The sequence below is a fragment of the Drosophila willistoni genome (assembly GCF_018902025.1).
Source record: "Drosophila willistoni isolate 14030-0811.24 chromosome 2L unlocalized genomic scaffold, UCI_dwil_1.1 Seg168, whole genome shotgun sequence".
Taxonomy (NCBI): Eukaryota; Metazoa; Arthropoda; class Insecta; order Diptera; family Drosophilidae; genus Drosophila; species Drosophila willistoni.
In genome coordinates, this window is record NW_025814047.1 from 8,640,850 (window position 1) to 8,712,000 (window position 71,151).

A 71,151-nucleotide genomic window follows, 5' to 3' on the forward strand; every position below is an offset into this window, starting at 1 on the left:
GGATCAGGCAATGTTGAAGATCAGACAACCAATTAAAAATTACTTAGAACTTATAGAATCGTCGCCTTAACAAAGAGCTTGAGTGATATTCGTCCAATAAAAGTTTTCTTTTCCATGTCCTATGACCATTTAATTTTTAACACGGATTTCCTTAACACGATGTTTCCTCGGAACGTAATCTTCAGGTGTACGCTTGAAGCAGGAGCCATTTCAAAATCCTTAATACTTAATTAAACACAATCAAATTTGGCATATTGATTTTATTATACCCTTCCAAAAAGGGTATATTAGTTTTGGTCAGGAAGCATCTCCGAACATATAAAGTATATATATTCTTGATCAGCACGACGAGACGAGTTCAATTAGCCATGACCGTCCGTCTGACCATCTGTTCGTCTGGATCCTCCAAAACAGCTGAAATTTTGCATGAAGGCTTGTATATAGTGCACAGGTTGTATATCTCGGATTCAGCCGGATCGGACCACTATATCATATAGCTTCCATACAAACGGCAAAGTCACGAACAGTGACTTTTCTCAATAACTTCGTTATTTTCTGAGCTTTTGTCGTGAAAATTAATATAGGTGAGTTTATTACACATAGAAACGACTGTGCCAAATTTTATCGGTTGATTATATCCTATAGCTCCTTTAGGAACGATCGGTCGAAAACAGTGACTTTTCTAAATAACTGCCTTGCTTTTGACGCGATTGCTTTCAAATTAAACATTTGTTAGTTTAATATATCTGTTAACGACTGGGCCGAATTTGATAAGGATCGGGTAAATATATCCTATAGCTCCCATAGGAACGATCGGTGGAAAATAGTGATAGTAAAAAATAGTAATAGATCAATATCTTCGTTATTTCCAATGCTAAGGCCGTTCTTTCGCAAACAATATCCCTTTTAGGTAAAAAGTTTTTCCACTATGATGGCTATAAGTAAGAAAAGAGTTACCAAAAAAGCTGCAAGGGTATACAAACTTTGACGCGGTCGAAGTTAGCCCCGGCCTTCTGGTTTTTACTTTTATTTATTAGTCATTTTTCGATTGGGACTTATTATCTTGTTTAGGGGTGTGTAACGAGACGTTTTCGAGACTTTTCAATTATACATTTTGTCTTCTAAATCGAAAATATGTAGTTGTTTCACGTGGTGCATGGTATTCCGAAGTCGGCGAGACGACCTTCTGCATTTTTTACTGGTTATAGTTCTTGGGCATAACGAAATAGGAATATGTATGAGACATATAAATAGAGCTATAATTATCGGCATAGTCAATATTTTTTTTTTTCAAGTCAAGAGATTTTAAGACATTTGATCTTAGTCCAGTGTGTTTTCAAAATGTTTATATATTGTCAACGCATAGAGTCTCCGGCGTTATATACTTTATATATCTTCGGGATCAGCTTGAGGAGACGAGTTCATACAGCCATGTCCGTTCGTCTGGATCGACGCGATCTCCTCTAAACCGTTAAAGCTGCTGAGCTGCTATTTTACAGCACGGATTGTATATTTCGGATTTGACCGTTTGATATATCTATTAATGACTGTGCCAAATTTCATTAAGATCGAGTGACTATAGGAGAAATCTGTCGAAAACAGTGACATTTATCAATAACTTCGATACTTTTGGCGCGACTGTCGAAAGACACGAGCAAAAGATCGATTAGCAGAGAATCAAACCAAATTTGACGTTACAAACGGACGGATATGACTAGGTCAAAAAACTTTTGATAGCTACATAGTTTAATAAGCAAACAAAAAACATAGGCCAAAGACGTCAGAGATATGGACCTACAATGTGGGTAGCAAATTTAGAATTTTTGATTTGGGAATTGTTTACTTTTCATTTAAAACATCATAAATGAAGTAAGTAAGTCGTTTTGCCGACTTAGGTATACCATACACCAGCAAATATTTAAACTTTATTAAACAAATGCATTTTCACATGCTTCATTCGAGCACCCTAGCGCCCCCACCAGCCAACGGCCAAATCCGGCCTTATGCAAAAACGTTTATATGCATAACTCGACTGTTTTTTGTTCGATTTTGATCAAATTTGGTATTTTGCTAGATATTAGTATTAAATTTAAGTGTGCCAAATTTGATTGCATAAGGTAAAAAAATACGTGAGATAAATTACGTTTTTCAAATTACGGGGGCGGAAAAGGGCGTGGCAAAATTTTTATACATACAAAATGTGTGCATTTACTAAGCGAATATACATATCAAATATGGTGTCTCTAGCTAGAATAGTTTTTGAGATAAACGCTTTTTTTAAATTGCGGGGGCGGAAAGGGGCGTGGCAAAAATTTGAAATAAACTTGATCACTCTACATACTACACGAGTCTACATAAAAAATTTGGTGGCTCTAGCTCTTATAGTCTCCGAGATCTAGGTGTTCATACGGACAGACGGACAGACGGACAGACGGACGGACGGACGGACAGACGGACATGGCTAAATCGACTCGGTTGTTGATCCTGATCAAGAATATATATACCTTGTGGGGTCGGAGATGCTTCCTTCTGCCTGTTACATACATTTTGGCGACTTTAATATACCATTTCACCCTATGGGTGTATGGTATAAAAAGCTAAAAAAAGGTTGGTGTAAAATGGAACTCCGAAATATAAAGATATAAGCGTGACAAATGTCATTTGGCAAACCCATTTTTAAAAATATTAAAAGCTTGCTTTAAAATGCTATAAACATTTTCAAATTGAAAAATAAACGAGATAAAAATTAACTTTGGCTACACCAAAGTTTATATACCCTTGCAGTACTTCAAAGCCCAGTTTAAAAGTATTTGCCAAATTTCTACTGAAATATATCTCAATCAAGTAGACTTTTCGATCGCTGAATTCTATGCCAGCCATTTATGATGTCAATTGGGCAATGTTAATTGACATTGCTTTATTAACTCGACTTCGCATGATCAAGAATATATATATATAGTTTCACTGATTTGGAAACAACTGACTTATTTAATATAATACCCTCTACAAGTGTATACAAATGTAAAAAACTTGTGAACTCACAGTAAACAATTGTTACTCCACCCACTTAATCACATTCGTCCATACAAAAATCTGTTAGCCCATTATGTTGAAAACAGCTTTTTAAAAAATAATTAAAAAATGATTTAAATAATGAAAATATTTACCTCTTTTGAGAGACCTTTCCCTTTTTAAGATTTCAAACGAAAACTAACTTGAAGTGTTGACTAATAACGCAAATATTACGTACTTAAAAATGCAGAAACCACTTGCATATATTAAAAAAATAAGAAATATCTGTAAATATTTTAATAATTTTTAAAATTAAAAATATAATAGGCCCAAGGGCAAAAGTAGCAGCAGCAATAATAATTCCAAATGAATATTCATTTCTTTTTTGAGGACATCTGTCAGTGTCAGGACAAATCAATTAAAAGATTAACCTTATCAAACTCTAATCATTGGTTTAAGAGGAGATTAGAAGATTACCTTTTTTTGACTTTAAAAACCATTCTGATGTGCTTAAGGGTAAACTAAGATGTCTATAAAGTAGACAGCAACAGTTTCGTCCGATTCTTAGTGACTTTGGGCAGCATTCATTAGCTATTTAGCTACATACATATGTACTATACAGTGGTGGCCAAGTTTTTGGGACGTACAGTTTTTCGGCTCTTAAATTGAATTTCATGCGATTTTTAAGTAATGTTATTGAACAGATTGTTCATTTCTGTTTATACCATTAAATTTGTCTTTGTATAAAGATATTGTACCGCAATTTTTGTGAGCTTAGCCTTCTCCGTTTTCTTTTTCTGGTGCACTTTAATGCAAAGCCCCGAATTTACATATATACACTTATAAAAGGCATTAATTATTATTGGTCGTTAATTTCATTAAATTATATTGCTAAATTGTACGATTCTATGCCTAATCGAATTTTCGAAGTTATAACAAACAAAGGCGGGACCACCCATTATTAATTTTTTCAAAATATCAAGTATTTTAGTTATAAACTAAAAAAATAGTGTCTTACATTTCACTAAGATTTATATTTTTTGACATATCTGTGATGGTATCTCTAATTTCATACTTCTTTAAAGAAAAATTATAATAAATTAATCTCATAACTTTCAATATTTAAATTTGTCTTATTTTAAAGAGAATTCACTGAATTATGGTGTTAAAAAAATTTCAGTCAATTATTCCAAACCAAAATATTTAACATTTACGGTGAGTGAAAGGGGGGCGCTAACCTGTTGACGCGCAGTGTATATATTCTAAAATTCAATAAAATGCCAATACACTTTTGAATCCTTTGAGAAAGTTGTACGTCTAGTAAACTAACAATAAGATAAACTTCATATCAAAAATTTCCACTTTAAGGCCAATTAAAAGTTTTGGCTCTTTTAACTTAACGAAGTTTTACGGTAATAATTGATTCTAAAGTGTTATTTTTGTTTAAGTATGAAACAAAGGTAATTGAATTCCCTGTCGAATGACATGTAATTCATATTAGTCTTATTGGACCTACAACTTTTTTAAAGGGTTCAAAGGTGTATTGGCATAAAATTATTCAGTTCATATAAACATATTTAGCCACTGTACATATAAAAACGTTCCCATTCATTTTGTCTAATAAAATGGAATAATTTATTTAACATTGTACAAATATTTTACTCAGTCTAAGATCGTTAATGAATTCTTTTGCTGAACGAAATAACTTATTCTATATGTAGTTCGTTTTGCCGACTTCCGTATACCATGCACCAGAAGAAACAATTATTTCAAATTCATAAAAACAATTTGATGGGGAACAAATCCTTATTTTGGCACTTAGTCCAAACGTTAAAAGATCTTTTTATAATTGAAATAATAATAATTCTCTTTACATTTATTTATCTTGCTGAAGATTTCGGAGGGCGAAAGTGGGCGTGTCAAATATTTTGAAGCGAACGCAATCTGCGTTAATACATGGCTAGATCGAGTTGGTTGTTTGTTGCTGATAAAGAATATGTATCTCTTGGGCTACTTTTAAGTTCATTTCACTGTTTGTTGAATGGTATAAAAAAAAAGTACTTGAATAAGCAAAAATCTATTAAATCAAGTTGTTAATTTCGACCATACCGAAGTGTATATACCCTGAACAAACCGATTGTTTGTAGTCATTGTCACTTTGTAAAGTCGAATTGAGACTTATCAACAAGAACTGATTATGAAAGTATAGTTACTTTATGTCTTTGGAGATTCTTGCTTTCTGCTTTTTATGGAGGGCTAAAAAGTCCCATAATTGCTTAGCAGAAAGAGTGTTTTGAATTCGGATACTTTTGAAATCATTTTATATTTCATTTTCTCGCATTCCAATCATGAGCATTTAGTTCAATGCGTAATGAGTGTTCGCTTTATCACTGCCTGCTGTCCACTTGTTAACCACCTCTCACATTCAGACATACAATTCCGATTCCGATTTCGATTCCGCTCCAGGCCGGGCTCCACCGCCACCGCCACCGCTAAGGCCAGCTCCAGGTTCGTTTCAAGTGCCAAAAACCTGGCAGCCGGCTGTCACAACAGGCGCTAAAACAAACAGGCTAAGCGAAAACAAAAGGAGAGAAAGAAAACACACACAGAAAATGCTCATAAAAAAATAAATGTTAAATGCTAACCAGAGTTGGAGTCCCAGATGGAGATGGAGTTGCAGTTGGAGTGGGAGCAAAGCATGGCCCTTTCTCATTTCTCCTGCGAAAAAGAACCAAAGCCGAGTCTGTCAGGCGGCTGACAAGCGTGCATCATCGGACCAAGCTCCGAAATCCGAGCTTCAACTCCATCTACAGCTCCAACACATGTCATGATGCCAAATTGTTGACTTTTGGCCGCCATGGGCATTTGCTTGCATATAAATAATGCATGCGACCACATAGGGAGCAGGAGCAGGCAGAAAAACGCCACTCAAATGGCCCACTAAGAGATTGGACTACCACCAGAATTAAGATTTGGGTCAGTGGTATACTTCTTTTTGGAGGAATCCAATGCTTCCGGCGTATGTATGTGTATGGCAGGTGGAATGAACTGATCTGAAATGGAGTCATTTTGACAGGCCACTTTGCCAACTCATAGCCTTCATATATTGTTAATTAGCCTTCTTCTCTCCTGGCAGCTCATTAAAATGCCTGTCAGAAAGGCTCCACCCCCTCACTCGCTCTGCTCTTGTTCTTGGGGCTCTTTCTGTCTGTTTAAAAAAGCAGAGGCGATAACAGAGGCATTGACATTATTAAATAACAATAATCAATAAATTGCATTAGTTTTCATTAAAGACGAACAAGACAATGTCTTAATCTAAATCTTTTGCCCAACTCCCTTCCTGCTTCCACCTGCTTGCCTTACCTACCCACCCAGAGGCATGGTCATGATCATGCAAATTATATATGTGTAGAGAGATACAGAGAGAGTGAGGGAGGGAGGAGAACTCCATGAGTCCTCGAACATTAACTGCGCTTTGCTGAAAATTTATGTTAATCGCTTGTTTTACTTTTAATTTCGCACTTAAAATTGTCGCCATGCTTGGGACCTCAAGTCCCAAGTCTCTGGGTCCCAGCTCCATGTCCGAAACGCTCATCGAGGCCTGGGAACCTGTTCATGCTCCTGCGCGTGCTCTGCTCCTGCCCAGCCTCCTGCCTAGTCTAGCGACAGCATCGATAAATTTTATCGATTCTTTGACTCTGCTGTCTGTGACTGGGATTAAGACTGAGACCCGAGACCTAAGTCTGAGACACTGGGACTGAGACTGAGACTGCGACTGCGACTGTGACTGGCTCTGAGATTTTAAAGCACATCAAAAGACAATAAAATATATCCACAAATACATAGAGCTCGAGCAGGAGAGGGATGAGGAAGGAGTGGAAAAAGAAACCTGTTTAACCAAGCGGAAAACTTTAACTGCAAATTCTGATTTCTGTTTAGTGGCTGCATTTGCATTACCGTTGGTTGCACTCCCTCCACCTCCACCTCCCCCTCCCCCTCCCCAACCCCAAGTTCAGTTGAATTGAGTTGAGTTGGTTGTTGTAATTTTAGTATTTTATGTGGTAACGATTGTTGTGGGACTTCAAATGTTCCAGCTAATTGGATAAGGTAATCCTCTCTGGCCCTCTCTTTTTCCTATTCTTTATCTAAGTCTAGAGGAGTGTTGGGTAATGCGGAAAGCAAGCGGACGAGGGTCGATCTAGGGGATTACTTAATGAACAACCCTCGGTGTGGTCTAAATGTCAAGAGCGAAACAGTTTTAACACACATAAGCCGCATGACAATTTAACAGGGCACAGGCGGGGCTGAGGAAAGGTGAATGGAGCAGGGGTTGCAGCTTAGTTAGGTGTGTGTCGGGGGGGAAATTGTCAGTCAGGGCTTAGGCGTTGCCACATGTTAATCCGCCCACACAGATATTTTTTCAAACATAACCTCAACTCATTTTAATTGAGAATTGTCAACAGATTCGACTTCGACAAAAAAAATCAACACTAACACCAATAACACCACCAACAACAACAACAACAACACTTCTAATCAAGATCGAGTGGCGAGTTTTGCGGGCCTTTTTTTGTGAAACCTTTTTTTTTTTTTTTTTTTGTTAGTTTTTGGTGGGCGTTGCTCGCCATGACCAATGCGAGTGTTGCAGCTGCAAATGCGGAAATGTTGCAACCTTGGAACAATTCTGTTAGACCAACGTGTGGCAACAACCTAGACTAGAACTCTGTCCCACTCCCGGTCCCGCACCCGCTCCCACTCCCAATTCTTGTAGTCATGTGGCAATGCACACGTAAATTAGCATAAATAGATTTCAATCACTAGGCAATAATTTCATTATGAGAAAGGAAGGCATCGGCATCGGCATCGTCATCGGCATCAGCATGGATGTGGATAGAGAAATTGGAATGGAGGGACGACTCTCGGGTTTGGGAATGAGAATGGGAATAAGCATAAGCATAACACGCATGTGCCATCGCAGCGAGCGATCTTTTTATTGATTTTTCCCAAGTCAAATATGGCTTTGAACTTGGACTTTTGCGCCAATAATACACTCACACAGCGGGGCAGGCCAGGGCCAGGGCCAGAGCAAGAGCAAGAGCAAGAGCCCAGGCCAAAGATAAGAAACAAACGAAATATGCAAGAGATGCATGCAAACGGCCGATACCACGACCAGCAGCACATTTGGCAAGCCAAACAACCAGGAGAGGAAGAAGATGGAGGACATGCTGCAGAAGGTAGCGGTGCTGCTGCCGGTGGTGCTGGTGGTGGTGGTGGTGGTATGCTAACAAGACAAGCGAATGCGAATACCAAACCGACGACTGAGACGGCGACTGAGCCGGCAACTTCGGCGGCAGCATGAACTGGCAAAATATTAATCAGCTATGGGAGTCTGGCCAGGTTCTGGCAGCAAGTGAGTGGCCACAGTCAGCATCAGAAACGATTAATTCACAGCAGGGGACACTCAGCAATGACTTAGGAGATGGAAGATGGAAGCCGTGGATGGAACACTGAGCGAATTATTCAAACATCGAAATTCGTTTCGAAATTAAATTTATCTTGGATACATCTCTTTCCCCTTCAATAGATAAACGTGCCCTACTGTGGCTGAGTCTACCTAAGTTTTCTCTCAGTGTACAATGCCACAGAAGTCCGAGTACTTGAATTGAGGAACGCTTTTTTTTCCCCCTTACAAGTGATCAAAGTTGAACTTGCGATTGATATTTATTAAGCAAAGCGATTCTAAATGGATATTTTAACCTTTTCTTAAATTTAAATTAATTATTTGTGATATTTTTTTCAACATAGGCGTAATGTTAGAGGGTAAAACTGAATGAAGATATTAAGTAGCTACTATTACCTCATTTAATCAATAATAAGAATTTGCCAAATTACGCTTTTTCTCGAAAATTCAAGTTGAAGAATATCATTATGTAAATAGTAATTCTTATTTATTCCCAATTTAAGTTGGATAAAATCTTTTTTTATCCGGAAAGTTAATTTATCATTTTGGTAAACTAATTTCAGTTGTTTATGCAATTTTAAAAGGTGCAGGATAACAGATTTCAATCTTTAAACAACCGCAAACCCGAAAGATTCTGTAGGTAGTTCGGGAAATAGTTGAAATTATTATTCTTCTAAAACACATCTGTCGACTAAAGCCTTTTAGAAGAATATAAGTATAAGTGTTGTCTCTAACTTTGTCATCGATATCATAGCTTTGAAATTGATACAACTTAATTGTTATCGAAATCAGGTTACCTGCATATACAATAGTGCTGGAAAAAGATCGATGTTTGCCTACCTCGATTCCGATCTTTTGTATAAGTCCCGCATTGATGTATTGATCATTGTCTAGAAATAATAAAACTCACAAAATATTTTAAAATAAAAGGTCATTTCAAAAACAAAAGATCATAAAATTCAACTACTGCTCTTGAACTGCTTAAAAAACGTTCTAAAAGACTAATGACTTAAAAAACGACACGAGAATGGACAAAACTGACTTTGGTCATTCGTGAAAACACAACCATACCAGCGAATCAATAATAGATTGATATGTTTCTAGGTTAATTATTTATTCTAAACAAATAACAACAATAAAAAATCTGAATGGAGTTCTAAATTTTGAAGTACACTTGGCCCTCGCTTAACACGGGGGTTACGTTCCTAGAAATCCTCGTGTTAAGCGAAACATGGATTCAGTACAAAATAAGGGGTTACGTTCTCAAAATTCAACATTGGCAGACAAAAAATTTGTTATTATTCAAGTTTGGTCTGTTTTTATTAAAGTTTCAAACATTGTTTCAAAATTAACCAAAAGTTATTATGTATATGCCTTTAATAAATTCAAAACATTCATATTTTCCAAATTAAAAGTTGGTATTAATTAAAAAAAGGTGCTTCATATAATTAATTAACATGTTAAACTTTATAGAAACTTAAAAATTTTAAAAAGGAAGGATATCATATGTTTAAATTCATATCAAATTTGGAATGCATTTGGTGGCAGTTATAGTTTAAGCCAGTTTGTTTCAAAAAAAGAAATAATCGATATTTTGCATTCGTGTAAGATCGAGGTTTTTAGCGTGTTAAAAGGGGGATGGGAGCAAATTTCTAACCGTGTAAGACCGAGTTCGTGCTAAAAGAGTGTTAACCCTCTAATGCCCAAGAGTGTCTCAAGACACATATCGATACTTTATAAAATCATTGATACTGACCATTTTTTAAACCATTTTGAAGTTAATTTATGTTAAAAAGTTTCATTTGTTTATTCCCAACTTTAATGAATTTCAAATTTTTCAAAATAGTTTGTGTTCATTGTTTGTTACATAATTTTATGGCAATCGATAAAAAACTCACGAGCATTAGAGGGTTAAGCGAGGGCCAAGTGTACAGAATTGAAAACAAATCACATGTACTGACTATTTCACTCGTTGTAAATAGCCGAAAAATCAGCTGAGCTCCGCCTTTTCTAATGGATTGTGGGGCGTTTCATATATAAATCTGTGGTCCGATTGTTCAGATTGACTGTGGTTTAGGAGATATCCTTATCCATTAATTGGAAAGTAGTGTTTCAATAGTCTTTTTGACCATAGTCAAGTGGTGCTGACATATCGAATATCGAAGTTATTGGCATCGATGTTTTCGATGTTTTAACCATATCGATGTATCGATGTGAAATCGATATACACATTCTTAATATACATTAGATTAGAGTTATTGTTTAGGTACATAAGTATATTCAAATTATTTTACTAGGGTAAGTGAACCGTACTAGAAAAAAAAGTGAGATATTTCCATTAATGTGTTGCAACAAATTGCTTGTAACAATTCCGATTTGGGACTATAAAAGAACAAATTGAATTGAATTGATTCCGAAGTTTAATTGTTGTACAACAAGTAACATGGAAATCTTTCCGACAGCCTGCTGATGCATTCTCTCCTCTCGATGTATCAATGACCACAATATTGTTTCCCATTCCTGGCCTTCCTCTCAGCCGGCTCCAGTCAAGTGACGGTGTCATATTCTCCGCAGCTCCTTGAATGCTGATTGACTGAAATCCCCAAAGAAATTTTCACAATTTACGCAAATCCCACAAATTAGTGATATACAATCAAAGATGCGGGCACATACAAATCTCCATATGGATATGTTTGCATATTTCTGTGTGTAGAGAGGTACACGGTGCGTTTTCTACATTTCCTCGGCGACTGTTGCTCATCATGGCAAATGGTAAAGTCATTTCTCATGTTGCCAAGATTTATGGCTTCCACCTTCTCAAGTCTCATGTGGAAGCCGCCTCGCAAACGCCTGAAATTCGCTGCTGTATGGCAGCAGCAGCAGCAGCGGCAGCAGCAGCATCATCGGCAACAACGAGATGAACAAACTGCCATTCGCACTAAAATTGAATTCTGCGCGTTTCGTTTGCTCAGTTCTTGCGTCCCGCTATGATTGATCACTAAATTGCACAAGCTTAAGCTCGGCGCAAGCCCACAACGAAGATGTTCCATGTGGACAGAAGCAGGAGCAGGAGCGGGAGAAGACGAGGAGATGGAATTGTAGATGGCCGAGCAGGGGAGGGGAGGGCGGTGGCGGCAGAGGTAGAGCATGTCTTTGATGGCCCAGCGGTGCACATTTTTGTTGCATGCTTACAATCAGATCTGTCAGATCAGTTTCCTCTTCGTGCGTTTTGTTTTTTGTGTTTTTTTTTTTTGTGGTTTTGAGTTTGGTTTGTTCTTTTTTTCGGTTGCTTTTTGGCAGTTTTGTTTTGTTTTGTTGATTCGCCAAGTCTGGCATTTATTTAATCCGACTGCCGACCCGTCGGCACAGACCACTGGACAGGCCGAAGGAACCAACCACCAACAGCAGCAGCAGCACCACCTCAAGAGTCTGGGGCGTTTCATGGGGCGTTTTATTGTTATATCGACACCAGTAGTTTTGTGCTCAGTTTGGGTCATTTGCATTAAGACTGCTGCCTTCTTCCCACCATTCTACTACTACATAATCCCCTCTCGTTTCCCTTTCTTCTGCTACCCCATTGGAGAATAAGCAAGCGCAACTCCAAGTCGAGGTTAAATTTGAGACGGACCACCACCAAAAAGGCCATTAAAATCGCTCAGTGAAAATATTTTAAGTGTTTTTTTATATGTCATTTTATTGCTGGGGACGTGCCCATCTTTTTATGTATATACCTACTTACCATCTTGGTAGAATTTGTTTATCGTTAATGGCTCCATTTACGATGTGATTCGTGATGAATATGTACCCCAGGTTGGGCTCTCATTCGCATAGAATCGACGGGCCCCGAGAGACAGAGAGGCAGACTGAGAGACAGAAAGCTTCCTTCATCTTGGATGCACTGATGTTTGGAGGCTTATCTCTGTTGGCTTCCGTTGTGTTCGACCATGCTCATCGATGATCCATAAAAATGCAAATGGATTAATAATACTAATATAATATCGAATGTGTTAGGCTTTAACCAAATAGGGGCAAGCATTTTCACACCTCACCCGGTATGATGATGGGAGAGCAACAGTCGCTGTTGCTATTGCCGTTGCTGATGCTGCTGTTGCTGTTGCTGCTTATGGACTCGATTTCATTTATGGCAAACACACATAGCACAAAACTTCCACCATAAAAATGCTCTTAGAAAGCAGACACACAGTCTATCTCTCTCTCTCTCTCCCTATCTGTCTCTATCTAAGTGTGTGTGTGTGTGTGATTGTGTGAAATTAACTTATTGCCTTTTATTGGCAGTATAAACAACTTGGCAACATTTTCCAACTTGACCATTTGTTATGGAGCTACTTGTCGAACCGGAAATGCGACTCCGTTTGCCGATTGCCCGATTCCTCCAGTCCAGTCCAATCCAATCCAGACCACCGACACCCTTGCCATTCTAAATTCGTCGTTGATCTACTTGAGTTTTCCTTTTTTATTGCCTTCTCAATGAACCATTTAACTAACGCTTCAAATCGAAACTCTGAAAACAAAATACCCCAACTCCAATTTGCATGCCATATGAACACATGGACAACAGTTGCCTGGGCCGAGAGTTGCTCGTGTTGCCGGTGTTGATGTTGCTGCTGCTGCTGCTGCTGCCGCTGACCTAACAACATGTTGCCAATGTTTTCTAGCCAAATAGGAGGAGGAGCTGTGTATGTTGCGATGATATCTCTCTTAGTCCGAGTCCAAATCCAGAATGCAGGAGCAGCAGCTTGTGGGTCACACAAGCAACAACACACAAGATGTTGCTGCCGTTTCCATTGGTTGATGCTGCTGCTGCTGACGTTGTTGTTGTTGTTGTTGTTGTTAGTGTGATGATGTGGCTGTTGCGCGCATTTTAATTGAATTAACATTTTTACTAGTGTAATGATTTCAATTAGTTTGCACCTCGCCATGTATTGTCAGGATGCTGCTGCTCCGGCAAAGACTCAGCCAGATGCCGAGTCTCGAAACTCGAATATATATATGTCTGTGCTGTCTTGATCTCGGAGATGTGTGTGTGTGTGTGTGTGTGCTTAGTTTGGCTTTTGCCTTTTGCTCGACTTGGCTGCCGGGCTCTGTGCATTTGCATTAATTGCTTGTTGCTTGTTGCTTGTTGCTGTTGCTGTTGCTGTTGCTCTTCGTCCTCTGGCAACTTTTATTACTGTTGCCGTTGCATGTATTGGTGTTGCTAGTACTGCACTGCACGTGTTTGTTTTCTGGCGTTGTACTCGTGTTTGGCGTACTAATGGCTTAATAGTTTTATTGCCCCGACGATTTGCATTCAATTTTGGGACGAGCCCGAATATCTTTGGGCTAAAAGTGTGGTTACCAAAGCCAAAGCTTTTTGTTTTTTGACCCAAACTTTGGAGTCACAAATCACAAGACTTATGACCACCTTCTCCTGATGCCCTCGTTCCCTTTGGCTATGGCATTTCTGAATGTCGTTGTCTCTCTGTGTCTTTGTCTGTGTCATTTCGGTGCGGCTTATCGCCGCAGTTGCATTCATTTTCGATTTTATTTCTGTGGCCTGCCTTTTGACATTGCCTGCGTCGGCGTTTGCTAAAAGCCCACATTGATAACAACAACAACAACAACAAGCAAAGTGAGAGCAGTGAGGCAGCTTGTATTGAATGATTCTCTCTCTCTCTCTCTCTTTCACTCTGTGTGTTGCTCTTGGTTACTCCTGCCGGGCATGCATTAACTTAAGTGTAGGTTACTGATAAGCGTGGCTTGGCATTGGTGATGCATCGCCATCGTTGTGTGCCCTCCATGCCACCCTCCGACTGCTGGCCTGAGAGTGTGTGTGTGTGCTACATTTCGGGGCCCTACATCCTGCCTTGAAACAAGTTTGTGTCTTAAGTCTTTTGTTTTATACAGTGCAGATATTTATTTTTTTTTTTCGGTGGACTCTGCTGTGATTTTCTACTTTGACCAAGTCCAGTGCATATGCATAAATAAATGCGATAAGACCAGTCCATGTTCGAGTTCCACTGCCTCACTTCAAGTCTATCTCTCTTTCTCTCTCTCTCTCTCACTCTCTATCTTTCTCTTTTTCTGTGCCTTTCGGCAACTTCAACTCAAATTCCAAATCCTTTATTTTGCATATGTTGCGTTGTCTCTCATTTCGTCGCTTCTCTTTCTTCACTCACTAAAAGTATTGCAAGGGGGGTGGGGGGGGGGGGGGGGAGTTGGTACGCAATCTCCCTCTCTCTCTTCACCATGACATACGATGTGTTGGCGCTGCCATTCCACCCTCCCATCCCTTCCTGCTGTCCTCACCTAAGATTGGCACATACATACATTAAGAGGCAGTTGCATGGCTAAATTGAAATTCAGGTTCTCCATTCCGTTCGTTTTGCCCCATGAAACTCGCACAAATCAGCGTTAAAAATTAATTGTCTGTTATTATCGTGGATTATTCATAATTTATTCTAAGCTCAAGTTCAAGATGAAGTTACGAGTTTGTGCACTTTTATAATAAATTCAATTCAATCCATAATTATGGTCATTTCGGGCAACCGTTTTCATTTGTTTAAGCGCTTAGACTAGGGCGTGACTGTCATTTGTCTTAATAAAACAAAAAACCAAAGCGAAAAAAACTCATTTGCATACAAACAAAAAAAAAAAAAACGCGAGTGTGAGAGGCCACCGAAAAATGTCAGAAGAAACACATGTAATGTGCCTAATTACCAGTTTGAGAGTCCACTTCAGCTCCATCCATTCAAAACCAGTTGACCAAGGGCTGAACGAAGAGACAGAGAGAGCATTTTTGGGGGTCCTCTGGCCTCTACCTGTCGGTCAATAAGAAAACGCCAAGAATGACTCAGAAAAAGAAGAAAAAACAGAAACCTAAAGTCAAACCAAAAATGCAGAAATTTATATGGTAACAACTTCAAGGAATTTGTCAAGAAAGAAGTCTCAACGGCGGAGTCTCATTGTCTTCATCTCGTTTCGTTTCGTTTCGTTTGGGTATGTTTTTGGGTTTGGGTTTCGTTTGGGGTCTCCATTAAATGGACAGCAATTTGTTTGGGGCCGACTGTCACACAAGTTGGCACAATTACAGCTCAGTACTGTCAACCTTTAAGAGGCTTCGCCTTCTGTCCAAAAGGCTTGCGGCCTTCTTTTTCACAGTTAACTTAATTAACTCGTCGGTGTCTCATTTGAGCCTTTCTCCAAAACCACACACCGAATGCCCGAATGACATAAACATGATGATTTGAAATGCGTTTTGTCCGCGCATTTGCCAAGTAAGTGACTATTCAAATTACACTTAGTTACCTTTGGGGTGAAAGCAATGAAAGCAATGGGAAAGCCACTGAAATGCAAAACCAACTCACTGAGCTTGCTTGTCACGAGTAAGCATCGAATTTCAATTTCAATTTTCATAGCCGTTTCTATTTCCTCCCCCTCCCGACCTACCGCCCTACCACCATCCTATTATTATGCGTGCTTATATGGATGTAGGTTAGAACACTTTACACTTACTTGAGATAAATTGTAAATTATTTGCAATTTCTCAATTTGCAAATTGCTTAAATTGTGGACAACATCAACTAAAGACAGGGCACCCACCCAGGTGATGGCGCATGCTTCATTTATGCTGATCATATAAATTCCTCTTCCTCTCTCTCTCTTTCTCTTGCTCTCTCTCTCTCTCTCTTTCTCTCTCTATGTGCATGTCTCCTATGTAGCGAAAGAATGTTTACATGCGACACGTCTCCATCCGCAATGGTCCGACCTGGACTTGGACTTCTTGTTACGAGTATTTGCCGTGCTCGGATCGGGCTGCGGTTCATAAATTTTGCTACAACTTTGACTTTAACTCGTTCAACGCACTTCGGCTAAAAGACAGGCGACCAACATGGCCCCAAACAGAGGTAAAAGGAAATCTCAAAGCAAGCACATTGCACACAAGAGAAAGAAGAAACGACTAAAAGACATTCTCGGCTATCCAAAGTGGAAATGCTCTTTAAAACAAAAGCAACAAAATATATTCAAATTATTTTATAGTCCAGAGACAATGGAAAACTAATAATAAATAAAATGGAATCTTTTTTCTTTTTTCGCTTCGAGTACTTTGAATTCCCAACTACTTTTAGCTTTAAAGATGTAGTATGGCCATAACAACTCTGGATTCTTTAGCGAAATCTGCTGATAATAAAACATCGTGGTTCTTGAAAAAGCTATACAGACAATCTGCTCACCTTTTGTTTTGCCTACGATTAAAAATCTTAAAAATTATTAAGATTTATTGACCTCAAGACGGCTAAAACCTTGATTTGTTTAAATACAAATTACTTGAACCAACCATCAATTTTATATTGCTTTCTCAAGATGATGCTTTTCTTTTTAAAGCTAATTTTTTTAATCTAATAATGTCAGTCGATTTTAATCAATAAGAATTAATTAGAATTAAAGTCTAGCGAAGGAACTAATAGAGAATCTTTTTTTAAACTTTATATCTGATATTAGTTTTGCAAAGAACAGAGTTTCAGAAGTTTTAATTTATAAAAATCACATTCTTTTAAATTCAATTTCAATTTCAATTAATCTTAAGAACTAACGCAAAAGGCATATAAGAAATAAAAGGCATGAGCTCTACAATTTGTCAATTTTTCTTCCATATCATCGAAAAGTATTTACAATATTTATAGTATAAATTTTGTTTAAAAAGTACGAAGATCCATACGTATTCGTCGTGGATAAAAAATATTTTCGAAAGAAAAAACATTTGTCGGATAAAAGTTTGAATATCAATCTTATATTTTTTTGATATCAGGTCTGTCAGTTCTCTAACATAATGACGTCCCGTAGATATTTGATAATCCGCAAAGTCAAATGAAAAATCAATCAGGGCTTTTGAGCCCTCTTTCTCTGTTTCAGGGTATAAACATAAAAATGCATACAAATTGTTGGCTCTTCGTTTCCCTGCTGCTGTCTGGTTGTCCACCAAGTTAGTTGAGCGACCGACTCGGCTCAGTCGTGTAGGTCTGTCTGTCCGTCTGTCCATCTGTCTGTCTGTCGCTGGCGCTGCTGTCGTTTCTGGCCAAACGCAAACATTTTAGCCTTTTGAGCGCGCCTTGACGACAGATTTAGACGTTAAGCAGCCGCGTAAAGTGTCCCCTGGGAAAAACGCGGCTAAGCATGCTCGGTGTTGACAAAACGACGACGACTCCTCAGCCTTTAGAGAGTCAAAGTTGTTGCTGTTGTCGTTGTTGTTGTTGTTGTTGTTGCTACTGCCATGTTGCTCAAGTGTCTGATGCTGTTGCTGGTCGAGCAATTTGTATAGCCATAGATGCAATCGGTGTACCAAATTTTAACACATTAACTGACCAGCGGCAACTTTTACGGTTGTGTTTTTTTGGTTTTTCTTCGATTTTAGCAGTTTGCCAGGCTTTGCTGCATATTTTCGCGCCTAATTTGCGGCCCCACCTAAAAATCACACACAAACACACACATATGAGCAGCTGCTCCACCTGCCCTCCCCCTCCCCCCTCCCCATCGCAAACTCGTGGGTGCTCCCCATCGTGTAGATGGATAGATATTTGGCCCAAAAGCGCAGCTGCACAGTGGTCGCAATCGATTGAATTGGCTTAAATCATAAATTATATAGTCCGGCTCTAAAGTAGCTGCAATTTCGCTTTCAATTTTATTATTATTAATCTAACCATAAATTATTTAATATAAATTACCGTATAAGTGGGGAGATACTCAACCGCAATTGACAATTTGAGCTGTGCCTGCCAATTGGCAATTGAGTGGATTTGATTTGATTGATTGAAGCCCAAACCGATGCGATGCGAGATGATTGTTCACATGCGGTTACAGAATAAACAAAAAGGGGGGAAATTCGATAGCCAGCAGTCCGGCAAAAAGAAGATCCCCATCCGCATCATCATTCGCAGTGGCAGAAGGTGACAAAACAGCAACAAAATGCCATAATTGATAGCGACAGACGGGAAAGGAGGGGGAAAGGAGATACTCATCCGTCCCCTCCATTTGGATTAAGCACAAATTGTGTTTATGCTCAACACATAGAAATTGTGACAAGTTAATATACGAAGAGCAACAAATCCGATTATAGGCATGACTTGATTTTCATTTGCATGTGGCCGTAATTTCTTGTTCCGACTCCAGCAACTCCTAATTGCAATGGCCAAGTCAGTGGCAATGGCAATGGGAAAGTTGGGGTTGGACTTGTGATGGGGGGAGGGGCGGACGATGTTGCATATTAATTAATTATAAATTTCATATTTGGTTGCAGAAATGTCACGAGTGTGTGGCTGATTTTCTGTGTTATTGTTGGATACCAGTTTGAACTTCATTTGATTGCATGCAGCTAATAAACCAAGAGAAAGAAAACCCAAAAAAAACAACCAAACAACAAGCTAAACAAAAGACCAGGTTCAAACTCCCCCCTCCTACCCCAGACTGGCTATTGAATTTAATTTGAAATGGGTTTATAATTTATTTGATACCTCATCCGATCACAGGCCACAGACCACACATAGTCGCCTCAGTCTCAGTCTCAGTCTCTGTCTCAGTCTCTGTCTCAGTCCCAGCCTCAACCCCGCTCTGGCTCTGGCCAATTTAAAAGCCTCGCTTAAAATGTTTAATTTAACATAAAAATCAAAGACGCCCAAAAGACACATAAACAAGCACATTATCGCCAGAGACACGAATGCGATAAATTTGTACAATAAAAACAAAAACTGATTTCCGTCTAATGCGATTGACACCTAAAACACACAAACAAATTTATCCACTAACACACACACAAACACACACGCAGAGCCCTCTTTATACCATCTTTGTTTCGCTTCATTTTCAATTCCTGTTAAACAAAACAAAACAAAACAAAAATCGAAATACAAGAACATAAATAATGTTATTAAAATAGACACACCAAAAAGCAACTGAAAAGCAAAACCACAGCCAAACCAGAGGCCGAGTGGGTCAGGTTGATTAGCTCATCACTTAGGCCACTAAAAGAGACACTTCCATCTGACACTGATTGGTCGCTTTGGTCCACAAGTTGACAACGAGTAGTTGTGGCAGTAGACATCGTCCCAGTGTTTTAGGCCATCTCAGCCAAAAATATCTTCATGTATGTATGTGTGTGTGTGTGTGTGTTTAAGCCAATCAATGAATGGCTACAACTCTGACGCTCCAACAATAAGTGGGCAGCCAAAAACTGTCCAAGTGTCTCTTTATAGACACCCTGTCATTATTCATGGCATTAACAGCTTCAAAATATGAATCCATTCGCCTCTAGTTGGCATATGGAAAATCTCCAGAACGCTGTCCAGCAATTCATTTTATTTATAGAAAGTTCTATTCCAAATTAGAACCTAGACACACAAGTTAGGCATAAATTGTGGGGGACAAAACTTTCGTGTAACCTACAGATATTCAAAGAATTTATTTCAAAATTGCACCGTTAGTTTTGTGAAATATTTCCACTTCAAAATTACTAAAGGAAGTCGCCTACTTTGATAAACCTACTTATATGATCATCAGATCAATTTGATTTGTAAAATATATCCAATTTCCATTTCGTCCATTTCGTTCTCCAGGGAACAAACGCTCTTACCTAGCACTTGATTATTTTTAATGCTAAGACTTTGTTATAATAACTTTTAATACCGATTTCCGAATATAAAACAAGAATAATATGAATCCTATTATGGCTAAATTGACTTGTGGGCATTCCCGAATGGCAAGAAAATTAATCAATCCCAAAATTATTTACATATACAGTGAAACCTTAATAGAGCCAACAAATCGTTGTTAACTCAATTAAAAACCAAAGGGCCGGGGCTAACTTCGACCGCGTCAAAGTTTGTATACCCTTGCAACTTTTATGGTAACTCTTTCTTTACCTATAGCCATCAAAGTGGAAAAACGTTCAAGCTAAAAAGGCTAATGTTTGCGAAAGAACGGCCTACAATCTTAGCGTAGGAAAGAACGAAGATATTGATCAAAGTCATTGTTTTCCACCGATCGTTCCTATGGGAGCTATATGATATAGTGAACCGATCTTTATCAAATTCGGCACAGTCATTAACAGATATATTAAACTAACAAATGTTTAATTTGAAAGCAATCGCGTCAAAAGTAACGAAGTTATTGACAAAAGTCACTGTTTTCGAAAGATCGTTCCTATGGGAGCTATATGATATAGTCAGCCGATCTTAATCAAATTTGCCACAGTCGATTATATGTGTAATTCACTCACCAATATTAAATTTCATGACAATAGCTCAACGAAGTTATTAAGAAAAGTCACTGTTCGTGACTTTGTCATTTGTATGGGAGCTATATGATATAGTGGTCCCGATCCGGCTGAATCCGAGATTTACATCGCCTGCAGTATATACAAGCTTACATGCAAAATTTCAGCTCTGTAGCTCTTTCGGTCTAGGAGGAGTTTGCGTTGATCCAGACGGACGGACGGACGGACATGGCTATATGAACTCGTCTCGTCGTGCTGATCAAGAATATATATACTTTATATGATCGGAGATGCTTCCTTCTATGCGTTGCACACTTTTGACCAAAATTAATATACCCTTTTTGCAAGGGTATAAAAACTCCGGATTGAGAGATATGTGCTCCGACGATGTATGCTACGGAGCAGAGCAGAAGAGCAATCGTTTTCCGTTTGTGCTCTCTGCTATACTACGTAGCCCTTCGAAATCAGAGCAGTAGCAGGAGCAGAGCAATATTTTTATTGAAATTGCTGCTATGTAGCAGCAAATGCAAACACTGGATATGTCTACTAATAAGTATTTCTTAGTTTTTTTATACCCTTGCAAAAAGGGTATATTAATTTTGGTCAAAAGTGTGCAACGCATAGAAGGAAGCATCTTCGACCATATAAAGTATATACATATATTCTTGATCATGACGAGACGAGTTCATATAGCCATGTCCGATTGTCGGTCCGTCCGTCTGAATCAACGCAAACTCCTCCTAGAGTTAAAATATTGCATGTAGGCTTGTATATACTGCACAGGTTGTATACATATAATGGATTCAGCCGGATCGGATCACTATATCATAAAGCTTCCATACAAATGACAAAGTCACGAAATGTGACTTTTCTCAATAACTTTGCTATTTTCTAAGGTATTGTCGTGAAATTTAATATTGGGAGATTCTTACACCTATAACTGGGCCCAATTTGATCAATGTCGGTTGACTATATCATATAGCTTAGATAAAACGTTTTTCCACTTATACAAACTTTGACGCAGTCCAAATTAGCCCCGGTGCTCTGGTTTATTGTCTTCCCAGTTAACATTTCATCAAGATTACCTCCAACATACTTATATAAATCACTTTCACTGATATCACTGTTGATTAATGTGAGTTTTTAGTTTTTTCTTCATAAATTTTATGTTGCTTGTACAAACTTTTGTTAATTGACTTTGATTTTCCAATTGTGGAACCATTTTTCTGTTAAGCATATTTCCCTTTTGTAAATATTCTGTTGTCCTGATAAGAATACTACTTGATGTCATCATTGCCGTATCATTTGGGTTTGTTGGCAAATTGACATTAAATACGAAAGGCAAATTAGATTTGAAGAGTGTTTTTGAACAAAGAAATGCCTTTTGCCAAGATATAACTGTAATAATAAGTAGCAGGAAGCGATTTCTTAAAGATTTAAAGAGCGTTTATTTTCGAAAGATTGACAAACATTTGAAATGTGTGTAACTTTAGCATCGTTTTTTTTAAATGGAAACTTTGTTCCTTATAAATTTTAAAGGTTAATAATATCAACTACCGTTCCAATAGCCGAAATACATATATTTATGTTTACACCTTCGAAATATTGACTTTGCTTTTTTAACTTTTTTGTTCAAATAGAAGTTTTGTATAGTCATCACTTGATGGCAATTGAAAATTGCCATTAATATAAAGGTTTTGAGTCATGTCGCAGTAAAAAGAGAAATGAATCTTTGCTCTTTGCATAGTCTAAAAATGACAGCCAAGGCGTAAAGACATATCCAAATCATAATATCTTGATAGTGCATAAAATAATTGTCCCTTTTGAAGTTGACCTTTGAAAAAACAGAACTAAAAAAGTAAATATAAATATCTAACAAATCTCAGATGTCCTATGCAGAATAAACAATTTGTTTCAAAAGGATAATTTGTATACTTGTTTTCCCGGTCAAAAGGACTTTACTCCGCGTGGTTGGGCAAAGTTCATGGGGAAAGTAGTCACCAGGAACTAGGTAGGAATTAATTTATTACAAAATACATGCTTTGGTCGGTTCTCACATTTCGAGAGCTGTTGGGGTGGGGAGTGGGGGGGGATAGATACTAACCTTCCAGTCGAGTTGAACAATTAGTTGACTGATTTATCGATGTGGAGCACAATGCACATTTTCGTTCGCATGGCTTCGGGCCAGCAAAGAGAACCCATTTGATATCATTTGATTTGATGCTGTGTTTTTGTTGTTGCTGCTGCTGCTTCTGGTGGTGGTGGCTCAGTGATTCGATGTGGTTCGGTGGTTTCGTTCGATGGTGTTTGTCAACAAATGTTGGCAATGCATTATCGTAAAATTTGCTGAGGAATGTTGCAATAGTTTTTCGCAAGTCCGAGCAATTTGCGCGTGAATTATTCCAAATGTTGCCTAACAAATGATTCCACAACGTGGCCACGACTTTAATTGGCACAAACAAGGAAGTAGTTTGGCACTCTCCCTGCTCCTGGAGGAGCTGTGTGTGCTGTGAGCGGGCGGGCGGGGGAGGCTGACTCACATTTTACATGGCTGGACTGGATGCGTGCGTACGTGATGTGGACAAAGGGATTGTGTGTTGGACTTTGGCAAGCAAATGAGAGGCCATAAAATCATATTCCAGCGAATGTCACACTTGAGTTCTCGGTGGGTGCAGCAGTTCAGGGCGCATCTACGACTCTATTATCGGGTTGGCTTTCGGGTTGGTGGGGGATAACATCGCGTGAAGCTTTTGCAGGCTTCCATTTAATTTCCATGGCCAATGGCTTGTTGCATTTGCTTAACCAATTGTTCAGACCCGGCCAAGAGGTATGGAGAATGGGAATACATTCAGGCAAGCGACAAGCTCTCTAGTCTGGGTTGGGGTTGTTGTTGTTGTTGCTGTCGTCTCCATGTAAGTAATTCCTGGAAGTTAATTTCATTAAGAGCAACTTGCAATGCGCGGCGTATTTATTAGCCACACGATATATTGTATGGGTATGGGTATGGGTATGGGCTTTGGCTTTGTTTTCAAGGAATCTGCCGGCTGCTGCTGCTGCTGCTGACTTGACTCTTGTCCATGCATTTGCGGAATTCATCATCATCGGCGACTGGCGGCTAGAGCATTTCCCCTGAGTTGATGTGGCTGCAGTTTTTTGCAATTTTCATAACTTATTGCTGCTGCTGTTGCAAGTGGCATGCAAGTGAGACAGCCGGATCCGGTTTAGTTTTACTTGGCACTTGTTCCAACTAAATATGGTTAAAATTTCCTTAGGAAAACACAAAGGCGGCCAAGTGCGATTTCCAGTTAATAAAATTAAACTGCAGCTACCCTCCCTCTGTCCCCTCCGCCCCTTGCATTCCCCCCTCGCTGCTTAGTACCACTTGTAAAATTCTTATTAATTGTTCTCGCAAAAACAAAGTTTGCCACATTTCAACTCCGCCTGCTCCGCATCCTCCTCCTCCTTCTCCTCATCCTCGTTTGGTCATTGGCCATGCCGACAAGTGTTGTACACGCATTCCAAATACTTTTCTATCATTAGCCCGGGATTCTGTCTGGCTCTCTGGCTGGTAAACACCTGCTTGAAATACTTTGGGTTAGTTAGTTGTGTTTTTTCTTTTTTTTTTTATTCGAACCTAGCACACACTCATCTTAACAATATTCGAAAATGCTTACATTCACAATAAATTCATCATAAACAGGGCCTAATAACAATCTGGCACAGGGAACTACAACTGAACTGAATTGTTTACAAAACAAAAAAAAGTGACGCTAGACATGAGCAATCATTTACATGCAAGATGACAACATAAATTATAAATTGTTTTCAATATCAATACGTAATTGTTTTCAATATTTCAAAGGTTTCCTCAGGAACGTTATTATGTTTAGTCTAAATGATGTTTTCAGTAAAATAAATTATATACGCCAATCAGAATTAGAATGACAACCAATACGAATAGCTTCGACTTCAACCCGTATTTCTGATCCAAGCTATTTATCCAGTTGAAAAAGGCCACTGACACACTTGTGCCCTCGGGCCGTAGGGAACGGCGTGCTCGTGGTTCGTAGCCAACATTAGATGAGGCAGTTCCGGCCACAGTGCGTCTGGTATAGGGGCTGCTGCGATCGCCAATTTTCTCCGCTCTCAACCGAGCCAAATTTCGAGCGAACGTGCTCTCGTACTGAGACACCTCCTCCTCATCTTCATTATCATCACTCAATTGATTCGGGTACAAGTGGGCAGCTGGTGAATGGCGATAGCTTGTTGTGACAGAGCTGGGATTAGTCTTGGCACTCCCATAGCCTTGGGCTGACGAACTGGTGTAGCTGCTATAGCGACCGCTTTGGGTATTCAGATAATCATAAGAGCTGCTGCCGCCGGTCCCAATCGCAGACGGGGAAGTGACTGGAGCGGGGGCTGGAGCCCGACTCTGAACAGGTGCAGGAGCTGCAATTGGAGCTCGACTCGGCACAACTGGCTCGTATTGCCGTGGACGTGGTGGTTCCACAGCCTGGCTACTGCTGATGTACTCGTGGGTTTTGGTTGTTGTTGTCGACAATTTAGTCTTTTGGCTACGCTGAAACTCCTGTTCAGCCTTGGCGGCTGCCTTCAGCATTTCCTCGTCCTCCTCGTCATCGGACTCTAGCACAATCAGAGAGTTGACCTCCAAAGTTTTCTCGTGCTGAATATTCCGCTTCGGTGGCTGTGATTCTTCCACTATGGTCTCTGGCTTTTTGGCCACTTCTCGGTGCTCTAGGCTAGGAGGTGCCGTGTTGGTGTTGGATTTGCGGCGCGTCTGTATGGGAACAAGTGAAGCAGGTTGCTTGATTTTCTCCTCTGCCATGCGGTTGGGACGCTCAATCTCTTTGGGTTCCTTAGTAGGTGTGGCCACCGCCAACGTGCGGCGTGCTTTGGGTGCAGTTACTGGGGCAACTGAACTGGACGCTGGCTGCATTGTGTCACGCCGGTTGGAGGACTTCTTCGGACTGGCTGCAGCTGATGATGGCGATCCAGGCGCCACGCCACTTAAAGACGCGCGCAAACGCTTGACCAAAACTTTTCGGCTGCTGTCCGTCACAGGAATGTTGGGTAAGCCCTGGGACACCATCTTGGCTCTTAATTCGGCATTGGACAGGATGTCCAGGTCGTCCATGTCAGCCATAATTCAAATGATTTGTATTTAAATTCCCTTATTTAACACTTTTAATATTTCGTTGAAAATTGAAATTTGGCGTCACTTTTAAACTAGAGATGGAGAAAGCATCGATTTTATTTTCAATGTATCGATGTTTTCATTTTTGTATGTAAACGACTATCGATGTTTTCTTTGTGCACCTCTAGCTGTGCACATTTTTTAAGTTTGGACACCTTTTTTATATGCGATGGAGAAACCTTTTAATAGTAAGGTGATTTCGAGTTACTTCTATGTGGTATTATCATTTGGAGACTATGAAACTTACAAAAGAATGTGACTCTGTTTTATAACATATATGTAACAATTAAATTTTTGGTAAATGCGGAAAATACTAAAAGACGTCCTTATTATTTTCTCATTTTATATGTGTTATTGTAATTATTGAAACTTTATTAACCAATGAATAACAGTAAAATAATTGTAACATTAATTTTAACTTTTATCAGCCTTGTTGCATTGAAATTTGAACAAAAAAATACGTTAATTCGATGTTTTGCTTGAAAACATCGAATAATTGATAGTACGAAAAATGAATGTTTCATATTCTGGCAACGTTCAAATGGTGCAGCATTTATTTGCTGCACTCTGGCAACGATCTATGACAAACAATTGTCTCATTAACAACACTGTCACAGTTGTCGTTTAGTCAACACTAAAATCGTGAACAACAGAAGTAAATAATTATCAACAAATGATTTAATTTACTGCAAATATTAAATACAGAATTTAACTGGCAAAACCAACCTTTGCCGGTAGCAACTACATAGACAGAAAAATTATAAACAATGGACATCTCCAAAGCACCCAATCCCCGAAAGCTGGAACTCTGTCGTACATATTTTCGAAGTAAGTCAGCCATGCCCAAACAAAAACGTATGAGCTTTGTAATCCCTTCTTACATTTCTATTGTTTTCTTTTTAAAGCTGGGTTTGCTTTCTTGCCTTTTATTTGGGCCATAAATGTGTGCTGGTTCTTCGAGGAGGCGTTTCGTAAACCTGCTTACCCGGAACAGAGCCAAATTAAACGATGTAAGCTAAGATACAAATCGCAAATTAATAGTTTTAATAATAAGCACATCATATATGTATATTTGCAGATGTCATATATTCCGCACTGGGCACGTTGTTATGGCTCATAGCACTCATCGGTTGGATTATTATCTTTCAGACAAATCGTGCTGCATGGGGAGCCACAGCGGACTATATCAGTTTCATCATTCCAATGGGCAGTGCATAGGTTAAGAATTATCGATAGGCAAAGCTAAGGACATTCATACATTTTATAACTACTCATGATATTAAAATGAAACTATTTAAAAACAAACATTTTTCCTTATTTTCCTATATGTTTTATAGTAGCGTAACTCACATCCTAATCATTTTAATAGAATCGGTACGTCGGGGAGTCCTTTTTTTTTAATAAAACAAACATTTGATTATCTGAAATGTTGTCGCATATTGCTAAAAATACTTTTGAAATGCTAACAGTATGTCCTTGAAGTAAAAGGATATGCTGGAAGTAAAAATAACGCCCATAATAATTGTGATTCTGGATCACTCCCTTTATAGATCTCATCACACATTAAACCCAGTTGACCTATCCTAAAGAAGCAATCAAATAGGTTTTTTTTTGTAATTACATTTCTGTTTTATTCACATCTAAAGCTGATTTTGTTTTATAATTTGTTGGTTTTGTTTTTTCTGTATACTTTAAATATGTGTACTATATTTTCATGATTTCTCAATTTCTTAGCCACTAATTTTGTATTTGTTTTTGCTTTTGTTTGTTCTTTGTTTTTAATTGTATTTCGTTCATAATATGTAATAATTTGTTATTAATGTGTTTGTTTGATTTCATATAATTTCTTTTGTTCTGATTAGATACAATTTCATTGTTTTAGAATGCCATTAAATTGAAGGGATTCGCCTGTGTCTGTGTGATTCTAAAATACAATATATGTTTAATTTTTTAAAAAGTCTGCTTGTACCAATCCTATATAAGACAAAGACCTCGTGTCATCCTTATATCGTTTTCGAATTGATCGATACGGTGATTTAATATATATATATATATAGATTGATCGTGCAATGATTGTTGCTATCCACCGTACTGTTCGATCGCATTATACACATACAAAATTTGTTTGTTGCTACACATTGAAGACATAATTGATTATATTTGAAATTTGTCAAATTTTATGTAGGAATAAGTAGTAGCAGGTTTAACTACTACTAACTACATCATATGCATTAATCAATCCACTGCACTAAATCAATCAAGCAATCGATTAATAAATAAGAACTTCAACTAATTTACAATACAAAAAGAGAGTCAATTGCAATTTATATTTACAGTCAATACTTTGTTTTTGTTTTTATTTCATTTATATATATATATATATACGAGTTTTTATATATATGTGTATAAATTCTAAAGAATTTTGGGTGGTGTGGGAGGATTCTCAACTTTACGTGGAAAGTGGAGGCTTGGGATTGGGTGAGGTTATTCTTAGGGCTAGGAAAAACATTAAGTGCCAGTAAATCACGCGTGTAGTCTATTTGAAGCGGCTAGTTTTAACTACACTCTACACACATCCACATTCACATAGATAAATTGTATCATATACACGTATATATATATATATATCATCATATCATATATATATATATATATCGCATATTCATATATATATATATATTATAAATATTTAGAGTACAATATGATGCTTAGAAACATTTGTTTGTTGTTGTTTTTGCTTTTGCTTGTATTGTTTGTGTGTTTAAATTTAAGAATCCATAAAGAAGAACTTACAACTTATTGTTAAAAAACTACCAAATACGAATAGTACACACATAGTTACAAATATGTATAGGTATATATATGTATATATAAATGTTTGCATATATATATACACATACGTATATATGTTTAGAGATTTATATATGTCATTATATATATAAGTGTTTATTAGAACGATGAATGGGCAGCGCGCCCATTTGTCTTTTAGATGCAAATCTTCGCGCAGCTCCATTCGCAACACAGTTCAGGATACTAATGAATACAAATACACGCACACATTTACGACAACGCACTCTAAATGCTAAGTAATATCTACTTGTAGGTGTAAGTATATATATATATGTATATATATATAGTTTATCATTTAATCTGTTAATAAATCATTAAACAATATTCAGATTATTCATATTTTGCCATTTACAAAGAAATCGAGTTTTGTTTTTGTTTTCGGTTTTGTAGTTTTGTTTGTTTGTTCATGTTCGATTCACGCCTCTCTCGTATGATATAATATATGTATGTATAAATATAGGTAATCTATATATCATCTTTATATGTATAATTTTTTATGTATGTATATAGTTAATTTAGGTTTTGTTGTGTTTTTTATGTGGTAATAGTTGTAATAATAATAATAATAATAATAATTTAAAATCTAATTGTTTTCCTTTGTTTTTTCCTTTTTGTTTATAGTTAACACGTTAAACGAAACATACAAAAAATACTTATAGATATAAATAGTCGATTCTCGATTCGGATCATTCTCGGTTAACTCCTCCATATCATCATCATCATCATCATCATCTTCATCATCTTCATCATCATCATCATTGTCGTCTTCGCCATCTTTTGATTCACTTGAGACACGCAAAGCAAGAGAGAGAGGGAGGGAAGTGGATAACAATTAAAAAATAGATCTTCTAGTTGTTCTTCACATTGTAGGCCTTCTTCTCGTTGCTGCCATTCAGTGGTTCTCATTTTGACGGTCCCGGCGGAAATGGATTTATCACAGCTACAGCAGCCGCCTGCTGGCTAGCCAAAACGGCCGCTGCAATGGAAACGGAAACAAACAAGTGGGTTGGGTTAGCCAGTTGCATCAGTTGGTAGCATGTTGGTGGCATGCACTAATTACCTCCATAGGGTGCCGGATACATGGGATAACCGAGTCCCACGTGGGTATGGTGATGTGTGTGCACATGTCGCTGAGGCGGCGGACTTCGGGAGTCGGCGGCACCGGCACCTTGAACCCCGCCAGCCGCTCCATTGCCAGCGCCCACGCCGCCGACACCGCCAACTCCTCCGGGCACGCCGGATCCATTACCGGGTGGCCCGCCGCCTGGTGCGCCTGGCCCACCACTACTTGATAATGGTTGCTTGTGGGCGTCCAGCGCTGGTACCGTCGACACACCGTGGGGCTTCTGGCCGGCCAGATCGGGTTTGTTGCTGGCCCCACCCGAGCCCAATCCTCCTGGAGGTGGCTGTAGATTCAGCGGTCCTCCGCCTGCAGACCCAGGATTTGAACCGCTCTGATTTGGTCCATTACCACCGCCCATGAGTACGTTTGGACCGGACCCGGGGCCACTGTTAGATGGCCCGCCGCCTGGTCCACCGCCTCCTCCTGGCTGTGGTGGTCCTAAGCTGGGACTGCTGACGCTCACCTTGACGGGGCCGCTGCCGCTGGTGGGCGACTTGAGAGCTCGCTCACTAAGCTCGTGGATTTTGTGCGTGGTATAGTATTGGCTAGCCGCATGATGCAGTGCATCCAGTGCCTTGGTGCCCGTATTCCGGGACAGATCCTCGGGTGCATGGTACCGTGGAATAGGCAGATGGTAGGGCGGAGCATTGTATGGTCCTGCGGCCGACATTAAAACATTCCGATACATGGGATGATTCGGATCAAAGCCGAATGGGGCGGGCGAAATATACGAGGGATGCAAAAAGTATTGCGACGTGGGTGGTGGAGGCGGTCCCTGGGTTTCCATTGTGGGCTTCTGTCCCTCCTGTTTCACCTTAAGCTGTTGCTCCTCTTCGTTGGAGTTTTGCTTTTGCTTGGGCGAATCCTTGGTCAAATTGGTGGCCTTATTACTTCCCGGACCCGACTGATTCTGCTGCTGTTGTGACTGCTTTAGCTTCTGTTGCTGCTGTTGTTGTTGCTGCTGCTGTTGCTGCTGCTGCTGCTGTTGTTGCTGCTGCTGTTGCTGTTGTTGTTGTTGCTGCTGTTGCTGATGTTGTTGCTGAAGATGCTGGTGATGTTGCTGCAGTACTTGCTGCTGCTGCTGGGCAATGGAAAGTTGTTGCTGCTGTTGTGCCTGCTGCTGAGCCTGTTGCTGGGCCTGCTGCTGCTGCGATTGCTGGTCGTCCTTGTGCATCATTCCCGGATGTGGCTGCAGTCCGCCACCAGGACCACCTGCCGCACTGGCAGCAGCAGCTGCCGCTTGATTCTGACGACGATGCTGATCCGAAAACATGTAGTATCTAAAACACAAAACGAAACAAAAATTATAATTATTAGTATCAATTATAGCTACTGTATATTTCACAAATATATATATTAATTTAAAAATATAATGAATAATTATAAAATTTAAATTTAATTGACAATTTTGTTGGCTTTTATTTATCATTGAGACCATAACCACTTAAATTAAAGTTAAATGTAATTTTCCAAATTTTTTTTCAAATAAATGATTTAATTTTTGAACTGCTTTATTGCATCTGTCCGTTATGTATATTTATGGAGAACTGAACGATAGTTTAGGGGGGAGCCTGCTTTAGGAGGCTCAAAAAATCGAATTTTTTTTATTGCTTAAATCTGTTCCTAATATATCTAAGAATATGTCTGTCAATTTTGGAAAGACAATTCGAATTATTTTCGAAGATACAGCACTAAAAGCAGTCGGGCGGCAGGTACAAAGCAGCAGGTATACGAGCGTTCGTAAACTTTAAAGCAGCGCGTTCTCTCGAGTTTTCATTTTTGGGATTGGTGGGCAAAATTAAAAAAAAAGTATTCAACCAATCGTAAAAAACCAAAGCTTATTAGATTCAGTATCTTATTACCTCCTCTGTGAACCTTTAAAAAAAAATTCTAAGCTATTTTTTTAGTAAATTAAAGTTAGGTTTTTTGGTGAAAAATTCAACTTTTTTTTCAAATCTAAAAAAAAGTTTGGATTTTCGCGTTTTTTCGGGTTTTGTTAGGTTCACATAGAAGAAGGACTAATGAAAATTAATTATCCGTTTGATTTTTTTGTCTCAGACAAAAACTGCGAGCTACATTTTGCCCGCCCATTGGACACTTCAATGCGCGGTGGTGCACAAAAGTAGATGAAAGTGGGCTGTATTTCGATATTTTAAATTTTAAAAAATGTTTTTTGTAAGTTAAATATGTAATAAAATGATGTAAAAATTTCATTACATTTGCTTGTTTTTTTCTATCCTAAAAAAAAAAAACGAAAAACTGCCTTTTTTAGGCCTCCTAAAGCAGGCTCCCCCCTTAAGCTGGGAGAGATTCATTTTCTTTTCGTGATATGCCTGCCTTAAACCTATGAATCTCAAAAATTTGGGCAAAAATGTTGACATTAACAACTATTACAGAAATATGGTTTTTTGTTCAGATATTGGAAGTTTCTGATCAGCTATCGACATTATTTACGGTTCATTAAAATTATACTGATTTAAAAAATATATTGACTTAAACAAAGAAACCATATTAATCCTAGTGTGCCTTTCAAATTCGAGGTATTGTTTGGTCGGAAGGACGATTGCATCTTGTGATCAAATTTTGTATTAAAATTAGTATTTACAAAATATACTACATGCCTATTAAAGCCATTCCCTTATTATTATTAATTTTTAGCAATAGAAACACAAATCGAATTCGACCAAATTAAGGAAAGTTATTCAAAAGTGAAAAAATGATCCTTAAATGTGTATGGGACAGTCTTACATAAAACAAAGTAAGTTAAAGACGTTAGGGATATTCGAATGATAAAACCCCTGAGACAGTTTGTGGATTTAGAATTAAATAATATTATTTTGATTACTATCCCATAGAAAGATGGGAACTAATATCGCTATATAGCTTGAGATTCTTTCGTTCGACTTACCTTCTTAGCTCCTCCTCGCGTGCCGCCGCCAGACTCATTGGATGCCTCTGATAAATGCTGGGATAAGCTCCCAATGCCTGTAAATCTTTCGGATGCAGAGCATGAGGTTGCTGGGGTTGAGGTGGCGGTCCCTGTGGCTGCTGTTGCTGAGATTGCACAGACGGCGGCTGATGCTGCTGGCCAGGATTCGAGTTGTGCTCCTGTTTGATCTCCTGTTTAACCATCGGTTCTTGCTTAATAAGTTTATTGGCCAGAAGCTGAAAAGGACATAGTTCCATAAATAATGGGAAATGAAATGAGTCATAGTGCGGACACTTACTTGCTGCTGCGGCGGCATGTGTTTGGGGTTCTCATGCGGACTGGGACTCTCCTTCAGACGCTCCTCCTTGATGCTAACTCCAGCTAGTTGTTGCTGTTGGGCTTGTGAGCTAGGTGGCATTCCCGGATGACTGCCCAATTTGGCCGCCTCCTCGGAAGCAACTATGGAAACGGGTCCGAAATTGGGATCCACATTGTACGGATAGCTAGACGAAATAAAGCTGAAAATGATTCGAAAAAGATTAGTTCAAGTTCATATTATATTCTGGGATTACACTTGACTTACTTGAATGGATAAAAGTGGGGTATTCCCTTTCCTGGACCTGGACCAGCCAAGCCGGCTGCTCCAAGTGCCGAAAGGCCTCCCAGTCCGGGTGGCAGGGATCCAGGCGGAGGACCGGCCACTGCACTGAGATTCACAGGTGGTGGTTGACTGCCCGCTTGGGATGTTTGCGGCGGTGGTGGTGCTCCTCCTACTGAGCTGCTTTCCTTGCCATTGTTATCCGGCTGTCCTGGCTGCTGCTGCTGCTGTTGGTGTGCGCCCACCTGTTGTCCGGGAGATGGTTTGGTCATCAGATCCAGAGGCGGATCCTTGTTCTTGTTGCTGTAGTCTGCCAGATGGGCGGCAACTGCCTGTTGATTGGGAGGCGGTCCAAGTAAATGTTGTGGCTGGGATTGGCTATTTGGTGGAGGAGCTCCAGGCTGCAATTGTTGTTGTTGTTGTTGTTGTTGCTGCTGCTGCTGTTGTTGTTGTTGCTGCTGCTGCTGTACCTGGGCAAGACTGGGCGGAAGACCTGGCGGCTTTCCAGAATCTGGAACCAAATACTGCTGCGGCTGCTGTTGGGGAGGAGGAGGTGCTTGGGGCTGGGCTGCCGGATAGAATTGATACATTCCATAGCCACCCAGACCAGGCATTTGGGATGTGGGCGTTTGGGGCACCACACCCACCACCTCTGGCGGTTTCTTGACCAACAGGTCGATGTGCTTGTTTGTCTTGTCCAGCAGATCCTGTTCGGCCACCGGAGTCGAATCGTCCGATATATCACTATAGGCCGGACTCTGCACATCCTCGCGAGAAACTCGACCATCGAAGTCACCCGGACCAGGGGACTTGCGATTCTTCTTCTGCTTGCTGGCGGCTGCAACAGATGCCACCGCTCCAAATGGAGGCGAAGTCTTAATGCCAGCCTGCTGCTGGGCATAGCCAGTTGGTGCCTCTGGTCGAGGCGGAGACTGTTGTGTCTGCGGATTTATCGCCGGTCCCGTTTGCTGTGCCTGCTGCGGTGCCTGTGGATGCAACGAACCAGTATCTGGTTGACCAAATCTCAAGACGCCCGCTTTCACTGAAGAAGAAACAAAGGAAGGCAGAAGAAATGCTTAGTTAAACAGTGGAATCCAACACTAGACAGGATCAACTTACATGCTCCCTGTTGTATTAAGGCCTGCTGCTGCTGGTCCGAAAGCAAACCACCCATCAACTGCTGCTGATGTTGAGACAGAGCTTGGCCAGAAATGCCAGCGGTGATGCTACCACCAGCTATCGGTTGATTACCTGTGGGCGTAAGCATCTGCGGTGCCTGTGGTTGGGTTTGGCATGTTGAGGGCGGAACGCCTGGTGCCGTTGGAGCGACTGTTCCTACTGTTGCTGGTGTGACAGCCAATGGAAGATTGGGTAAAACTGGGGTGACAACCTCTGCGGCTACTGGTGCAGTTACTCCTCCTGTTGTGGTAATCGGCGTTCCTGGCGGAGAAGCTGTTGTTGATGGTCCCGCTGCAGTTGACATTGCTGAGCTGGCTGCTGTCGTTTCCGTCGTGGCAGAGGAGGACACAGCAGTTGGCGCTGTCGTTGTAACTGTCGCTGACGCCGATACCGTTCCATTGGTCACCGCCGAGCTGATGGCGGTGGGTGGTGCTGAGGTGGGCGTGACTGCTGGTGTTGCCGCACTCGCCGCCGATGTTCCGGACGCCGCCGCCACTGGCACTGCAGCTGCTGGAGAGGGCGGCGTTGCTGGCTCTTCAGGTGCTTGCATGGAATCCTCATCCATGGATGAGGCGCCGCCGCCAGCACCATGGGCATGCGACTGATGATAGCGCAGGCCATTGGCATGCTTGTATTTCTTGCTACAGTCCTGCTCGGGACACTCGAGCAATACCGGAGAGATCGCGCAGGGCGAGGCAGTCTTACATTTCTTTGTGTTGATTTGCACATTGAGTCCAGTCACCGGATTGAGCAGGCTCTGCGGCTGTGTGGCCAGGCCACCGCCGCTGGCCGATATGGGAATTCCACTGGCATTCACCATATTGACGCCCCCCACTCCGCCGGCACCGGCTCCGCCCGCTCCATCCCCAGCATCACCATTAAGCGGCGAGGGGGCCTCATCTTTCGATTTACGCTTCTCAGGACGCGGCGGCAGAAAAGCAGTGGGTGATGTACTGGGCGTGGCTCCATTACCACCACCACCACCACCATTGCCACCGCCAGACGACGAGCCGCTGTTAATGTTATTATTCGCCGCCGCATTCCCCGAGGCACTACGCGTCGCCCCACGCCCCTTTGTGGCGCCATTGCGTAGTTTCGAATGCACCTGAGCATGGGAGAAGTAAATCTAGATAGGACAAATGAAAGATTCAGTTAAAGGGAATCGCCAACCGAGAGTAGAGAATACATACCGAACTTCTGGTTTCGGTGAAATTGCTCAGATCGGGCGTTAAGCCCGCACTGCGTCCGCGCTTACCGCGTCCCTTCGGAGTTCGAGAATCTAATTCTTCAGTTGGTGAATCACAGAATCTGCAAAAAGAACGAAACAAAAATGAATATCATTTGTAATCGGAATAATCCTATTAATTAGAATCTGTACACGTAATGGGATAAAATTAATAAGCTTTAAATCAAATTGTACCCCATGCCAAAGGATGGGCAATTGGAGAAGGATTTGGAACAAAAGATGAAAACAAAATTAAAAACTTATAAATTCAAAGGCATCTCTTTATTAATAATCTTCTAAAATTCAACTAAACTATTCTAAAAGGGACGGAAGGGGGAAACCACCAACTCACCTTGGAGGAGCCCAATCGTGTCGGGTGCAATCGAGCAAGGTGCCCACGTAGGTTTTGCCACGCCACGTCACATTTACGACGAGAACACCGCCCTCAGTCTCGTGCCAAACGATGCCCTCGAGGGTGACCGACGTGCCCGGCTCACAGGGACCCAGGCAGTCGGGCTCGGTAATGGTGCCCACCGAGGTGCCAATGCAGATGTCGACCATTTCCTTGTTACTGGCAGTGGATCCACCGACACCAGATGAACCATTGCCTTGCTCATGCTTTACCCGTTTGGCTGGCGGGGATTTAGTATCCTCATCGCCAGCTGAACCGGCTGGCACTGAGATTGTGTGGTGCATGGTGGCTGAGATCATGCCGGGAGCCATAAGCTTTGCCTGGGCCGCGGCAGCTGCCTTGTTGTCCGCAGAGCCGGAGCTGTTTCCACCGCCGCCGCCGCCCCCGGAACTGCTCTGGCTGGAGTTGCTGCCTTGCCCACCACCACCACCAGAGTAGCTGTTGGAAGCGGCTGCCGCCGCCAATTGAGCAGCAATGTGTGAGGAAATTTTAATGGAGGACTCCTTACCCGGCGGCCCGGGAGCATTCGGTCCAGAGCTGCCAGCTCCGCTGCTGCCAGACTGCGAGTTGGAGGAGTTAACGGAGGAAGAGGCCCCACCACCAGCTGTGGCTGCCAATAGAGAGGCGGACACCACAGCTGCCGGTGAACCAGCCGATGGTGTAAACACTCCCGGAGGCACCGCCGACATGGAGGCAGAGGCAGAGGAGTTTACCACGTTAGAGCCACTGCCCCCGCTGGAATTGGAAGTGGACATGTGGATGGCGCGTCGTATGCAAGCATGATGGGAGCAAGGTGATCCCACTTCCCCACTGCAAGAGCAGGCCGATCCAGCAGAAGCGCCGGACGAAGAGTTTTTCTCCGGCGTGTCCTTTTCTCCGGCTGCCGAGGCGGCCGCTGCGGATTTGTCCACGGACATGCGATTGGAATGTGCGTTCTTATCCTTTGTCTTCTCTCGTCTGTGGCCAGAACTGCCACGTTTGGTGCCCTGGGGTGTGGACTGTGTGCTGCTAGAGGAGTTGCTGGTGGAACTGCTGCCGTGGCCAGTACTATTCTGACCACTGCCTCCGCCGCCGCCGCCGCCACCACTCGAAGAGGATGATGAGGAACCAGATCCACTGCTAGAACAAGCATTGTTCAAATGTTTTTTACTGCTGCTCCCACTGCCGGATGAACCTGAGTTGCCACCGCTTCCACTATTGTTGCTGTTAGATGAATTGCCGCTGCTAGCACTGCTTGAGGAATTACTGGATGAGAGGGAAGACGCTTGATTGGAGCCACCACCCGAAGAATTGTTGCCGGCGCCGCCTCCGCCATCCTCATTGGAAGCGGACCCGGATACGGACGAACCCGATGAGTTGCCGCCGCCGCCGCCGCTCAAGGCACCGTTCTGCTGCTGATCGGTGGCCTTCACTATCTCGTGTTTGGCCTCGGAACTCTTGGTGCCCGGCTTAGTGCGTTTGATCTTCATTTTTAAACCTTTGTCGAGCGTAGCCTGATGATCAATGGACATTTTTGCGTTCGATTTTCCACTGGAGGAGCTGGAGCTGCTGTTGCTGCTACTGCCGCCTTGTGAACTCTGGCCACCGACTTGACCACCACCAATTCCTCCGCTGCCCGCTGTGCTATTGTTGTTGTTGCTGTTACTATTGGTGGTAGAGTTGCCACTGCCACCGGCTGAACCAGACCCAGATCCACCAGATGCTCCGCTGCTGCTGTTGTTATTGTTGTTGCTGCTGCTGCTATTGGTGTTTGTGTTGCCGCCCGTTTGCGAGGACATGCCGCCAGCGGAGAATTTCGAGGCGGCCTGCTGCTGACCCGGCCCACTTGATGTCCCTGTTGCGGTTGCTGATGAGGAGGAGACCAGATTACCTCCCTTGGAGAAACCAGCGAATGTCGATAACGACAAAGTGCTAGCTTTGGAGGAGGACGACGAGGAGGAGGAGCTGCTTCCACCGCCGCCGCCGCTCTGGACGTGATTGTTATTGCTCACAGAACTTGGACTATTCAATTGGGCTACTAAAGCGGATTTAAAGCCTTTGGAGTTGCTGTTACTGTGATGATGGTGATGGTGATGGTGCTTGCCGGACGACGATGATGACGATGACGACGACGACGACGAGGAAGACGACGACGATGAGGAGGAAGATCCTTTAGCCACCAGGTTGCTTGAGCTACTGGCAGATGCTGCCCCAGTCGCTCCTGCAGATGATGATGACGACGATGATGATGATGCTGTGGATGCTGTCGTTGCTGCAACTCCTGAATGGGAGGTGGGTATGGGTTGGCGTGTAAATTTAATTGTGGTTGGCGATGTGGCCGACAAGTTGCTATGCAATTGAGTCTTGTGCGTCTTGTGTGTCCCTGAGGCGGATGTGGATGATGCACTGATCTTGCCTGCTGATGCTGATGCCTGCTGATGTTTAGCATTTATCGAGGTAGCTTGGTTGCCACCACCCGAACCCGATCCCGTACCAGTACCCGTAACCGAATGCGCTGCTGATTTTTCAATATCCGCGTCTAGATCGTCCAACAACTCTGGTATTCCGCCAATGTTCCACTCGTCCTCGTATTCAAAATTTGTATCCTTCGATTCGCTTGAATTGGAGCTACTCGATGAGGATGATAATGATGAAGAGGAATGCGAATTTGATGCTCCTGTTCCTGCTCCTTTACTGCTTAATTCTATAACAAAAAAAGAATTCAAAAGGCAACAACAAATTATTAGAATGTAAATTGCATTTTCTTCTCATTTTGTCTATTTTTTCTCCCATTTTACTTACTTGCATTCGTATGTTTCCTGATTGAGTTGTTGTTGTTGTTGCTTTGCTGATTATTCGCTACCTTCACTTTGTTATTATAATTCAACGTTTGATTCGTTGTTGTTATTGCTGCTGCTGCTGCCGTTGCCGTCGCTGTGGTTGTTGTTGTTGCTGCTGATGCTGTTGTTGTTGCTGTTGCGTTCGCTGCACTTATATTAGCTAACAATTTATTATTCTTAATATTGCTTTCCGTTGCTGCTACGTTGCTGCTATTCAGGGCCACCTTGAAGAGAAGAAACACAAAATGTTTAATTTAAATTTAAATGGAAAGAAATTAGAAGCAGTAAAGAAGTGGATAAGGGGTGTTGCGGTGGTAATTCTTCTGACACTATACTCTATTTGTCCTAATACCTTCTCTAGCTTCCTTTCCATTCCATATTAAGCATTTTAAATTATTTATATGTATTTTATGTAATTTTGGGAATATTTAAAAATGTTTAAAATTATTTTTTTTGCGAGAGCCTTTCATTTTCTTTTTCGGCGTCCTTTTTTCATTCCCGTTTGGTGGCAGAGCGGCAACGCAGATGAGACTGAACTAGGAAAAAAAAAAAAACTGAAACACACACACACCAACACCAACACACACACAAACATGCAGACAGGGCAAATGAAAAAGAGTCCCAAAAGCAACCACCGAAAACGGAACGCATACACATGCACACATACGCACAACTGAGAGCGAGAACGGCAAAGAGAGAGGAGAGTAAGGCAATTAATACAGTAGGCATACGATAGCATGAATACAATAATAACGGTTACGCATATTACTTTTATATATAAATAAGATAAAAGAAACCTCTTTTAAAGGTTCGTAATCTAGTAATACATATATATTTTTAGAACTTTGTATTAAAAAAACACGATTGCTGAAGAAAGATGATCTTGACTATTCATTAGATGGAACTCACATGCATACGAATGTAGTGTACATATCTGCAACTGTAAATATTACTGGATTCATCATATCGAATGGTCTCTGTGTAAATCTATCCATAACCACTTCAAAATATCAAGTGTTGGTAAACGCTTGCATGACTCAACCTCGCTCATAAATAATCAAGAAAGACAACTTTAAGTGATTGTGATTGCATATGCCGCCCTGTTAACTCAATAAATCAGACTTCACTACAAAACAAATTTAAGCTACTGCCGCTCAATAAACCAACACCAAATCTATACACACAAATATGTGCATCTGTATGTATGTGTGTATAAATGTACATTTTTTATTTAATTTTTTTTTTGCTAGTTTAGTTGTTGTGTTTCATTATCGGTCTATATTTCTGCCCCGCCGTTGTTATCGCCCCAACAACGGCACTGCAAACTGTTCGAGTGGCCACTTAAAAAAGCAAAAAAACGACCCAAAATAAAAAATAAAACAGAAACAAAAATAAAAAAGATGACAATAAAATAATTAGGCTCTTATCATGGGATGGGCTGGTGCGCCCTCCAGTTTTCTATGGGATATGGTGGGGTGGAGTGAAATGAAAGTTTGTGGGAACTTCTTACCTTATTCGGGTGGTGGCTAGTGTTCGCCTCGTTACGTCTCATTGACTCCATGCAGACGCAAACGATTGGGCGGCCGCACTGCGCGGGCGGCCCAAAGTACTACCGATAGTGGTGCCTCCAAGGAACGACGACGTGCAGCCAGCTATAGTAATTGTTGTTGTTTTTGTTGTTGTATCGATGCTCCAAATGTTGTTGTTGTTGTTGTTCTTCTTGGTGGTAGCACTGTTAATTGGAACGTGTATTGGGCTGGGGCTTTGCCGTCTTGTCGAATTTTCCAAAAAACGGCCACAATACAAAGAGACACAGGGCCTCGGCCCTCGGGCCAAACTGTTCATTTTCAAAACTGCAAAAGCAAAAAGAAAACAAAAATAGTCAAGAAATTAAATATTTGCTAAATTAATAAAGCAATTCAGTTTAAAAACTATTTATAATTAGTCGTTGTTTGCAATGTGTTTCCCCCCGGTTCAAGTATTTTTGCAACTGATTAGCTTTATCTCCTTAATGGGTGGGTTTAACTATAATCCGCAAAGGAGGAGGAAAAGGCAAGAGCTCTGATTTACTAGTAAGTACGTACATATGTATGTACATATGTACGTAATCAGACGAAGGAAATGCCAGAAGCAAGCACCACCTTAATGACTTGGTAATTAAAACACTTTGCCACAATTGCCTGATAACGTCTCTTTTTTCTCTTACCAAAGACTACTACTTGTGAGTAGTGCTCTAAATATGATTTGGCCATACAGTCACATACATATGTATGTATACCTACTTACATACATACAAACAAACAAACAAACATACATACGTACATGTGCGTGCTCAAGCACAGTAGCGATTTCGATTTTAAGATAAGATAACACACACACACACACAACTAACTCACCACCACAGCAACAAGAGCACACAGTGGGCGATACAAGTATTCGTCAAAGTGTTATTCTGCTAGGAAATTAGAAAAACGGACTTTAGTAGTCTTTAATTCAATTTGGTTTATGTGTGATCAAATATTGTGATTAAATATTTTACTAAAGCATTTGATTTTACTCGTAATTAAAAATAAGAACAAGCTGCAGCTATCTTCGAAATTAACTAGTAATGACCTTAAATGATTGAGACTAAATTCAATTCTAAGTTGTGAAAACTTATTCTTAATTCATCACGTTAATCGATTTCCCGAATTTGTTAAAAAGAATTCGAATATTAATTTATTGGATTAAGATAAAATTTAACTTTTGTTGTACTTTTCTTTTGGACTGTCACTTAAAGTGATGTCATGTCAGGCGACGAACTGTGTATAGATCCCCCACCGCCAATTTGGTTGTTTTAATATAAATGGCCAAGTTGAAAAAGTTATCAAAAGCAGGCTTAAGTCTGTTTTAGTTAAATATTCTCTCTGTATCCAAAAGACCACACATAAGCCGATTTGTCATAGACATTAAAATGCCATACATACATATGTACATACATACGTAAATATTTTCATATGAATTTTTAAGGTACGATTGGAAGGGTAGAATTTGTTAAATGATTGATGGATCAGATGCGCTTGATTAAAAATTAGTTCTGCCTTTATTACTTCCCATTTGATGTTCGTTCATTTTTTATTCGCTGTTAATTAAGTGACACCAACATCGAAAAAAATGCGTGGGCTCTGCTTTTGAATACATATATTTGAAAGAGTTTATACGACGCTCGATCTATAGACGAATTGAATTAATTGAGTTGTTTCAACATTTGTTTCATAAATTGCTGCAACAATTTATATATGCATATGTATGTAGGTTTTACCAGTTTCATTGATGTCGATTTCTTATCTCTCAGCACGCTTTGTGGGTGGCGAAAAACGCGTGGCAAGTGGCAGTAAATGACCAAAGAGAGCGATAGAACAACAAAAAGACCGATTGAAACACACCATAATTTAAACAATTCAATAAATTACTAATAGCCGAATATGCTGGCCTGGCCCTTGTCGAACATTCCAATGAATTGAATGGTTAGTTGGGCAATTTCATAATGTGGATACACTTTCCAAGTCTCCAAATACACTTTGAATAAACTTCTTATTAAATGTATTATGACCATTTTGGTAAGGGTATATAAAGGAAAAAGAATGATGAGAGCAGGTAAGAACGATAAGGTAACCTGCACGGCGAGTTTCATGGAGATGGAGGAAAGGTACACAGAAGTAAAGACAGCGCCGGTCATCGTTCTGATGCCATGTTTTAAATTGGGTTTGCGGCAATCTTGTGCATTTTGATAGTGATACGATTGAGAGTCGTTTGGCTAGTGCTCCCTCTGCAACCGCAACTTGTTATGACCACCGTCCATTCTTGGGTACGAAGCACTGTCCGCACGTACTAAAACATTATGCAGCAGCAGCAGCAGCAAGAAACCAAGGAGAAGATTGGGCGGCAAAGTTAAAGATTTATGACAACATCACTTCGCTTCGTCGTCATCCGCATCTTTGTTGTACAAGATCGGAACGTCCCTTCCCATTCTGCCTACTCTTGGCCGCTAAATGAACGCCTCTGGGGAGTTGCAAGTGAGCTTTTATTAGCGTGTCGGTAGATCGGACTCCAGCCCAGTCGGTCCAGTAAGTGGTACAAGTGGTGCTGCTTGTGGTCGGGCTAATAATTCTCCCTTGCTCTTATTTCGTTTTGATTCGCTTCGAAGCGCGATAATTTGATTTTAATACCCTCGTTGAGGGTATTTCCAAATTGATCAGATCTCTGTTACGCAAACCATCCTTAAGGCAGAGACGACCTCTTCGCTGACGTTTTTCCGACAATGAAATATTCCGAAATATCGGAAAACAAAGAAGTATTTCTAAAGGAACTGCTCCATTACTAGTTCCCCGGAGAGGAACAAATGGTTAAAGGAGAGTCTCTAGGGTATTTACCATTCGGCGCATTAAAAATATCTCCTTAAAGGGAATTTTTTCTCTTAAACCTTTTGCGTTGGCGTTGGCTGGACTCACACGCCTGCCAGCAGCGTTTAATTAAATTAAGTGCAGAGCTAAAGTTATGGGGGAAAACTCAAGTGCCGATCTTGAAAGGAACACTATAGAATAAATTGAGAAGAAACAACCGCCAATTGGTATGACTGACGTAGGCACAAACACATCATTTTACAATTGCTTTTTTCAATGTGGATCACTGGGAAATGTCAAGTGGTTTTCTCTTCCTCCCTCCTTCTATTCAGCATTGATAGATAATTCACTGAAGTTATCAGCTGAATGTGGTTTCAGAATTGTTGCATGTAAAAATGTTGCCTTCTCATTACACTGAGCGTGCCATTATCTCATTAAACGTGAATCGCGATGGTATCTGAGCTCCCCTTGTTAGCACCGCATCGATAATGAATCAGAACATTGTAATTGGAATGACAAATGATTCGGGTTATATTTTGCGCTATATAAGATCACATAATTCACATTGTGGACCGTAAAGTGATTTAAAAATGCTTTCTAATTCGCGTTTTTTGTTAGTTGGACTTTGTGTAGTGATCCTCTTGCTTGGTAACTGCTCGGGAAAGGTATGTAAGGTATCCTTATCAAATTGCTTCAAACATTTGGATGTAATTTTTAGCGCAACTGGGAGTACGAGCTGGTTTCCCTCACCCCGTATTCCTCAGACGAGGCCCTACTGAATACGTCAGGACGAGTGGAGCGTATTAAAAGAGGCGAGTTTGGTTTGACAATCGGAATCGATCTTAACTATGTTATGGACGAAACAACTATGGTATCATTGAAGGACAATCTAAATAGGGTCTATCGTCCTATCTCGACTTATCCCTTCCCTCTTTTTAGATTGAAGCGACTGCTGAACGCAGTAACACAGGAGATGAAAGTGACTATAAACCAATACCCTGGACTATACCATTGCAGACACATCCAGAATTCATGAAGGAATATTACAATGATATAGTTACAACGAATCTGGGTCCGTGTTCCAATTTACCAGCATATGAGGACGATTATACACCGCCATTTCCCCAGGGTAACTACCTTATGGAGAAATGTATCCCCAATGGTGATGGATTTCCGGAAATTGCACCTGAAGGATTTTACAGAATTCAAATCAAATTCACAGGACCGGTGGACTGGGGATATATTTGTATTGTGAAGGTCACGACAAAAGTGTTGTGAAATGAATATTGAGTACTGAAAAAAATGAATATCAGATATATCAATCAGGAAGAATATTGTTAAATAGTTTGTAAATTGAATAAAGCAACCTCTAAAAATCAAAGCAATTTTAGGTTGCCCTGTAAAAACTGCATGTACAACTTAAGTAACTCAATAATTAACGATTCAAGCTACTAATTGCTGGCCCTAGCGGACAATGGGTCTCTTATTATTAAACGATTTAAGTCCATTTGAAAGTAATTTGAAAAACAAAGAGTTACTAATATTACTGTTACTGGTTCTAGTGTTGGACTAGTGGCATGGCATTAGAATTCTGGAGTGATTAACGAGGAGAGAACTGGCTAGAACCACTACATTTTTTATGGCACAAAATTACCTTAAGCCTTCTCATTTGAAAGATTATTATTAGATAATACAACTTTTAACAAATAGTTTGCTCAGTTTACTCAGCCGTCTTAAGAGCTATTGGGATGCAACTTGATATTTGACCTATTTATAACCCTGGTAAGATAAAGTATGAAAATTTGTAGGATGGAACCACTGTATCATATAGTTGCAGAAGAAAAATAGTTGAAGAAATCGGAGTATCCCTAAAAGTATCCCTTTACTAATATGATGATAGTTTTTTATATAAAACATCCGATCCTAAAATTTTAGTGAGATCGGATAAATAGAACACAAATTCAAGTTAATATAAATCGGTTCTGCTCAAACGCTGCCGGTAGCGCTGCAGCCTACTACGTCATTGCTCAAATTATCAGAGTATACGCATACACCACAGACGCAACACTACATAAACTGTATGTGTATGCGTGCCAATCGAGGAATACAACAATAAATGGAAATGATATTTGAAAAGTTTTGTCTGTGCATTGATGAATTGACTTACAGAAAAAGAGTTTGGAACATCTACAAAAATTATGGCCAAGGACTGCAAGGGTATATAAACATAGGCACATCCAAAGTTAGCTTCCTTGATATTTAAGAAATTAAACTTGTATCGCGACTTTGAATGACGGTTTTCGACGAATGCCACATTTCTTCGCAGATAAATTAATTGGGTTCATTAATTTAGTGCCACTAATTAAAGCATATTGTAACCAAATTTCGAATAAATTGTTTTGGACCATCTATAATAATATTCGTGGATAAGTGTTAATAAATTCTAGACTAATTAACGTTTATCCACTTTGCTGATCTCCGCATGGTACTTCCTTTCCGTTTGTTAATGTTATTAAATATTTTTAAAATTTGAATAATGCAATATAACAAGATCAACTGATTTATTATACATTTAAAATATTGAATAATGAAACATTTTTTGTACAAGATTCTAATTTTAATTGAACTCTTACGTGACTAATTAAAAGTCAAATTCAATTTATAAGGGAAAAACTGCAAAGTCCAATTGTATTCATACTTAATGAAGTAAGTAAGTCGTCTCGCCGACTTGGGTATACCATACACCAGGTGAAACAAATATTTAAAATTTCGAAAACCAAATGTATGTCTACTAAATTGTTTTAACATGCCTCATACCATTTGCTATCTCGCTCACTCTACAAACACACAAGCACTCTAGCGCCGCCACTAGCCAACGGCCAATTCTGCCCTTATGGATCGCGTAGCAAAATACGTTCATACGTATATTTTGTATGTTTCTAGTCCGATTTCAATCAAATTTGGTAGTTTGATAGAAATAGATAAGATTTATTAGTCTGGCAAATTTGATCGCGATGGTCAAAAAATTGCAAAAGCTAATCGGTTTTTTCTAAATTATGGAGGCGGAAGTGGGCGTGGCAACATATTAAAATATATGTGTTCTGCGCGCATACTAAGCCAATATACATACTAAATTTGGTGACTTTAGCTTTGTTAGTTTTCGAGAAAATCAGTTTTGTTTAATTTGCGGGGGCGGAAATGGGCGTGGCATAATTTTTAAATAGTCAATATCTGCGCGTCTATTAAGCTAACTTACATACCAAATTTAATGTCGGTAGCTGTCATAGTTTTTAAGAAAATCAGAGTTATGTAAATTCCGGGGGCGGAAGGGGGCGTGGCAAAAAGTTGGAACAATTATTTTCTGCGCGCTAACTAAACGAGTATATAAACCAAATTTGATGTTTCTATCTGCTATACTTTTTAAGAAAAACAGTTTTATGTAAATTCTGGGGGCGGAAGGGGGCGTGGCAAAAATTTGAAACAAACTCGATAAGCGTACATACTACACGAGACTGCATACCAAATTTGGTGGCTCTAGCTCTTATAGTCTCCGAGATCTAGGTGTTCATACGGACGGACGGACGGACGGACGGACGGACGGACGGACGGACATGGCTAGATCGACTCGGTTGTTGATCCTGATCAAGAATATATATACTTTGTGGGGTCGGAGATGCTTTCTTCTGCCTGTTACATACATTTTGGCGACTTTAATATACCATTTCAACCTATGGGTGTATGGTATAAAAATTGCTTTGAAATGTTGTCGAGCGTTTTCGGATTCCTAACCATAACATGGCTATTATTGGCGGCATTCCCAATTGCCACAAGCAAAGTAAGTAGAATATAAAACTCTAGAATATGGAGTGTGGATAATGAAAACCGACTTATACTGAGTTCCTCTCCTATATATAGCGTCAGTGGGACTATGAGCTCTTGTCGATTGATCCTTTTACCTCGGATGAGAGCAAATTAAAAATTGAATTTCAAGTTATTCGCATGGGACGTGGAGAGTTTGGCTTTTCAGGGAAAATTGCATTTAATTATGATACGGATGAAACTACCATGGTAAGGATGTAGCCTTTATGAACATTTCGGAACTTTCTAATTCGTTGCCACTTGAGACAGGTAGAGGGGAAAGGTTATCGAAGCACGACAGGCGGTGAAAACGATTACAAAGTTCTTCCTTTTGATGTACCCAAGAATCCGCTTGCTGAGTTCCTTGATAAACACTACAAGAGACTGATCATTAACAATCTGGCGGAGTGCTCAAATTTGCCACAATACCAAGGAGACTTCGTTCCTCCTTGGCCCAAGGACACATATATATTTGACAAATGCATCCCAAAAGCGGACGGATATCCGGATTTCGCTTTAGAGGGATATTACAAGATGGTTTTCGAAGTTACCGGACCCGTTAATTGGGGGTTTACGGCAATTGCAAGAATTAATAACAGAAGAACTTAAGATTGTAGAAGAATTTCAATAAAGTTAAATGGAAAATGCTGCTTTAATTCCTAGAACAATTTGTTTCGAATCGGTTCCGTCCTATTATTGTTGGTCTTAACATCTGAGACTTGTTTTGTTCTATATGAGAGAATTCCGTCACCATGACAAAGTTTTTCTGACCAATTTTAAGTTATCATATAATTTGACCAAGAAATATATTTATTTTTTATAAACTTTTGACTCTTTTCGAGTTTTATTTCCAAAAAATGTATGTCTAATCTCGAACTTTGTCTTCATTTGAAGTCCAATTTTTGTATTATCAACAATTTGTGTTCTATAGCGATTACATTACGTATTAGCATGTGATTACGGAACAACTTATTAGAGCCACATGTTAATACTGTATTAATAGCATGTGGGATAATTAACATAAGATTAAAAGTAATGCTTTTTTAGATTAGCTAGGCAATTAGATGAGGCTCTATAAAAGCTGAAAGCTTTTAAATTTTTGAGTCAATGGTTAACGAAATGGGCTCAAGTCCGCTACTACTGTGGTTTGTAATTCCATTTCTTTGTACCTGCACCGGAAAGGTAAGTTATGATCCTTGGGTTAACTAAACTAAATAAACCGATTAACCTATGTAGCGAATGTGGGACTATGAACCTATATCTATTGAGCCTTTCACTTCGGATGAAAGTCTGCTGAAAATTGATGCACGTATTGACCGAATCAAGCGAGGCGAGTTCGCCATTTCCTCAACAATCTTATGGGACTATGATGCAGATGAGTCGACCATGGTGGGTATTATCGTATCATGTGAAATCCTATGCAATATTCTGTTTTGATGCATCTCGAATAGGTGGAGGCCACTGCTTATCACAGCAGTTCAGGTGATGAGAAAGACTACAAGTTATTGCCATGGACGATACCCAAGCAACCCTTTTTTGAGTATCTGAACACATACTATAAGGATGTGGTTCTTAAGAATGTTGGCGATTGCTCAAATCTGCCGAGATTCGAGGGTAAATTTCAGCCACCCTGGCCCAGGAACACATATTTTTTGGACAAATGCGTTTCCCAAGGTGAAGGTCTGCCCCAAGTAGCACCATCCGGATTTTATAAGATTATCTTCGTAACAAGTGGTCAAGTGAAATGGGGCTTTAATATTATTGTAAAAGTTTTCCCAAAATCCTTTTGAATGTCCATTAAAGTTGCAAATAAATACAATATATATTTATCCAACTTCTGCAGTACTATATAAGATATGTAGGATCATGACATTAAAGCTAATGTGTTCATCACATTGGCTAGTTCGAGCTTTTCTTTTGGGACCAAATGGTCCGTAATCGGACTAAATAGTACATTTTAGAAAACCTTTTTTTTGATAGGAAAATTGGAAAAATTAGCAATAAGTTCTAGAGACATTTAGTACGTAAAAATCCAAAGTTCTAAGAACTTTGTACTCTAAATCATTAAAAAATATCAAAGAAGCTAACTTCGGCTGTGCCGAAGTTTAGATACTCCAATTTTTATGAAAATGTTTCCTCTAGAGCTATATGATATAGTGGTCCGATCGTGACAATTTTCATACGTTACCTGCTCCGGGCTGTAAGTAGCTCAAATATCAAGTTTCATCCCGATAGCTCTTAAGATGGCGACGTGAACTTGATTTGCACAGACAGACGGACGGATGGACAGACGGACATGGCTATATCGACTCAGCTTCTCATGCTAATCAAGAATATATATAGTTTATGGGGTCGGAAACATCTCCTTCTGTGAGTTACAAACATCTGACCAATTTTAGAATACCCTCTGCAAGGGTATAAAAATTTATTAAATTCTGCAAAAAACTTGCAAACAGTTTTCTACAATACTGATTCGTGGGATTAAGACATTATCTTTGTTTTAGTTACACTAATAAAACTATATAATTGCTAGTAATCTTTAGATAATAAATAAAATTGTAATATATATGTATTTAGGTATATGTGGTAATCGGTTAGTAATCTTTAAAAATAAATTTAATTTGAATATGGATATGTAGCTATATTTATTTGAATTATTAAAAATTTATCTTCCATATTACGACACGGGAAAAATGTGTCCAAAATGGGATTTAGAACGGATTAAATTCCTAAATCGAGTAATCCAATCAAGTTATAATGCAATTGTACAGATTCAGTTAATTAATTTTAATTTTATTGCATGTTGTTACACAAATATATCGTGTCGGGGTTTAACTATAAATACCTTTGTCAATGAATAAGTTAATCCCATTTAGTAAAATGGTTTCCCAATTGACAATATTGTTGCTGAGTCTAATGCTAAGATTGTATATTTGTGAAGCCGGGGTAAGTCGAACAAAAGAACCCTTCCGAATGAGTACGAGTAATTCCCCATTCATCTCATCTGTGTAATGAAGCGAAATTGGGATTCTCAGCCGATATCGATTAGCAGCAACAGTACAGATGAAAACCTCCTGAAAATGGATCTGCATCTTGAGCGCAAGGGTCGGGGTGAATTTGGATTTACAGGCACAGTTTATTGGAATTTCGATGTCGACGAGAAGACCATGGTGAGAGATCGACGATGAAGAGACTACAAACCGCAGTTAATGACAAAGATTGCGCTTTCTTCTTTGATGCAGGTAGAGATGCTCATTTATCGCAGCACAACAGGCAGCGAGAGCGATTACAAGTTGACTCCTTGGTCCATACCGAAGCAGAATTTTATAGAATATCTGGACACCTTTTACAAGGATATTATTCTCAAGAACTTTAAGGATTGCTCAGATTTGCCTGATTTCGGGGATAAATATGTACCTCCTTTTCCGCAAAAGAACTACACAATTAACGCTTGTAAGGTTCAGGGTGATGGCTTACCGGACGTTGTCCCCGAAGGCTTCTATAAAATGGTGGCACAAGTTGAGAATCCCATGATGGTATACATATCAGTTGTTTTAAAAATAACAACAAAATATTATTGAACTTTGTAGTTTGCTCTTAACAAATATATATATATTTCAAATACGATGCACTGTAATCGAAGGGCGTTTCCTTGTAGAGTTTTCTCACTCCCTCTAAAGGAGGTTAAACACGAATTGTGAAATAAATAGCCAGGTAGAAATCGGTTAAGTGGCAACAGCTGACGCACGTTCCGACCCTCCGCCGATACCCCGACACACCTCGTCTTTGTGCCGCCTCAACGAGTAGCTCGAGTGTGAAATTGGCAAGACATGTTTGAAATTGTTGTGGTAAAAAAAAGTGTTAACTGTCCAAATGCCATGGCTAGTGCAGGAACAGCAACGGAAAGAGTGAGGTGGCAAGTGAGTGGTGAAGAGGGTCCACTAAGGAGGTGCTCGCAAAAGAAAGAAAAAAGAAATGGGGGGAAAAAAGTGGCCAAAAAGAGTGTCGCCGTACAAATGCAATTCGAGTTGCATTTCAAGGGAAAAGTCTGCACACAGTTGTTGGCTAATTTATTGCAAATTGTTTAAGCAACAAACAGGAGAACCACTAGAGGGACGGTGCGATGGTGTGGCGAGCTGTCAACCGTTGACAGGGGCATACCGCTGTCTCCAGCTGCAATTTCAGCTCGAGCTGTGTAGCCACGTTTTTGCTCACATAAGGCTGAGCCCAAATAGCCACTTTACACCCGACAACATTTTCGGTTCACTCTAATGTGCCGATGCATTAACCAGGGCGGTTCGATGAATTCATAAATTATCTCAAAGTTTGTCCTAAGTAAGTTAGATGACTCTAGGATTAATCGTGAACTTTGTTGGTTTCTTTATTAACTGACTCACTTTTATAGAGGGTTTCGACTCAGTTAACATGTTTCCTTCTTATTTCAATTTTCGTTTTTCTTTGTAAGCCAAGTATTCATTAGACCGCCCTCGTTCATACATACATACTTATGCATGTATGTGAGCAGGTAATTTGCATTTGTATCTCCACACCATCGAGAGCTCTTTGACAATATCAAATTGTTATCTGACATAAAATAATTACAACATTTTAATGCAGACAAAATTGTTGCCGCCGTTTTTAGCTGCTGTCGCCTGCCTGGTTTTTGCCTCAGAGCCAAAGTTTACTCCGCCGTTGCCAATTTGAGTGCCAATAAAAGTGCGTGTGCGCGCGAAAACAGTGTGAAATAAAGACAAAGAGAGCATACGCCAAAGAAGGTGGCGGAGAGAAGAGGGACCGAGCCACATTATCGTTGTGTTGCCATGGATAGTTGTCGCTTTGCGCTAATTAAGCAAAAACGCAGCCAATTAGTTTAACTAACATGGAGCACAGTGGAAACTGTGGACACGACACACATTGACCAAATAAAGTTGTGTGTAAATAATAAAAACTAGTTAGATCTAGATAATTTTCAATTAAGCCCAAAAACTATCTTTTACGAATAAACTAGGATAAACTATCCATCAATTACTTCAATCAGGGACAAAGTACAAAACAATAAAGTATTTTAACTAATTTGCAATTTGCATTTTGTTTGTATATACACTTTTAATATGTCTGATCCAAGCAAATTCGTAAATTTCTTTGGGCTCTCTCAAATCTATAGTATCAGGGTTTACTTTTACTATTTTTTTTTAACCAACAATGATAATCGTGGTTAGGTTCATAGGAATTATAGAATTTTTGACTTTGGCGAAGTCAGCGAATATCCTCAAAATACATGAATTTTAAACTTAATTGGAGGAAGGAAGTAAGCTCTACCCTATATTAACGGGAATTTTTAATATTTTGCATATTTTATTGTACATTTTCATTTATACATAAAAAAAAAATTAAATATTCGTCCTCTAAATAATGGCGCACCTGTAAAATTATAATTTTCTTTGCAGCTTTTCCGGCAGTACACATGTTGGTTATTACAAACAATTATATTTGTCTGATTCAAGGTTAATACAACAACTTTCAGATGGAATTTTGATTGCACACATATTTATCAATTTATCATAAAGTTTGAAATTCAAATTAATACATAATTGAATACATATCTATGCATGTACATACATATATATGTATGTATACATTTTACAATTGTTTTTAATCAAATTTTCATTGGCTTGAACATTTTTGCATTTCCAATAACAATAATTATATCCATCTGCCTATTGTATACACATATGTGTGTACATACATAAATATATAAGTACATATGTATGTATGTAGCTGTAAATGCAAAACATAAACTTCTAGCCACAAATTCCTCTTGGGTTATTTGCATAAAACATCATTCAATAGGCATAATAGTATTGATTGTAGTCAACATTTTAATGAAACGAGGCAAAAAGGTTAAACATATCTGCATTTGAGATGCGGCTATAATAAATAAACAACCACAACAACAACAACTCTCTGCCCAAACTGTAGAGGGCGGGGGGCATTGGCCAGGGGGGTGAGGGCAAGGAGACTGATGCCTGGACTGGGGGTTAGGGCTAGGGCTAGGCTGGGTTTCAGTCGTCAGAATGCAAAGCTTGTTAAAATTCATGTAATGCATTAACAGAGAACAACAACCACAAATTACACACAGAGCGACAGAGATGCAGAAGACGGACAGAGTGTGTGTGTGTGAGAGATAGAGAGAAAGAGAAAGAGAGAGAGAGAGAAGGTTAACAGATACAACAACCAAAAGGCCGACGGGCTGAAATGAAAAGGCAATTAAAGCGCAGCAGGCCTAAGCACAAGCAAGGAGAATCGACTGCTGTGGTTGTAGTTGTTGCTGCTGTTGGTTGTTGTTGCTGTTGTTGTTGTTGTTGTTGTTACAGCAATCAATTGCATGCTTCAATGGACAAATATACGAGCATAGTCAATCTGAGAGTGAGACAGAGAGCAGGAGGAGATAGACAAGTCTGATATGAACGCCAAAGCAAATGCGTTTGCTCTCCACTCTTCTGCCAAGTCAGTGTATACATGTGTGTGTGTGTGTGTGTGTGTGTCTGTGAGTGTGTGTGTGTGTCTGTGAGTGTTTGTCCATGTGCTGCATGTGCGTCTTTGTCGACATCGTCGCAGTCATTGTCCATGACAGACAGCTGTGGACGGACTGCAGCAGCAGCAGCAGCAACAGCAGCAGAAAACGGAGCAGAGCTACGAATAGATGGACTCAACTAGATAAACCCATAGTTGCCATACCATAGACCGACCGACAGTGTAATACCGCATTTGGCATCAGACCCTGGGCCCAGCCTAGTAGTAGTGGAGTGAAGTGAATTGAAGTGGAGTGGAGTGGAGTCGTGGAAGTCATGCTCTTTGCGTCTGCATCTTCATTCCACACACACACACACACACACACACACACACACACACTTAAAACAGGCAGTGGCAGTCAAGTGGAACTGGCTAAAACTTGTTAACTTTTGCTACAAAAGGTTCGCCCCGAGAACCGAGTACAATACCAAGAGCCACGTCAAGTCAATCAAGCTATTGGCTTGGCGGCAATTAATCACACAAAACAAAAACAGAAAAAAATATATATAGATGTGTATGTATATAGTTAAAAAGACCAGAGGACTAGCTTAATCATGGCAATCAAGTCATCTTGGCTGCCCCATCAAACAACAACAACAACAACAACAAACAACATTAAAAACAAGTACAAGTACGAGAAATCGTTTAATTATCACTTGGCTGGCCCCGCGATTAACAAATTTTCTTCAACAATTATGGGAATAGGCACACCCACTTCTGTCTCCATGTCCAGAAGTCCTACAAAACACACTACTCTCTTGATCTGCTCCAGAGATATTTTTGGCTAGTTATGATACACAAGATACACACACTGTGGCTCACAGGTTGTTACAGGCAGAGTAACTAAATCTGAGTGATGGTCGAAATCTTCAACGAGTTACTGAAAAAACTTTAAAGTCATTTAAATCTTAATTGCTAATAGATGTTCTTCTTTTAATTAGTGGCTGTTCTACGGCTAAAAATCGTATCTTATCGAAAACGTTTTTCAGAACTTTCTCAAATCAGTCTTAAACGTTTGGAAAGAGAACAACCTTTCAGACTTGAATCGAGTCAATAAACTATCAAAAAAACTGAAAAATTATTCCTATTTCTCTGATTACGATTGACCAGGACTGCTTAACAGCTGATTTAAGGTTCGTGTTTGTAGTAAATAATGCCGCAAAGAGAAGGTCTTTTGGACAAGTGGCTTGTCATTGATGGATTCTTATGTAATTGCAATTAAAATGTTAATTTTAGTTTGGTTTGGAGCACTTTCTTCAAGTGTTTTTTGAGAGGATTCTACTCAGTTTCTAGTTAGACTCTACTCAGTAAGACCACTAACCATAGAACACATAGAACCCGAACGTTCGTACTCTCAATGAGAGCGTAAAGTGGGGAGAGGGCCAAGCAGCAACGAAAATAATTTAGTCTAGCACAGACTACTGAACGACGAAGGCAGGCCTATGTCGCTTGTGATTTCGTTCTGTCTATGTATGTGTACACTCGTCGGTACATGCTCAGGCTTCGTAGTGTGTGTGTGACATAAAGTTGTACAACATCGCATTTCAATAGCTCGCTCGACCAAAATTTTTAATTTTCGACAAAACAGCGACAATGCGAATAGGATATGCCCCTGTGGAAAGAATATCAAGAAATATTGCCATCTTCTTCGTACGTATCCCGGTGGCTGTACCGATAGAGTGTTCGCTTGGCGATAGGAATGTCCCTGGTTCGATTTCCCGAAGTTCTCTGGGGTTCCATGACTAGGCTAGCGTTTGCAAACAAAAAATCATGAGTTTGTCCCATCTATGTGTTCTATGGTTAGTGGTAAGACTCTTTTAATCTACCCAAGTAAGTAACTCTGTTTAAAGTTTCTCAACTAGGAATAAAAGAAATCTTTTAAGCAAATGAAATTGATATGATTTATGGTGCTTCTTCTGGTTTTACGATCAATGTCGACGGTGGACGGACTAGTAATAATTTCAGCTTCTATATTGCATAGATAAGAGACACCCTGTTTGCATTTAGCCACATTACACTTTTCTTTCTCCACTCGGTTATGAACGGCAGCCAACTAGGGCAACTTTTAGAAAAGAACTCTCCGTTCTATGCTTTATATATCTCTGAGTTTAATGTTTTTTTTTTCTTTGCTGGTGCATTTTCATTTTGAAGTTCTTATTCCCATATTGTGCATCCGCTTAGCTTCTATCTTATCCCTCTTGTTCACCTTGGTTTTTTTTTTTTGTTTAACTTCCTTCATCCTCACCTCGACCTCCTGCTTATCCTCCTCATCCTCCTCATCCTCCTCATCGACTCTTCTTCAATACGAACTCAAGTGCTTAGTATGTCCTCCGGGGACTTGGCTGCAACTTTTGATTTTATGTTTTTGAAAATAAACAAGAAAAACAAAAAGGACAAGGAAAGAGCGGAGGAGCGGAAAAGAAGACTGCCTGCACTTCTTTTGGTGTGATTTGGCGGAACGAGCCACAACTTTGACTAAGCGAAAAAGAGGAGTTAAAAGGAAGCTCCAACATTTTCATCATTCTTGTATACCCTCTCCGAAAAACGGAACGAATCCGACGGAACTCTTTGCGAATGCTTGTTCTTAACACAAACAAAGAGGGTATCCAAATGTCGTCAATGTTAAAATAAAAAGTTCCACACGGAGTTCTGGTATATTGTTGTTCTTGCCAATGCCTTTTGCTGATGAAGTTGAACAATTTGAGATACGACAAGCAGACACACACACACACAAACACAGAGAGGATGAAGGAACAAAGAGAGAGAGATAGAGCCGGTTGGTAGGTAGATCGGAAGACAGAGGCAAAAATACAGACAGCTAGGGACGGACTGACTTGTGGAACGCTCATTTAGTTGCTTTAGCAACGACAGCTACTACTACATCCAACTACCAAGCAACACCACTGTGTGGCATACAGCACGGCAGGCAGGCACTGCGGCAAGTTCCTCTCCAAAGCAATCAAGATGCAAAAACTTTTGACGACGATGACAACAACGACGAAGGCACACGCAAATTTCTGTCTCTTTTCTATTCCAAAAAATTGCTAATTTATGTGATGATGAATTATGCGAAAGTTTAGCGACGACGACGACGACAACGGCGATGACTAGGATGACTCCCATCACACAACTTGGCAGTTTCAATTAATTTTAATTGTGCTCCTGCAGAAATATGCATGCCGCCTCTATGTATCTTCAAATTAAGGCGCACTCCCAGCTCAGGATCGTGGGCGAAAAACTACTTTGGTTTGTCGTAGTCTGGTTTTGGCTCTTTCACTTGGATTGCTGCACCTTTCTCCTCGCTAGAAAGGCCATCGCCATCGCCATCGTTTCCAACTATCGTTAAGATTTATGAATGCCGAATGGCTCCTCTCTTTGCCTGACGCTTTAAATTCAATTTAATATTTTTTCTTCTTTCTTTCTTTTTATTTTTTTTGAGGAGTGGGTTAAACAACAACAACAAAATTGTGGTTATTTTGTTTTTGTTGCTGTTGTTGACAGTTGCACTTTATGGCCCATGCAAAATTCATGGCTTGGGCTTTCTTTCCATATCTCTTTCTTTCTTTCTTTCTTTCTTTCTTTCTACTGTTTCTTTTGGGGATTTTTCATGCCTTAAAGGCTGAAAATTGATTTTTCTTTCATCTTACTTTTATTTGTGGATGTTGTGCCATTTGCTTGTGAAGGGTGTCGAGAAATGTGGGCGTTATGCAATTGAGTTGTATGGATATTTATTTGTCAGTTGTGGTGAAATTAACAAACCTGCAAAGAAAAAGCAAAATAGACAGAAGTGAGAAATTGTTGAAAGTAATGTCTCTCCAAATACAAACAAACATTTCTATGTTGTGGCAAGAAGTTGAATACACTTTGCTTTTTAAATAGGTATAAACACAGGTACAGTGTATCCAATTTGTCTTAGAATGTGTCAAAAATTGAACCCAAAGAAATACATTAGCAAGTAACTCAAATATAAGAAAATTAAAAGTTCTGAATATTATTTTAAACAATTAATTTCTATGCTAGCTTTAGCATGTAATCATCTAATTGTGTTTAAAAATATGATCAGTTCACCATTTTATGAATATCGACATCAATGGGAGTTTGTGAAAGTGCCTTAGAAGGCATATTATGGAGGGGCGTGGAATTATTGATAAGAAGTAAGATAAATTTTCCAACTTTAACATCTTGAATCAGGGATCCTTTAATAACAAATTAAATTCAGCCCTTTTCTACAGCAAAGTGGAATTTTCCCGACAATTACAATTGTGATGCATTGTTTTTTTAAACTGGTCGTTTTAATGGTCAGTGTAGTCACACGATCCAGCCCTTTGGTCTAGATATAATATAAAAAAAGCGTTTCACTTATTTATATGCCTGTAAAAGATGTTAACAATAATTTTTGAGCCACATAAAAATTAAGAAAATTTAATCCTCAACACTCATTAGGATTTAAATTTATTTCAATTTGATTTCTATCCTATTTTTATGGTTCACAATCGAATCTGAAGCAAGGGAAAGGAAATAATGTAGGACATACTTATGTACATATTGAATACAATACATATATTTACTTCATAGTAAATAGTATAGTAAAGGTTTTAAGTAATTTACAAAATAGCTTGGACAATTTTTAACTAAATCCCGTAGTTCTTTCTAATATTTGTGTGCTTAATTTTTTGTTGCAGTTCAACCCAAAAAAAAACTCTTAATAGTTTCCCATTGAATACAATGTGAACAAAACTAGTGATGTAGTTTAAATTGTTCGTTTTCACCCCACTTGGATTGAATGTAATTTGTAATACTCTCTCACAGCTGGCAGCATTCAGACGGAGGACGGAGGACGGAGGCACGGAGCAATCTCTCGGAGCAGGGCAATCAGTGCATTGTGAAGAGAAAAAGTGTCGGCGGGAAGTGTCTGTCAAGATGAGTTTGCACTTTTCGTGCTGGCAAAAACTCAACTCTTAGGATCGGAAATCTGGAGTAAGGCACACACACTCACACAGAGGCGGCGGCAATCATCTATCTGTCCCTCTACAGATGCGCGACGCCAACCAATTTGGGGAAGAAGGACGAGGAGTAGCAGGAAGAAGGTGAGGTGAGGTGAGGGGGAGATAAGCTGAATGTAGAAGGTGAGGTGCCCTCACTTTTTGCAAACTGAAATGTTTTCGTTTTACTGAGCACCAGCAACAACAATAACGACGTGCTGAGAGATGCCGTAGCGATTTTGTTTTCATTTTTTCCCCGTATTTTTTGTTGTTGTTTTTTTTTTTTGTATATTTTCACATTCAATTTTTTTTTTCTTTCTTTTTTCCCTCATTCTTTCTCTCTGCGCCAGTCAATTCAATTTGAAGCCATTTAGCATCAATTTGCAGTAATTTGACGTATAAATTATGTCAAATTGCCGAGCAGCTTGTCATTGGGTGTACTTTGTTGTTGTTGTTGGTGTTGCTGTTCTCACTCAGTCACTGGCTCGTTTCGGTTTCGGTTTGCCTTTGTTGTTGTTGTTGTTGTTGCTGTTGCTGCTGCTGCCGGTTTTGCACCTTTTTTCCACACACACACACACACACACAATCACATACATATACAATGATTGTGCCGCCAGGTAGAAACCGTCAAGCGAACAAGCCAACGAGCATCAGTCGCAGCAGTTTACCCTATACTCAGTTTCAGATTCAGAGATTCAGATCCCAATCCCAATCCCAGTTCCATTGTGATGATGCTCTCTGTGTGTGTGTGTGTGCCTTGGGTCTTTCCCCTTACCTTCAGAGTCTCTCTATCTTTCTCTCTCTCGTTATGTGGCCAACGTTTGGCACTGTGTGAATTTTATTTTCGCTTATGTCGACACAAAAGAATTTCACTTAACACACACAAACTCACAAACACACATACACTCGCATACAATACTCATGGGTTCTTTATTTTTTTTGGGACGAGACAAAAAAGGGTCCAGAGTCGCCGTCGAACACTAAAAGTGCTCATAAAGCCGATATATAAACTACACAACAAAACGACGACAAGAGGGAGTCAGTCAGCCAGTCAGTCAGTCAGTCCGTCAGTCGTCGGATCACGGAGACGACGACAAACAGCGTCGAGGGAGGGGGGGACAATTTTTACGCTTTTGTGAATGTTTAACATTCAAAGATATCATCGAAAAATTCACTGGAAATGCTTGTACAATAAAAGGAGAAGGAAAACAACCAGAACAAATAAACAAAAAATGATGCATATTCGACTCGGAGAATCGACTTTGAGATACCCTTGCATTAATAAAGTCTAGCTGAAAGTGACCAAATCAAATCTGGCTAAGACAGAAAACAAATTAACGTAACTTGTTTCCACTTAGCGGCCCTTCTGTGGGTCGAAAAGGGATTTCTCTCGAAGAGATTGTTCCTCTTTATTGACTATTGAAATATACCCTAAGAAATTGATTATAGGATATTAAATGAAACCAAATCGGAAGAAAGAAAGGCACAGAATGCAGGAGAGGAACAAGACGCTGACAAAGCAAGCAAAAGCCAGTCCTCCAGCCAACGGATCGCACTCCCCTCACACTTCCCACCCCTTTCTTCTTGAGTTTTGTCGCCTCTGCGTTTTGGAGTGTTTTGCTGCTGCCGTTCACGCGTCGTAAACTCGGTAGTTGCAACAACAAGAACACCAACAACAAAGTACGCAACAAAAACTTCCGCAAAATAGCAGGCTGTGGGCGTGGCTTCTCTGCATTGAAACATGTCATCATCACATCTCAAGGGAAAAAGATTCAGTTTATACTTTCGTTTCAGCCTTTAAAATTTATAAGAGGAATTTCCATTTGCATTTTAATTAAGTGAATGGACAAAATGGTGAACAGAAAGTGGCGGAGGGGGACTTTTCTCTTGGTCCTCCCTAACTCCTTGGTGGGTGGATGACTTGACATTTGTTCGGGTTCGGGTTTAGGTAGCGAGAGGCAAGTAAAACTTTATTATCTGTACAACCAATTATGCATATCATAAAACACTTAAAACATTAATGAGTGTCAGACAGCAAGCAACGCCAACATCGTCGGTGAGTCGTGCACGAGCCACAACCAGATATACATACATACATACATAAAAACAATGTTTGTTTGTATGGAGGTGGTGGGACCCCGCGGACAACTATAAAGAGCAAACAGACCAAAGTCATTTACTAGTCACTCAGTCAGCTTGTACGTCCAGTTGTCTTTTGGGGACTACCACCACTACCCACCACTACTTGACCACCACCTTGGCACAGAGTCATTTGTTTCATTCATTCACTTACAAGCGACGAAAATTGGTAAGGAGGACGCACGAATGTTGGGGGAGCTTGACGATTTAGAGATATGAACACGGCTTTTTTTAGCGATGAACCGAATTAGACTAGACGATGCTTGAGAAGATAGTTTTAACCTATTATGAATATTCTAGTTTAGTTAAGATGATTTTAGTATTGAAGATATTATATCTTCACAATGACTTAACCAACGGGTCAAATAGTTTTTCAATCTCTCTACAACGAATGAATTACAATGAATCTACAACTATATCCATCCATGAGTAAAGTGGATAAAGATGGATATTCTCAAAATAGAGCAATAAGCTGTTAGATCTGATTCTTCTTTGTTTCAACAAACCATGAGTCCTCACTTTACAGGCTTAACTTTTATTAATACGGATTAAGAATACTCTTTAAGAATCTATATAATTTTATGGCTTTAAATGTCTATTTACATGTGTAGCACTCACGAAAGCAGCAGGGACGACACGCGTGTAACGTGGATTGGGCCGTTGCTCTCACTTGACCATCTCTAGGAACGCCCCCAACTGTTTCAGTTAGTTTATGGGCAAAGTCAGCATGTTGCCACTTTATTGCCTGCTTTACATTTCTGTTAGTTTTAGTCCGCGCCTAGGGGCAACTACATAAGAGTGTCTTGTGAGTGTGTGTGTGTGTGTGTGTGAGAGGGTATGGGTTTTGTTGTGTGTTTGTGAGTCGTGTTATGCTTTGCGGGTAAATTAAAATTCGACTTAATCGCTTAAACATTTAAAAGGCAAGCTAAAAGCCAGCAGGCATCGTCAGGCAGCAAAATCTCATGTCCTCCGCCTACTCCTTCTTCCTGCCGCATAGCCCCAGCCCCAGCAAAGCACAGCATGCCACCCAAAGTCCCCCCCAACCCCACACTCCTCTTTTTATTGCAGTGGGTTTCGTTTGTTGTTGCTTTTACATGCGCAGAGCAACATGCGCCAAAGTTGTATAGCAACATGCTGCTATCTCTTTTACACCTGCAGACTTTAATCAAAGAGCGCCATACAACAAACATGGCTGCCGCACTCTTTGCAACTTCACATAACGAGAGAAGAGAAGAGCGAATGAGAGATACCAAAAGAAATACACACAGAGGGAGAGAGAGTGTATCAGAGAAAGAAAGAGATATCCATACTTGTAGATAGATACTGAGCGAGAGAGATAGTGAGAGAAAGAGCAAACATGAAAAGAGAATCCGAATGTTTTTTTTTTGGGGTTGGGGGAACATTGAAGTTTAGAAGAAGGCAAGAGGGCAGAGAAAGGGGTGTGGTGGGCATTTTCGCTACTTTAGTTTTTGCACTTTTCACAGCCGTCCTTTGAGAGTCGAGGCATAATTTAAGCGTTAATTAAGATTTTAAAAGCCTAAACGGTTTTGCAGAAAAATAAAACAAGACACACATAGACAAAGAGGGGTAAAAGGGTGTTGGTAACATCTCGTTATCTTGTTTGTCTGTATACCAACTCTTTTAATTCATCAAATTCAATTCATCCAAATGTGTCAATCACTTTAATCTATCTCAAATTAGGTAAATTTATATACATTGGTTAGACATATGCATTTTAGTCTTTTGAACCTTACATTTTGTACTTAGAATATATATCCATACATATATCTCTATCTGCATTTGTACATTTACGTACATTCCACATAATATTGACTTCACACACCTGATTTTCACCATAATTGACATTAAATTTTTCATTTTTTTGTCTTTTGAGTATGTGCAAATAAATTTAGCATTCCATGAGTGGTAAAATCATAATTTTTACAGTCCAACTGCATAAAAATATTAATTAATATTTATTTATGTCTTTTGTTGCAATAACTGGATGATGAAACATGCCCCACAAATGCAATGGCAATAAAATGTCAGGGCTTGGTCATAAAACAGTTGCCATTTCAATTGCCAGACACAAAAAGTCACAAAACCCAGAAACTTAACTACCGCAGAGCAATAAACTTAAATGACGCACAAATAAATTTATATTTACACACACAGAGAGACATAAACCATGAAATACATGTGTATATTATATAAAGAATATAAAATGCAATTTTCCTTCCATTTTTTTTTAACCTATAAACACATTATTGGCTTTAAGTAATAAATTACAACATTTGGGTAGCGAGTATCTAAAAGTTGTCAGTAGACGAAATACAACTAACAAATTTCTGTCCTCAATACTAAAACAACTACACTTGCCAGAAAAAATATCCGTACACCATGAGAACATAACAATTTGTCAAAAAAATTGTGATTTAATAAACTTAAAAGTATGAAATTGCTATTCATATGTTCAACATAGTTATTGTCCAATATATTTAACTCGTTTTTACACGATTCTATTATTTTAAATTAAAATTAGCAAACAAAAACAAAAAACTTCATAAGAAAGAAACAGAAAAAGTATCCGTACAACAAAATAAAAACCTAAAAAATATTCAAAAATCTTATAATATATATAAAATATCGAACAAACATAATAATAAAACAGACCTATCAAATTATAACTTTATCGCTATTATTATCCAATGTAAACTTGAATTTTCTACATAATACTTGCATGTACGGATAGTTTTTCTGGCAAGTGTAAGTGATTCTGTTTTATTAGTTCCTTTAATTAATGAATCCATCGAACTATTCTAAGATTGCAATCGTGACCTTGAAATTTTACTGGACCCTTTATTTACTACGGCTTGTTATTTAATCAGGATAGACATTAGAAGGATCTTAGTTGTTCAGGTTTTAGAAAGGTCCTGGGCTCTTTGTTAACGGGTTTCAAAAATTTATAATATATTTCTCACTAAGGCTAGTTTTCATACTTCATCTAATCTCCTTAATGAACGGCTTAACTTAAGTTTAATCCCAGTATCTCAAGCTGATCAAGAAAATATATTCTTTATGGTGACTGAAACGTCGTCGTTTTCTAATAAATGGGGCACGTATTGGTTATATTTTGTGAAATATTTAATTATACTCTTCCATAATTACTTTTTACATTTTCTTTGGATTTTAAAAAACGAGAACTGTTTGATCTGTCATTTTGTTTCCGTTTCCATTTAAACATTACACAATGAATGATATTAACAACTTGTTTAGTATACATTTTCAATGAAACATTTTTGTTGTGGGTGCGTCAGGTAATTTAAGTGGGCGAAACATAATTCGACTTTTAATTTAGTTATTATTTGGACAGCAATTCGAGAGTTGTCAGAAATACTTTTAATATGACTTTGACATGCAACGGAGGAAATCTTACCAAAGCAAAACAAAACGAAAACTAAAATGGTTTTTGGGTTTTTTTGAAAGACAAAACGAAAACTACACACAGAGCAGCGAAAAAAGAATTCTAATTGAGCACAGTAGCTGCGGGAACAGAGGCAGGGGGGGTAGCACGGCAGCAGCAGCAGCAATGTTGTTGATAGCAATCAACATCAATTAAAGCAGCTGTCTGTCTTTCCCTCTCTGCCCAAGTCGTGTAATTATATTTGTTGCCATCATCATCATCATCATTATCATCATCATCATCAGCAGCAGCAGCAACATCAACGTTGTCAATGCACTGAGGCGACTTTGCAATTCTCGTCAGTAAGTAGTAACAGCAGCAACATGTTGTTGCGGCGCCTCTGTCTGTCTATTTGTCATTCTGTCTGACTACCTCTGAGTGTGTGGTGTGTAGTGTGTGTGTGTGTGTCTCGTCAGATGGCAACTGTTGATAATTATAATCCGCTTGTGGTTAAAATGGTGTTGCCTACCTTAGTAGCGATAAGCGCGCATGAATAATTATGTTGCCGCGAGTTGTTGTTGCTGTTGCTGCTGCTACTCCTGACAATGTCGCCTCTTGCCCAATGCGCGACAACAACTCATGAATAATTAATGCATTGGCCGGCCTGCTGCTGCTGCTACTTTTCTTGGCAAAATGTTGCAGCAGCAACTTGTCTCCTTTGGTCGCTCTCGCTTTGCTTTGCTTGTTGAAATATCTTTTCAATTATAGCAGGAAATCGTGAATTATATATATGTATATACAAGAGAGGGCATTGGTGCTATTATTTTGATTAAACTTGACAGTTTCTTTTTTTCTTTTTGCCTTTTGATGCCTTTTGCCGACAACAATTAACACTTGAACAGTAGCACAGAAGCGGCACAAGCACGGCAGCAGCAGCTTTCAACTTAATTTGTATGAAATTTATGCAAAAATTCCCACATTAAATTAAATAAGCAATGGGCTGGCTTTGGCTTCGGATTGGTTTTTTTGTTTTTTTTTTGTCTAAACCAGAGAGAGAAACATTTTGAGGCGGTCGTCGCACAATTGGCACTTGAAAGGCATCAAGATACAATAGCAATAACTGCAGTAACAGCAGTAGGCTGGCTGGCTGGCTGTGATGGAGGGGAGAAGAGAGGGGGCAGGCAGGGAACAACAAACAAGCCAAACAAGTATTGCTGCTGCCTGCCGTGCCAAGGCAACAACAGCCGATAAAAGGCAACAGCAAACAAAAAAGCAAGGCACATCCAAGGGTCGGTTCTCTCTCTCTCTCTCTCTCTCTCTTTGTCTCTGTGTCTCACTCTTGGCTGGCTGGGAATTGAATTCCATTCAAAAGACAGCAGCCAGCAATAGCAAAGAGAAACACTAGAGGAAAGGAGGCTGTTTGTCATACTTGCAGCAAAAGCCTGGAGAACTGGAGGCTGTCCAAGTGAAATGGCTTACATGCATTTCTTTCTCCCTCTCTCTTTCTCTCTGTCGTCTCTTTCCCTGTCTTTTCCCCCCTTGATTATTTGAATGCAGGGAGCAGGCGTGTTGAGGTGTGTTGGCGATAGCATCTTGCATAAAATTACTGCTGCCAGCGACAGCAGCAACAGCAGCAGCAGCAGCAGTAGTCGTAGTAGGGAGCTGCAGCCACCAGCGACGAGTCTGAGATGCTGTGCCACTGATAGCCTCGAAATTGTTGGCAGTTGCAATTTGCTGTTTGGAATTTTAAGCGAGCCAACAATGAAGTTCAAGCCAAGCCAAGGAGCCAAGGAGCAGAGGATGATGATGCCGCCGATGCCGATTCCGATGCCGAAGCGAAAAGGCAGAAGGAGAAAACAGAATGGCCAGACTGCAACATCATTCTCATGCTCATCAGCAACAACAGCAGCAGCAGCATCCAATAGCAAGTTCAGATAAACCTCAAGTTGTGGCGGCTACAACTTTAACCCTTGGCAAGGCTCTAAATGAACGAATTTAGCAATTGGCAATTACAGTGAATATCGATTATTTGCAACAGATAATTATTTATTACCATATACATAGAGTAACCACAATTATTCAATTATTTTATTAATTGATATCTTTTAACACCAAATTATGTGAGAGTTGTCAGTTGTCTTCAACTATCACAAAATGAGAACAATTTTTGGATTTCGAGGTAGCTTAACTTTGGTGATTCTTTTAATAGGGAATATTTCTATTATCCCTCTCATAAAGTTTGCTTTCGGTGGGTTAAATTTTTGACTTATTCCTGGACCTAAATATTGCAATAACAAAACGAATAAAAAGAAGAAAAGGGCCACAATGCGAGCAGGCAGGGAGGGAGGTAGTTTCGCTCCTGCTTTGCGCCTTTCATTTTTGGCCGTCTTTCTGTATTTTTTTTGGTTAGTTCCAATTCAATTTTTGTTGCTTTTGCTGTTGTTGGCTTTGTTTTGTTTGGCTTTTGTATAAAATCCGAATGCCGTGCAAAAATCGAAATAAGATATAGCAACAACAACTACAACTACAACAACAGCAGCAGCAGCAGCAGCAGCCAGCCAGCACGATTTATGTTAATCAGACAAGAAGGCGGCGGCAAAAAGCTGACGAAGTGAACGGAAGGAGGTAAATGTGGATGAGGAAACAGAAATGATAGAAGCGCGAGGGGTAAACACAAGACAAGGGGAGTGAGACGAAGAGGGAGCAAGTGGCAGCGCCAGTCGTTGCATTCAATCATCTTTTATCTGGCATCGCCGCCGCAGTGAAGGAAGATAAAGTTGTCTCTTGTTGTTGTTTTTTCCCCGTTTTTACTCTATGAAGTTTGTAGAATATATCTCTTTGTCGCCTTTCGGCTGTTAATATGTATCGCTTAGATACATTTGGAGCACTTTCAGATTTTTCTCCTTTTAGTAGAGAGCAGAGTCATTCATGTTTTGTAATTCGATTGTTCCTGTTCATTTCGTTTCTGTGAGATTTCAATTTGCCAATTATTTTCTACCCTTTCTCCCCAGCTCACTCTTCTAGGTCTCTCTCTCTCTGTCTGCCTCTGTCCTTCTGTCTTTCTCCTGCTAGATTTTACCTTATTTGCGAGAAAGTTTTCTTTAAGTCAGCTTAAGTTTAAGTACAAATAAAGGACATGTAATTTGATTTCAAAACTTGTTCATTATTGACTCTTGAACAAAGAGAGTGCAATAAAGAAGGATACAAAAAGAAAAAGAAATTTTGAAATTCATTTAGAAAACTAGTCCATTCGGATCATTATTAAAGCAAACAAGCTTTCTGGCCATAAAAGCCCAAATATATTTGTCTATATAAACGTAAAATATACCCAACGTTAATTCATATTTAAACTAGATCGATTGTTAAGTGAGGTGTTTCCTAGTTATTAATGTGCATATCGATCTATGTAAATATCATTTCGATATCTGTTAATAGTCTACCTGCAATTAGTATAGAATCAACGACTGAAGTCAGATTGAAGAGTCATCTGGGTAAATTAACACAATTTACAGGGGAAGAGGGGAATGTGGTGGGCGATAAGTGGGAGTTAACCAACCTGCAAATGAAAAAGAAAAACAACATTTAATTAATTTTAATCAATATGATATATAGCGGAGATTTAATATGTATTTTGGATTAAAATGTATTTTTAAATATATATGCGCATGTATCTGTACTGTTTGCATTTAATTTGCAAATTTAATCCGTCAATTCTGTAAAGGTTGAGGGCTTTATGGCCACAAAACAAATACAAATTAAATTGACTGCAGAGGGAGAGGGAAGGAAGGAGGAAGAGGAACTCAAAGAAGGGGTGGGGAAGAAGGGGTAAATGTAAGTGTCGCCAGCCCGTCTACAGCTACAGTGAAAATTCATTAGCTAGAGAAAGAATTTCTTCTTTTTAGTTTCTTTTCTCTTCGGGTGTCTTTAAATATTTAAACATAAAAATTTCAACAAAACTTTTGCCAGGCGTTGGATATTTTTAGTGTAAATAAACCACACAATGTTTTAAACGATCATAAAAATGAATTAGGGGACTTCATTTCTTTCTTCTTAATTTCTGTTTTTTGTTTACTTTAGATTAGTGCAAGGTGAAAAAACCTTAAGTCCGATAGTTAAGCGATAAATAAAAATAATTGAGATATTTTTGGTTTTTAGCTTCAAGTTAGGGAATTTAAACAATTTAATTTTTCTCAGGTCACCCTATTGTGGACTGCTGAATCGCTGACTCACTCACTGACTAGATGACCGGCTGACTAGTTTTGTAGACTTGTTCTGCTTGTGCACTCGGCCAAAAAGAATAAAAGAAAATAAAGAAATAAAAAGAAGAAAAAAGGAGGAAAAGAGAACTAGCAGCAGTTGTGCCATTTTGGCGCTTTTCATGCACTTTTTGCGCCGGATGTGCAGCAAAAAAAAAAAAAACACACACACACACACAAACACATACATACATATATATGTATGTACAAATAAAATGCCAAAAACGTGAAAAAGAAAATGTTGTAATTTCAACAAAGCACCAAAAGAAAAAGGGCACAAAAAACCTACAACAACAAGTTGGGAAAAGTGACGGAACAAATTTTACTCCCTTTTTTTTTTTTGTGAAAAAAAAACTTTTATCGGCTCTGGGGTAAATGCGTTTTTGATGCTGCTCGTCGAAGGGGGTTACAACCCATTGTGCGGGAGGGTGGGATTGGGTTGCTTTCTAGTAGTTGTTGCATTGTGTGTGGGTTTTAGCCTCTGGCACTTGGCATAAAGCAACAACAACAACAGAAACAAAAACAAAAAGTTTATGCATTAAGCTTATGCCAATTATGAGTTTCTTTTGCGTTTTGTTTCATACTTTTCTGCTTCTTTAAAAACATAAAAACTCTCATCCCCTTCATCCCCCGTTCTACAGTCTGCTCCTTTCTATTTTTTATATTTTTTTTGTTTTGTTGGAAAATTGAAACAACTTTTGCAATTACTTTCCGCAAACAAAACAAATGTGTGCGAGTCACGCAATCTGACGACTACTGTTGTACACCCCACCCCACCCCACCCCTCCAACACTCAATAATTATCCAGCATTGTTTGTGTATGTATTTATGCATACATATTCGTACATTCCATACAAAATGGTAATGACAATAACAAGACTGAGTGGCGGAGAGGCAAAGAGAGTGTGTACAAGCAGGTGGAAGAAAGAGCGAGAGCGACAAAAGGATTGAGAATAAGAGGCAATATCAATATAAAGCTGTTAAATTGTTGTTTTAGCGCTCGACTGTCGCCTGAGTAACGAGTGTTGTATACAGTGGAACCTCATTAGGAACACCCTCCTAATATATGTATATATGTATGTACATATGTGCAAAGGTCGTAGTGAAATTATAATTTATGTATAAATTAATTGTTCTCAAAACACACACAAACTATAATTGTTATTATCATCATTACAAATTAATTTATAACGTTAGTCAGGGCAAATTGTGATTTCAGTAGTTTAATTAAGCTGTTAGAGAGAGAGATGTTAAAAATGGTTTTATTTGAAATATGTAAAAATCTTTTGAAGCAAACACATTTCGATAACCGATATCTTTATCTACTGAACAAATTTACAAAAACGAACGTCAACTAATAGAAAATAACGACTATAGAAAGAGATTTCCTTTTTCTGCTCCTTTAACTTGTGTTCCTTCTCTTTCGTTGGTATGTATTGTATTGTGGTCTACGTCCCATTGCGGTATGCAACAATTTTATTATTACAGTTATTTGACTTGCAGAGGACGACACATCCACACAAGCACCATACAATACATTTCATGCACACAAGCACACACATACATGCATACATAAGCAGTTTGTGCTGCTGACTATCAACTGCCAGGCAGGAGCAAGCAGTCAGGCAGGCAGGCAGGCAGGCAAACAAGCAGGAGGCATTGGCATTGCAATTTGCATTGTTTGCTCACTCCGACTCACTCCTTTGTCCATCTCAGTCACTCCTGCACTGTGAGTCTGTCTGCGTGTGTGAATGTTTTTTAAACCAACGCCCACATATGCACACACCTACGCAAGGGATTGCTGTCTCCGCAATTCTATTAAATTATGTGTGTACGCTCCCCACCATCCACTCTCACACCAACTTAATTCCACTCTCTCTCTCTCTCTCTCTCTCTCAATCCACTGCCTCACTCTGTTAAATTGCCTTATGCAATTGCCATTGAGCGAATTGTTGCTCACTAAATAAAATTTACCGTTAACACCACCATACCAACAAAACTCTATATACTTGTTGTCTGCATTCAATAATTCAATTATGCATGCCATTTAATGTCTCCATGAACGTACATTAGTATCTACATATGTATGCATATTTGTGTGCATCTGAATCTATGCATGGGAGTGCGTGAATGAGTATAAAGCAGTTTGTTAATAAAGTTTATATGTATACTTATATGTAGGTACATATGTTCATGCATTTGTATGTATGTGTAGGAAATTGATGGTTTTTAACTTTAAAATGTATGCGTTTATTAAAGAAAGTGGAAGAAGAATTTGAAGTTTAAACATTCTCTTCTTCTTCTTTAAGAAATCAAGGAATTCGCAAAACATCCTCAATTCATTCTTTTAGAGCCAAAAATACTTTTTTTTTATTAGTTGAGTTTTTCACCTTGAAAGCAGAAAGAAGAAGTTTTTCCAACGTCAATTAAAAGTTAATCAAATTGTCTTTCATTCTGTAACTTTTAAACTGAT

General features: G+C 39.5%; 6 protein-coding genes across 8 annotated transcripts; 4 read left to right on the forward strand and 2 right to left on the reverse strand.

Annotated features, from left to right (window-relative positions):
• Positions 1–24,338: 24,338 nt before the first annotated feature.
• Positions 24,339–25,982, reverse strand: LOC6652494 (otefin). The gene has a single exon (XM_002074737.4). The coding sequence runs from the start codon at positions 25,897–25,899 to the stop codon at positions 24,640–24,642; it is 1,260 nt and encodes a 419-aa protein (XP_002074773.2). The 5' UTR covers positions 25,900–25,982; the 3' UTR covers positions 24,339–24,639.
• A 568-nt stretch (positions 25,983–26,550) lies between these two features.
• LOC6652493 (gamma-secretase subunit pen-2) lies at positions 26,551–27,255 on the forward strand. The gene is made up of 3 exons (XM_002074736.4): positions 26,551–26,778; positions 26,856–26,960; positions 27,029–27,255. The coding sequence occupies exons 1-3, from the start codon at positions 26,718–26,720 to the stop codon at positions 27,166–27,168; spliced, it is 306 nt and encodes a 101-aa protein (XP_002074772.1). The 5' UTR covers positions 26,551–26,717; the 3' UTR covers positions 27,169–27,255.
• Positions 27,256–29,429: 2,174 nt separating this feature from the next.
• Positions 29,430–40,934, reverse strand: LOC6652492 (mucin-19). Of its 2 annotated transcripts, none has more exons than XM_023181173.2 (10): positions 40,596–40,934; positions 39,048–39,309; positions 36,207–38,949; positions 35,820–35,937; positions 34,570–35,755; positions 33,436–34,492; positions 33,151–33,370; positions 32,832–33,088; positions 29,861–31,203; positions 29,430–29,776 (listed from the first exon to the last, which is right to left on the reverse strand). In XM_023181173.2, the coding sequence occupies exons 1-10, from the start codon at positions 40,644–40,646 to the stop codon at positions 29,703–29,705; spliced, it is 7,311 nt and encodes a 2,436-aa protein (XP_023036941.1). In that variant the 5' UTR covers positions 40,647–40,934; the 3' UTR covers positions 29,430–29,702. The 2 variants fall into 2 exon arrangements, with proteins under 2 accessions (XP_023036941.1, XP_023036942.1); XM_023181174.2 differs by lacking the exon at positions 40,596–40,934 and adding an exon at positions 39,438–39,512.
• Positions 40,935–44,042: 3,108 nt separating this feature from the next.
• LOC6652411 lies at positions 44,043–44,848 on the forward strand. Its single transcript, XM_023181175.2, has 3 exons — positions 44,043–44,132; positions 44,186–44,338; positions 44,407–44,848. The coding sequence occupies exons 1-3, from the start codon at positions 44,058–44,060 to the stop codon at positions 44,743–44,745; spliced, it is 567 nt and encodes a 188-aa protein (XP_023036943.2). The 5' UTR covers positions 44,043–44,057; the 3' UTR covers positions 44,746–44,848.
• Positions 44,849–48,445: 3,597 nt separating this feature from the next.
• On the forward strand, positions 48,446–49,159 carry LOC6652410. Its single transcript, XM_002074733.4, has 3 exons — positions 48,446–48,507; positions 48,562–48,714; positions 48,777–49,159. The coding sequence occupies exons 2-3, from the start codon at positions 48,565–48,567 to the stop codon at positions 49,113–49,115; spliced, it is 489 nt and encodes a 162-aa protein (XP_002074769.2). The 5' UTR covers positions 48,446–48,507; positions 48,562–48,564; the 3' UTR covers positions 49,116–49,159.
• Positions 49,160–50,142: 983 nt separating this feature from the next.
• Positions 50,143–50,921, forward strand: LOC6652409. 2 transcript variants are annotated; one of them, XM_023181181.2, is made up of 3 exons: positions 50,143–50,271; positions 50,343–50,495; positions 50,568–50,921. In XM_023181181.2, exons 1-3 carry the CDS (start codon positions 50,179–50,181, stop codon positions 50,904–50,906), a joined length of 585 nt encoding a protein of 194 aa, XP_023036949.2. In that variant the 5' UTR covers positions 50,143–50,178; the 3' UTR covers positions 50,907–50,921. The 2 variants fall into 2 exon arrangements, with proteins under 2 accessions (XP_023036949.2, XP_046865590.1); XM_047009634.1 differs by having other exon boundaries at positions 50,264–50,495.
• The last annotated feature ends 20,230 nt before the right edge of the window (positions 50,922–71,151 follow it).

Bases quoted from the DNA above. Each gene is read 5' to 3' on its own strand.
- LOC6652494 (XM_002074737.4), bottom strand. From the start codon at position 25,899: ATGGCTGACATGGACGACCTGGACATCCTGTCCAATGCCGAATTAAGA.
- LOC6652493 (XM_002074736.4), top strand. From the start codon at position 26,718: ATGGACATCTCCAAAGCACCCAATCCCCGAAAGCTGGAACTCTGTCGT. The intron at 26,779-26,855 runs GTAAGTCAGCCA...TTCTTTTTAAAG, and splicing joins CTGTCGTACATATTTTCGAA to CTGGGTTTGCTTTCTTGCCT. The intron at 26,961-27,028 runs GTAAGCTAAGAT...GTATATTTGCAG, and splicing joins ACAGAGCCAAATTAAACGAT to ATGTCATATATTCCGCACTG.
- LOC6652492 (XM_023181173.2), bottom strand. From the start codon at position 40,646: ATGGAGTCAATGAGACGTAACGAGGCGAACACTAGCCACCACCCGAAT. The intron at 38,950-39,047 runs GTAAGTAAAATG...TTTTTGTTATAG, and splicing joins CAGGAAACATACGAATGCAA to AATTAAGCAGTAAAGGAGCA. The intron at 31,204-32,831 runs GTAAGTCGAACG...TTTGTGTTTTAG, and splicing joins CGCGAGGAGGAGCTAAGAAG to ATACTACATGTTTTCGGATC.
- LOC6652411 (XM_023181175.2), top strand. From the start codon at position 44,058: ATGCTTTCTAATTCGCGTTTTTTGTTAGTTGGACTTTGTGTAGTGATC. The intron at 44,133-44,185 runs GTATGTAAGGTA...TGTAATTTTTAG, and splicing joins TTGGTAACTGCTCGGGAAAG to CGCAACTGGGAGTACGAGCT. The intron at 44,339-44,406 runs GTATCATTGAAG...CCCTCTTTTTAG, and splicing joins TTATGGACGAAACAACTATG to ATTGAAGCGACTGCTGAACG.
- LOC6652410 (XM_002074733.4), top strand. From the start codon at position 48,565: ATGTGGGACTATGAACCTATATCTATTGAGCCTTTCACTTCGGATGAA. The intron at 48,715-48,776 runs GTGGGTATTATC...CATCTCGAATAG, and splicing joins ATGCAGATGAGTCGACCATG to GTGGAGGCCACTGCTTATCA.
- LOC6652409 (XM_023181181.2), top strand. From the start codon at position 50,179: ATGAATAAGTTAATCCCATTTAGTAAAATGGTTTCCCAATTGACAATA. The intron at 50,272-50,342 runs GTAAGTCGAACA...TGTGTAATGAAG, and splicing joins TGTATATTTGTGAAGCCGGG to CGAAATTGGGATTCTCAGCC. The intron at 50,496-50,567 runs GTGAGAGATCGA...TCTTTGATGCAG, and splicing joins ATGTCGACGAGAAGACCATG to GTAGAGATGCTCATTTATCG.